General features: G+C 42.7%; 1 protein-coding gene across 1 annotated transcript; it reads left to right on the top strand.

The window, feature by feature from the left end:
- The first annotated feature begins 11,052 nt into the window (after positions 1 to 11,052).
- Positions 11,053 to 12,785, top strand: LOC142071385 (uncharacterized). The gene is made up of 2 exons (XM_075126184.1): positions 11,053 to 11,692; positions 12,281 to 12,785. Exons 1-2 carry the CDS (start codon positions 11,113 to 11,115, stop codon positions 12,745 to 12,747), a joined length of 1,047 nt encoding a protein of 348 aa, XP_074982285.1. The 5' UTR covers positions 11,053 to 11,112; the 3' UTR covers positions 12,748 to 12,785.
- The last annotated feature ends 59,304 nt before the right edge of the window (positions 12,786 to 72,089 follow it).

The raw sequence follows: 72,089 nt of genomic DNA on the forward strand, positions 1-72,089 counted from the left end.
CTTCAAATAATATCTTTAATCTGAGATTTTAAAGGATTTAAAAAACATAAATTAAGGATTGCAACACCTGTGAGAGATGGGGAAATTGAGGCACAAATATATTAGGTTGTTTTTTCTGAGGTCTTATAGGAAGTTTGTGACAGAACAGGTCTACTGACTCTCTTAGTCCTGAGTTCCAACCACTGGACTATGCTTCCCTTTCTATAGCATCCTTCCCCATATTGTTACGGACAGGAGAACTGGTTAATCCAAACCTGAGCCAAACTTGTTTCAGGTGCAAAGAAGTTCCATTAATTGTATCCCTTCCTTTCCCCCACCCCCCCATTCATATCTGTCTGCCTCAGGTATTGATGTGCTTCCATTACTTAGGGTCTGAGCTCCTGACAACCACACATCTGTGTGAGGCAGGGAAGTGCTGGTATCACCATTTTACAGACCAGGAATTGAGGTACCAGGAGATTAAGCAATTTATCCAAGGTCATGCAGGATGCCTGCGGTAGAGAGGATGTTGAGCTTGGGGCTTCCAAGTAATCAACTAGAACCATAACAACAGGTCCATATTTCCTCTTCTACCTGTCCAGGATTGGAAGTTAAAATACTGAAGCACCACAAGGGAGGATTTTGAGGTATAGACATACCAGATATGTCATAAACCAAGGAATATCAGAAACTTGCAATTGACAGTGTTTTTGCTAAATATCTAACATAATTCTAATCGATGTTGGTTCAGATAGCAATGTTGAACTTCTGCACTTTACGAGGTTCACTTCTCAGCAGTTATATTCAGCCACTGAGGAATGGGCAATTTCTCATTAAACCTTTCATCATGATAATTGTAACTATAGAGAGAGGAGACATGCCATTGTGTTGCCACTTCAGCAACATCACTGTATCAGCCTCTCAGTGCTGCCAGCTCTGCTGCCATTCTCAGAAGTCCTTCTTTTAGGGCACAAAATTCTGAGAATGAAATCATCCAATGCAGTGATGAAACCAACTGGATGATGGTATGCCAGGTGGGCAAAAGAGCAGGCTCTTCTCCAAACGTTGCCTTGTGCTCCATGGCTGCTGCTGTAGGCACTTTTAATTGCTATGAGTTTACACACGTGTGGTAAAGAGACTGGATGGATGCCGCAGCACCACATTATATTGGGTGATGTATAGAAAACATACCTAGAGAGGGAGCTTAGCCTTACAGATAGCAATCTAAGACGTTGTGAAATAAGTGTTCCTTTGTGAACAGAGGCCCTATGCCCAGCATTTGCACCACACGGCTTAATCTGGCCTACAGCCTATATAAAGATACATAGATTATAAAGAAAATACTTATTTCGGAATGTGATGTGAAAACTTGTAAAACATAGCCTTTGTCCACATAACATGTATTCATTCTGGAATGTTAAACAAACACAGTAACATTTCAAATGGTCTCTTTCTCTTCTGGCATTTTGGGGTCCAAATTTAAAACTGATATGTTACGTAGGGCCAATAAAGTAAAGTGGTTAAACAAGGTGAAGTTTTTTTTTTTTTATAAAGCAGAGTCAGGGGATTTAAGCGTAGCTTTTCTTAGCAGGGGTTATGGATTGAGACAACGTGAGACCCTGATCCTGCAATGAGTTCCATATAATGGGACTCCTTAGTCAGTCTTCATGGAATTCACTGTACCATCAGAGCTGTAAAAAATAGTCATGTTAGACCTTTCCTTTGCTACAAACTGTGATAGGTTTAGACAAAATGTACCTGGCAGAGCTAGCCAGAAAACTGGATTTTCCCAATAATAGTTTTCACAGGAAAAAATGTTTTGAAATTTTCCCATTGGGAAATGCTGGTGTTCCTGAGAGAAATTCCAAAATTTGTGAATATTTTTATCCTAATTTACTACACTTTTTGCTTCCCAAACTTTTCCAGCTTGGGAACATCAACAATAATGAGAGCAAGTAGGCAGATGACAAAACTTGTCCATTTGACAAAAGCCAGAAAATAGAAAGAAAATTAGGAAAAGAAACCCACAATTTATTTTTTAAAGTGAAAATTTCCCCAAATTTTCTTTTAAATTTTTTTTTCATTTAGGAAAATGTCAGAAAATGAGCAATTGTAACAAAAAATTATCAGAAATTTTTCAACCAGCTGTAGTAATCATTTTTTATTGTTTCATCTTTTAAAGGGCTCCTCCTTCCCGACTCTTTGTTCCAAGGAGCTTGGCTTGTTTAGCCTAACCAAAAGCAGGTTGAGGGGAGATATGATTGCTCTCTATAAATATATCAGAGGGATAAATACTGGAGAGGGAGAGGAATTATTTAAGCTCAGTACCAATGTGGACACAAGAACAAATGGATATAAACTGATCATTGGGAAGTTTAGACTTGAAATTAGATGAAGGTTTCTAACCATCAGAGGAGTGAAGTTTTGGAATAGCCTTCCAAGGGAAGCAGTGGGAGCAAAAGACCTATCTGGCTTTAAGATTAAACTCGATAAGTTTATGGAGGAGATGGTATGATGGGATAACATGGTTTTGGTAATTAATTGATCTTTAAATATTCATGGTAAATAGGCCTAATGGCCTGTGATGGGATATTAGATGGGGTGGGATCTGAGTTACCCAGGAAAGAATTTTCTGTAGTATCTGGCTGGTGAATCTTGCCCATATGCTCAGGGTTTAGCTGATCGCCATATTTGGGGTCGGGAAGGAATTTTCCTCCAGAGCAGATTGGAAGAGGCCCTGGAGGTTTTTCACCTTCCTTTGTAGCATGGGGTACGGGTCACTTGCTGGAGGATTCTCTGCTCCTTGAAGTCTTTAAACCACGATTTGAGGACTTCAATAGCTCAGACGTAGGTGAGAGGTTTTTCGCAGGAGTGGGTGGGTGAGATTCCGTGGCCTGTGTTGTGCAGGAGGTTGGACTAGATGATCATAATGGTCCCTTCTGACTTCTGACCAGTATCTATGAATTTTCAGCCACTTGCACAACTTTCCAACCTATCCCCCTTCGCCTCCCTCCATCCCCCTTTTTTCTGCATTATATCTACAAGCTACAGTTCCCCCACAATGTCTAATGTTAATCATAAACACTGTGATGTGACTCACATTGGGTTTTTTTCTATTTAATTTTCACTCTTAAATGTAAGGCTTCCCCCCTCCATTTTCCACACTCAAGTCACTTAAACACATGAAATCATACCATATGCTATCTATTATATTATCAGCTGCTATATGTACAGTATTTGATTAAATGTCTGAACCTCAGCAGGACTGGAAATACATTTTATGAAATTTGTTGGAATTCAGGGAGCTTTGGTTTAAACGTTAGCCAACTCAGGGACCTCACTGAGGAGCTGTGTGAGGAAGACAATGTGAAGGGGTCACTCCCAAATGTAGCATTTCTGTTTCTTGCTTTTTGTGTCCCCCTTGCTTCCTGTATACTCCATCTATCTCAGGAAAGTGCAGTGTAAGGCTGGGATATGTCACCAATGAGAAAAAGTTGGCTAGAATCAGTCAAATACCCTCCATGATTACAATATCATATGGTTCTTTTTTATAAGATATTCACTGAGGAACTATGTGCAAAACCCAATAAAAAAATCTAGCTTCTGTTGATCCATATAATCTTTGATGTAATTTTAATGCACAGCACAGAACTGGCACCCCAAGGCTGTGAAAATGATGCACTGGTATGTCATGTGGGGAAGGGAGCAGTGAAAGATAGATAGTGCCTGAATTTGGCCAGGATGTCAAGAAAGGGAATGGAAGCTGTTAGGAAACATAGATTGGTAGAGGTGTCGAAGGAATACTGAATGGTCAGGACTCAGGGGAATTTGGAAGAGTCTTATGGACAATATATGAGGTGAAAGGTTGTGTTTGAAAGCATCCCTATCAACCATTTCTAGGTTCTTCCTCTCCTGTTTCAGCCTTTCATTTACTAATAATTTATTACTCTGTTGGTTTCCCTCTCTCCAGTGACTCTTTCCCTAGTAAATGACATTCCAAGACTTAAGTCAGCCAGGTGTCCAGGTGCTTCCCCTCTCCCACCTTTGAACAACATTCACATGAAATCCAGAAAGCAGATAGGATACCTCATCATTTTCCTACAGGCCAGGTTGGTGTTTTCTTTTGCATTCGCTCTTGTGGCACCCATCCATGCTTGGGGAGGTGAACACTGATTGTTTTTACTTACTGCTGGTGCAGCTTTGAAAAGTTGTGACTAGGCCGGCTGTTTTTCTGGTGTACAGTTTATTTCCTTTACCCCTGGCTTTTAGCAAACCTTCCATTTTTCTTCTACCACAGCCATCTCCCTGCTGACTCCTCTGGCTATTTGTGGGATCTAATCTCCCTCCCTAATTTCCTTCTCCCACTCCCCACCTGCCCTACTCACAACTTGACAACAGCATTACTTTCCCCTCTCCAGTAGTATTTATGACTTAAGCTCCAATTCTTATTTTCCCACCTGACTTGGCATCTGATTCTGATTCCATAAATAGGTATGATTATGAAACTTCTTGGACTGGTACTCGGCTGGCACAGGTGTCAAAACATTCTGTTCCTTCACAAGTAACATATCAGTTATTTAGATCTTTCAGAATGGAACAGGAGGCCCAAGCCATCCATATGCTTTTACTTTCTTTGTTTTGGTCTTTGTGTGTGTGTGTGTGTGTGTGTGTGTGGCTTTTTAGACTGCGAGGGGGACCGACGCTTTGCAATTTAGGATTGGCGGAAGAATTTCTCAGATGAACATTTACCACTGTTTGTCAGAATCCATCCTTCGGCTACACAGAAACAAGTGGGGCAGCAAAGTGGTTAAAGATGTAGCATAGCAAAAGTGACGGCAAAAAATGCCTTCATAAGTGCATGTTTGTATTTCTCTTTAAAAATAAAAAAGCTTTCAGAATGGAATATGTAGTAAAAAGATAGACTCCTCCTTAGTATTCTGATTATTACTGAATTATTGTAATCCAAAACGGCTGAGGCATTTCAAAAACACAACACTGGAGAATTTACACCAGGGGGCAGAGGGGCAGACAGGATGAACAAATAGGCTTTTCCATCTCAAACGTCTGTTTTAATATTCTTTGGAGTTGGATCAACTGTAAATCATTGCAATTCATGAACTTTGGCTACAGCTGATTGCAGGGCTGTTCTGAGACTCTTCGTTAGTTTGGATAGCCAAACTAGCCGATGCCTTTGGATTGATCATGAACCTTCGACCAATTGTGGAAATACTGGCCTTAAAAGTATTGAGAACATATGATCTGCCATGCTGGATTAGACCAGTGATCCAACTAGTTTGGTATTCTGTTTCCTATACAGGCCAGTGTCAGATGGTTTAGATGAAGGTTCAAGAAACCATGTAATGGACAATTATGGAATAACCTGCTCATAAAGCCAGCTTTGTCCTGATGTCTGTCAGTTAGTGGGCGCTTTGTGCCCTGATGGATGAGGATTTATTTTACTTAAATTAAATGTAAGTGTAGGTGTTCTCATTCTCTATATTAATTTATATAACCGTTAGACTTCTACCAAGGTCTTGGTTTCAGTGATATTTCAGGGCAATAAGTCCCACGGGTTATTTATGCATGGTGTTAAATTTTTTAAAAAGTTCATATTTCTAATGTATTCCCTTTATATTTCATGAAAAATTCCTTTGGTCTTGCATTACAAGAGGGTGAGCAGGTGTGCTGGCTTGCCTTTTCTATAACATTTGTTATTTCAGAGGTTCTCAACCTGTAATCAGAGACAGGTGTGATGCTGATAAACTAAGTGCCAGCTCTGGCCAAGGCCGTAGGCATTAGTTAAGAACTGACAGACTCATAGCTGGAAACCAAACCAGCTCATCTGTATGTTAGTTTTGTTCAAAATAGGTATTAGTCTCATAAGAATGTATTTAGTGTTTAGACTCTATGAAATGCTTGTAAGTTGTTGCCTGCATTAATTGCACTTGTATTCCAGGCTATAAGGAAATATGTAAGTTTTGCTTTATAACTTTGAAAAAGTTTGCTCTGAACTTGTGAACCCAGGCATAGGAATCACCCCAAGCCCCACCCATCCAGGAGGTCTCTCAAAAATTAAGTGGGCCATTATAAAACATAAGTCTTATTAATTGTCCCATTCACCCATGGTGAAGAACATGCAGAAGGCCTCGGCCCACCAGTCTGAATGCTGGAAGAGGGAAACAAAATAGCTGACATGAAGATTTTTCATCTCTTTGCTGTTTGAACTCTCATGGGGCCAGAGACATTAAATTAAGGCAGAGCTCTCCAGGGATCACTTCTGGGTCCACTCCGAAAAATACTTTTAATTGCCAGACCACTACAACTCTGTTGCTCTGTGGATTTAGATTGCATTTGTGTGTATATTTGCTTGTTTTAACCTGTAAATGACTCTATTTCTTTTTCCTAGTTAATAAAATGTAGGTAATTTATTACAGGGTTGGCTATAGGCATTATCTGTGGTGTAATATCTAGGCTATCAATTGATTTGGGGTAAGTGACTGGTCTCTTGGGACTGGAAGCAATGTGAATAGTTAGATTTTTTTGGTGTAAGTCAGTGGTTCTCAACGAGGGGTCCAGGGCCCCCTTAGGGGCTACAAACAGGTTTCAGGGGGTCCATCAAGCAGGGCCAGCATTACACTCGCTGGGGCCCAGGGCAGAAAGCTGAAGTCCCACTGCACAGGCTCTTCTTATGCCCAGGTCTGCTGTAGGCCCTCTGCTATAGTCTGCTCTAGGAGATGTCTCAGTGTGAGGATTGGACAAGCACAATTCCAGTGTCACTAGGTTGTCTCAGTTTCTAATTTTTCCCCAAGTGGGAAGTGGGGCCTTGGCTAGCTCTGCTGTGGTCATTAGGTAGGTTTCACCCACTGACAGGATGTGGCTGGGCAGGAGGGGAGAAACATAAGAATGGCCCTACTGGGTCAGACCAAAGGTCCATATAGCCCAGTATCCTGTCTTCCAACAGTTGACAATGCCAGGTGTCCCAGAGGGAAAGAACAGAACAGGTAATCATCAAGTGACCCATTCCCTGTCGCCCATTCCCAGCTCTTGGCAAACAGAGGCTAGGGACACCATCCCTGCCCATCCTGGCTAATAGCCATTGATGGACCTATCCTACATGAAGTTATCTAGTTCTTTTTTGAACCCTGTTATAGTCTTGGCCTTCACAACATCCTCTGGCAAAGAGTTTCAGAGGTTGACTGTGGGTTCTGTGAAGAAATACTTCCTTTTGTTTGTTTTAAACCTGCTGCCTATTAATTTCATTTGGTGACCCCCCTAGTTCTTGTATTATGAGAAGAAGTAAAAAATACTTCATTTGTGCACTGTGAAACTCATGCTCCTGAGGAAGAATTCTTCCTGGGACTCCCACTAGGATGATAGAGCTCTTCCTTGCCCTCAAAGTGGGGCTGGGCTTGAAAGACCCAATTGAACTCACTGTGTGCCATAACTACAAGATTTCTTTTCCTTGTGTGCACTGCTGGAAGTGACATAATGAGCTGTTTTCCTCATGGCTGGTGAAGTTAGAAGTAAGGATGATACAGTATGTGATGGGGCAACAGTCAGAGGAGAGAGTCATCTAAATCCTGGCCTGTGCCTTGAGAATTTTTCTCCTTTAGCCAGGGATCCCAACGCTACCACTAGTGTATTCTAGATAAAGAGGTTATGATGGAAGAGGATACATTTCTTCTTAATATGAGTGTTCATGTTTTCCACTGCAGATTCCAAAATAGGTTTAATAAATGATTTATTAAATTTAAATTAGAGATGGGCCCCAAACAGTGTTGTATGGAGCCTCCCAATTCTGTGGGTGCACTCCTTCCCCTTCACTACCTTGTTCTCCTTCCTCTGCTGAGGGGGCACAACAACAGCATCCCTAACACTGCACCCCTAATCCCAGCCTGTGCGTAGAGATGGAGAGTAAACCTGTCCCTATTCACCCAGCAGCAACAGCTCCTGGCGCATGAGGGGTAGCCAGTTCCTCACTGTGGGGTGAGTACAGGGTGGGCTTGCTCTCCAGGTAGGCTCACTCTCCAGTCCTGCCCCCGTCCCCAGAGAGTCTCCCCTCCTCACCCAGGCTGTATTAGCGTTATGGGATGTATTAGCGTTATTAGCTGAGGGTGCTGCTATAATGTTTGTTCCCTCCCGGTTACAATGCCCAGAGCAGGGAACCAGGCCCAGCCCCGTGGGCCAGGAGCTGCTGTTGTGCATTTTCGGTGGGTGCAAAAATTCTGATCCAGTTCCAGATTTCAAGTGCTCCAAAGTTTGTGTTGATGGGATCCAGAGTATGGGTTTGGGGCCACCTCTAATTGCAGCTTGCTAAATACCATCTGCTATGCTTGCTTTTCTCTTTAACTGACATAGGAACTAACCATGAAGCTCTGAAATTGCTACATATGATTCTGCTTCTTCTTATACTCCACCTTTCTTATATATAGACTTCTGTACAGCTTGAGAGAGGCCACCACATAACACAATTCCCAAGAGAGGAATCACACCAGTGCCAAGTTATGAGACACATAAACACACTGTGTGCAAAAAGAAAAGGAGTACTTGTGGCACCTTAGAGACTAACAAATTTATTTGAGCATAAGCTTTCGTGAGCTACAGCTCACTCCATCGGATGCATAGCTCACGAAAGCTTATGTTCAAATAAATTGGTTAGTCTCTAAGGTGCCACAAGTACTCCTTTTCTTTTTGCGAATACAGACTAACACGGCTGCTACTCTGAACGCTGTATGCAGTCCTTCCTCTGTGCAATGTACATCTTCCCACCAACTGCAAATTTCTTTAAGGACGTGAGTTGGTAGAATATATTCCTCACCTGGCACAACGAGGGGTGGAAACTTGATTTAGGATTCCTACTACAGGCCAGACAGTAAACCACAAGCTTTTGGCAGAAGTGTACTAAATGGGTGAATTTCCCCTCCCCAGCTCAAATATCAGCACTTTCTGGAGCAGAATATGGTCATCATTCTGCTTATTGTGGTCTCTGGTAGCCTAAGGAATGAAAGGATCCTGGGGTACCTCCAGCTTGGCAACACAATTCCTAGCAGCTGTGTTTTGGGAACACTGTTCACTCTAGGTGGTATCCAGTGAAGAGGGGATCTGCTGGAAAAATTGTGGCACGGGGAGGCACAATTCCTATGGGGATTTTCAGGGAGCAAGATGCAGAGAGGCTCTTGTTAGAACCTTATGCAAGTGGTGCACGTGCTCTTCTCACTGGCCATGCAGAGGCTAATGCAGAAGGACTGGCATTGCCCTTTGCACTTATGGTGTGCAAGGACCAAAACGATGTCTGACCCATGCAAAAAGTGGGGTGAAGGCTAATTGTATCCTTTTCCTCCCTCTCATTCCTTGTGCTCTTGTTCCAATCTCACCCACAGCTGCAATGGGGCTAAAACATTGTTGTTCAGTTTGTTCACCTACTTGTTTAAGCCCCATCTGTATTCCCTTACACTGAGCGGGCTATTTTCGTTTTTCTGAATGCTACCTGTGTGAGGCAGCTGTAAACGTTTGCTGTTAATATTGCTTTAATCAGTTAAAGAAATGAAGTGTGGTAACAATTGGCCGCGGTCCTCTGAAAAGTTATGCTGCTTCCATAGAGCATGTGTCTACTTGTTTACATAACTTCTTCCAGTTCTCAGTACATCCTCATCCTTATATGGGCATATTGTTTGAGTGAAGTGCTTATAATGGGAATGACTCTTAACAGGTGTTATTCAGTATCCATAATAACAATGGTTTTGAATTTATGTGATCTCTTCCCTCCCCAGCTTCTTGCTGGGAGTTGCTCAAATCCCCCAATCACCTGATCATGGTAGTGGGCATCTCCCATCCACTGTCATATCAGAGGAGCTTATCTGACCCTTCCTTCTCTCCTCTTTAAATTCTCCAGTGATTTGGGGAAGAAATCTTCCACCCAGTAGAGCCATCATAACAGAACTATTAGCAAAGGTGATGCTATCTTTCTGTTATAAGCCACTTTAAGTATCTGCTCTTCTGATCTGACTATCAGTCAGCCAAGGCAGCATACACTGAACATGTACCCCTGATATTTTCTATACCCTGAATGTCACAACCAATAAATTAAGCTGTCATATAAGGTGAAATCCCAAGAGGCTTAAATAGACCAGCCTTGATTGTTGTGAAACTTGGAAGGTTTCTGGAGCATCCACAGACTATGCCGCTTTGCTGATAGTTAAAATATGGAGAGGGTCTATGCATAAATAGAGTAATTAGGAGACTTATCCAATGCCCTTTTAAGTCCTTGGGTAGAATCTCATTAACTTCAATGGATCCAGCTCCTAGGTAAGCTACCTGTCTGAAAAAACATATGTATCCAAAACAAGTCTCATTTGAGAAATGAATCATTCCTCTAACTGAGCTTTTCCATGTAAATGTACAAAATTCAGGCAAGTATTCTATAAAGTCATATTCTCTTTGCCTGTCTGTATAGAGGTCACTAATATTTTGTATCATCTAAGTTCCTCTCTGTCACTTTATTGTGCATCCATAACCATCCTTTTGGAGTGCAATATTGTATAGCCACATTCTTCAGCTCCTAATAGTCTAGGAGGAGTTTGTGCATTTAGGATGACTACATTCTATTAAAATATAAGGTAACATCTCACAAATACCAACATTTCAAATAAGTACAACATGCTTCTTGTTCTGCATTGAACTCAGATAGAATGATATGGTCACTGGATAGGTCTTTGAAAAGTCTACATATATGTTGGGATAATAGGAAGGCAGGAAAAATTGCTTTGGCATTCTCATAGCCCTGGTCTACACTAGGACTTTAGGTCGAATTTAGCAGCGTTAAATCGATGTAAACCTGCACCCGTCCACACAATGAAGCCCTTTATTTCGACTTAAAGGGCTCTTAAAATCAATTTCCTTACTCCACCCCTGACAAGTGGATTAGCGCTTAAATCGACGTTGCCGGCTCGAATTTGGGGTACTGTGGACACAATTCGATGGTATTGGCCTCCGGGAGCTATCCCAGAGTGCTCCATTATGACCGCTCTGGACAGCACTCTCAACTCAGATGCACTGGCCAGGTAGACAGGAAAAGAACCGCGAACTTTTGAATCTCATTTCCTGTTTGGCCAGCGTGGCAAGCTGCAGGTGACCATGCAGAGCTCATCAGCACAGGTGACCATGATGGAGTCCCAGAATTGCAAAAGAGCTCCAGCATGGACCGAACGGGAGGTACGGGATCTGATCGCTGTTTGGGGAGAGGAATCTGTGCTATCAGAACTCCGTTCCAGTTTTCGAAATGCCAAAACCTTTGTGAAAATCTCCCAGGGCATGAAGGACAGAGGCCATAACAGGGACCCGAAGCAGTGCCGCGTGAAACTGAAGGAGCTGAGGCAAGCCTACCAGAAAACCAGAGAGGCGAACAGCCGCTCTGGGTCAGAGCCCCAAACATGCCGCTTCCATGATGAGCTGCATGCCATTTTAGGGGGTTCAGCCACCACTACCCCAGCCGTGTTGTTTGACTCCTTCAATGGAGATGGAGGCAATACGGAAGCAGGTTTTGGGGACGAAGAAGATGATGATGATGAGGAGGTTGTAGATAGCTCACAGCAAGCAAGCGGAGAAACCGGTTTTCCCGACAGCCAGGAACTGTTTCTCACCCTAGACCTGGAGCCAGTACCCCCCGAACCCACCCAAGGCTGCCTCCTGGACCCAGCAGGCGGAGAAGGGACCTCTGCTGAGTGTACCTTTTAAAATACTATACATGGTTTAAAAGCAAGCATGTGAAAGGATTACTTTGCCCTGGCATTTGCGGTTCTCCTAGATGTAGTCCTAAAGCCTTTGCAAAAGGTTTCTGGGGAGGGCAGCCTTATTGCGTCCTTCATGGTAGGACACTTTACCACTCCAGGCCAGTAACACGTACTCGGGAATCATTGTAGAACAAAGCACTGCAGTGTATATTTGCTGGCATTCAAACAACATCCGTTCTTTATCTCTCTGTGTTATCCTCAGGAGAGTGAGATCTAATTCATGGTCACCTGGTTGAAATAGAGTGGTTTTCTTCAGGGGACACTCAGAGGAGCCCATTCCTGCTGGGCTGTTTGCCTGTGGCTAATCAGAAATGTTCCCCGCTGTTAGCCACAGGGAGGGGGGAAGGTTGAGGGGGTAGTCACGCGGTGGGAGGAGGCAAAATGCGACCTTGTAATGAAAGCACATGTGCTATGTATGTAATGTTAACAGCAAGGTTTACCCTGAAAGAGTGTAGCCACTGTTTTATAAAATGTGTCTTTTTAAATACCGCTGTCCCTTTTTTTTTCTCCACCAGCTGCATGTGTTTCAATGATCACAGGATCTTCTCCTTCCCAGAGGCTAGTGAAGCTTAGAAAGAAAAAAAAACGCACTCGCGATGAAATGTTCTCCGAGCTCATGCTGTCCTCCCACACTGACAGAGCACAGACGAATGCGTGGAGGCAAATAATGTCAGAGTGCAGGAAAGCACAAAATGACCGGGAGGAGAGGTGGCGGGCTGAAGAGAGTAAGTGGTGGGCTGAAGAGAGTAAGTGGCGGGCTGAAGACAGGGCTGAACCTCAAATGTGGCGGCAGCGTGATGAGAGGAGGCAGGATTCAATGCTGAGGCTGCTGCAGGACCAAACCAGTATGCTCCAGTGTATGGTTGAGCTGCAGCAAAGGCAGCTGGAGCACAGACTGCCACTGCAGCCCCTCTGTAACCAACCGCCCTCCTCCCCAAGTTCCATAGCCTCCACACCCAGACGCCCAAGAACGCGGTAGGGGGGCCTCCGGCCAACCAGCCACTCCACCACAGAGGATTGCCCCCAAAAAAGAAGGCAGTCATTCAATAAATTTTAAAGTTGTAAACTTTTAAAGTGCTGTGCTTAAAGTGCTGTGTGGCATTTTCCTTCCCTCCTCCACCACCCCTCCTGGGCTAGCTTGGTAGTCATCCCCCTATTTGTGTGATGAATGAATAAAGAATGCATGAATGTGAAGCAACAATGACTTTATTGCCTCTGCAAGCGGTGATTGAAGGGAGGAGGGGCGGGTGGTTAGCTTACAGGGAAGTAGAGTGAACCAAGGGGCGGGGGGTTTCATCAAGGAGAAACAAACAGAACTTTCACACCGTAGCCTGGCCAGTCATGAAACTGGTTTTCAAAGCTTCTCTGATGCGTACCGCGCCCTCCTGTGCTCTTCTAACCGCCCTGGTGTCTGGCTGCATGTGACCAGCAGCCAGGCGATTTGCCTCAACCTCCCAGCCCGCCATAAACATCTCCCCCTTACTCTCACAGATATTGTGGAGCACACAGCAAGCAGTAATAACAGTGGGAATATTGGTTTCGCTGAGGTCTAAGCGAGTCAGTAAACTGCGCCAGCGCGCCTTTAAATGTCCAAATGCACATTCTACCACCATTCTGCACTTGCTCAGCCTGTAGTTGAACAGCTCCTGACTACTGTCCAGGCTGCCTGTGTACAGCTTCATGAGCCATGGCATTAAGGGGTAGGCTGGGTCCCCAAGGATACATATAGGCATTTCAACATCCCCAACAGTTATTTTCTGGTCTGGGAATAAAGTCCCTTCCTGCAGCTTTTGAAACAGACCAGAGTTCCTGAAGATGCGAGCATCATGCACCTTTCCCGGCCATCCCACGTTGATGTTGGTGAAACGTCCCTTGTGATCCACCAGAACTTGCAGCACTATCGAAAAGTACCCCTTGCGGTTTATGTACTCGGCGGCTTGGTGCTCCGATGCCAAGATAGGGGTATGGGTTCCGTCTATAGCCCCACCACAGTTAGGGAATCCCATTGCAGCAAAGCCATCCACTATGACCTGCACATTTCCCAGGGTCACTACCCTTGATATCAGCAGATCTTTGATTGCGTGGGCTACTTGCATCACAGCAGCCCCCACAGTAGATTTGCCCACTCCAAATTGATTCCCAACTGACCGGTAGCTGTCTGGCGTTGCAAGCTTCCACAGGGCTATCGCCACTCGCTTCTAAACTGTGAGGGCTGCTCTCATCTTGGTATTCATGCGCCTCAGGGCAGGGGAAAGCAAGTCACAAAGTTCCATGAAAGTGCCCTTACGCATGCGAAAGTTTCGCAGCCACTGGGAATCGTCCCAGACCTGCAACACTATGCGGTCCCACCAGTCTGTGCTTGTTTCCCGAGCCCAGAATCGGCGTTCCACAGCATGAACTTGCCCCATTAGCACCATGATGCATGCATTGGCAGGGCCCATGCTTTCAGAGAAATCTGTGTCCATGTCCTGATCACTCACGGGACCGCGCTGACGTCGCCTCCTCGCCCGGTATCGCTTTGCCAGGTTCTGGTGCTGCATATACTGCTGGATAATGTGCGTGGTGTTTAATGTGCTCCTAATTGCCAAAGTGAGCTGAGCGGCCTCCATGCTTGCCTTGGTATGGCGTCCGCACAGAAAAAAGGCGCGGAACGATTGTCTGCCGTTGCTCTGACGGAGGGAGGGGCGACTGACGACACGGCTTACAGGGTTGGCTTCAGGGAGCTAAAATCAACAAAGGGGGTGCCTGTACATCAAGGAGTATTTCAGGCAGGACTTCACGGAGGGTTCCAATAAGAAATGGTGCACCTAAGTTATCGTTCTTATTGGAACAAGGAGGTTAGCCTGGCCTCTGATTGATACATGGCTAGATTTACCTCGCTGCACCTTCTCTGTGAGTGACTGCAGTGTGACCTAGAGGAATGAGTCCCCTAGACAGGGGAGGAGGCAAATGAGTACAAAACAAATCTGGTCTATTTCTTGTTTTGACCCACTCCATCTATCTTTTACATCTTTGGCTGGCAGCAGACGGTGCAGAAGGACTGCATGCCATCCACATCTCATGGCTGCTCGGCAGAAGACGGTACAGTACGACTGCTAGCCATCCTCATCTCTTGCCTGCCTGGCAGAAGATGGTACAATACGACTGCTAGCAATCCTCATCTCTTGCCTGCCTGGCAGAAGATGGTACAGTACCACTGCTAGCAGTCCGTATCGCCTGCCCGCTCACCATAAGACGGTTCAATAGGACTGACTGCAGGACTAAAGAGAATGACCTGGTCAAGTCACTCCAAATTTAGTCCCTGCGCCCATGTCTGCCCAGGCACTCCCAGCCGACGTGGCCAGGAGCACCTCGGACATGACGAGGACGACTACCAGTCGTATTGCACCGTCTGCTGCCAGAAGGCAATGGGTTGCTGCTACTGTGCAGCAAAGCCGTACCGCGTCTGCCAGCACCCAGGAGACATAGGGTGACGGTTACCTGAGCGGGCTCCATGCTTGCAGTGGTATGGCGTCTGCACAGGTAACTCAGGAAAAAAGGCGCGAAATGATTGTCTGCCCTTGCTTTCACGGAGGGAGGGAGGGAACGGGGGCCTGACGATATGTACCCAGAACCACCCGCGACAATGTTTTAGCCCCATCAGGCATTGGGATCTCAACCCAGAATTCCAATGGGCAGCGGAGACTGCGGGAAAGCTACCCACAGTGCAACGCTCCGGAAGTCGACTCTAGCCTCGGTACTGTGGAAGCGCTCTGCCGAGTTAATGCACTTAATGCACTTAGAGCATTTTCTGTGGGGACACACACACTCGAATATATAAAACCGATTTCTAAAAAATCGACTTCTATAAATTTGACCTTATTCCGTAGTGTAGACATACCCATAGATTTGAGCCATGTCAGGCATGAAATAAAAATTCAAGGTCGGGAGGTAAAGTCTCTAGCTTCCCCTCCTCCATTCTGACACTTCAGCAACAACTGCACAACTCCATTCCCAGAGAGTAATAAAAGCAGCAAGTTGTTCGCAAATAATAAAGAGACGCTGCTTTCTATAAAAGACTGAATATTAGCTCACAATCTTGAATATCTGTCACCACATCATCTGTCTTGCTTGAGCACCAAGACACAGTTAGTGGGTAATAAATGTCCTCTTACTGAAAGAGAATGAATACCCCGTATACCAAACTGTCATAGAATTTTCTGCTTCATGCAACATTTTATTATGTTAAGTTAGTCTAGATAGTTTTCACCAGAGGTTGTTTATTTAACCTCTGCTTCATGATATATTTGTCAACCTGATTACATATTCCATGAATTCTGCTTCAGCCAGAAAACATGAAAAATGGCATTGATAAATCAAAATTTTATTCCCCCACCTTTTCTAATAATTAATCTTCATCCTTTCCCCAGGCTTCTCACACCTCTATTAGGTGGCGAAAAAGGATGGCTGCAAATCCATTTCAGGATTTCTTTGAGCCAAGCCAGGACACAACCATTTAAACATTGTTGTCTTCTGGCTAAGCCATACCAAAGTAATTTTCATGGATGTAATTTGTTTGCATGTGTGATGTGAGTTTTTCATTGCCACCCTATCAAATACATGAAGACTAGATCAGTAGTAGCAATACCATACCACGATTACTTCAGCAAAAATATAAATAAATAAAAATATTCAGAGCCCAGCAAGACTTTTGAGAGAAATGCAACAAAAACATGTAGTAGTGGTATATTTCGGGTTCAAAATTAGGTGGAACTCTTCACCCCTAAACACTTCATGAACTTAGCTGAGGTCCTCCCACAAACAGAGAGACTTTTAGACCTGCTTTTTGTTGATCCCAATGCCTGTCCTGGGGTGGGGTGCGGGAATGTGATGGCAGCTCTGAACAACCAGTGACCTTTAGAGAAAAATCAGTTACACGCTGTTTAGACTATCTCTATGCTGCAGTCGGGTGATGGCTGCACGTGTAAATATACCCGAGCTAGCTTTCATCTAGCTTGATCATTGCTAGCTTGAGTAATGATAGTAGTAAAGCTGTGGCAGCAAAGTAGGGGCTGCTTGAGCATGTATTTAGGTTCCTGGGCAGGTGGGGCTAGCTCCCCATGCTGCCACAGTTTCACTGCTATTGTTACTCAGGATAGATCAAAGCTAGACTGGGCATGTCTATGTGTGCTGCAATCACACAGCCTGATTGCAGAACACACATACCTATAGAGATTAGTCTACGGTTGATGCGTTTGTTCCCATGGAAAGTGTATCCACCCAAGGAAATGGCTTGAGACTTTTTTTTTTTTTAAACAATGAAAGCTGAAAATGTAAATGAGAATTTCAAGGGCCCCAGATGTAAACTGTGGCCCATGGCACCAATCTGCATGATCCCAAAAGGTAGTCCTGGAGTAAAACCAGATAAATTGGGGCTTGTCTTCACTGAAGTGTTAGCTTGAGGTATAACTCGAATGTTGCTCCAACCCAACACCTGTGCATACACACAGCTCTCCAGCTCAAGCTTAATACACCGCCTATATGTCCTGTCAGGGTTCATGGGTTACTATTATTTATTATGTGTATTACCACAATGCCTATGAGCCCCAGTCATGGACCAGGACCCCATTGTGTGAGGTGCTGTACAAACACAGAGTAAAAAGACAGCTCCTGCCCCAACGAGCTTACAATCCAAGTATAAGACAAGTGATCTCAGATGGATACAGCCGGCCAGAAGGGATGTACAGGGAAAATGCTGATATAATATGGGTCAGCATGGGGGTAGCTTGTGATCTCTGGACACCAGCAGCTGAACAGTTGTTTTTTTGCAGGCATCACGGCAAAGGAGAGTTTTGAGGGGAGCTTTGCAGTAGGATAATGAACAAGTTGCGGTTGTTTACAGGGAGAGCATCCCAAGCGCATGGGGCAGCCTGGGAGAAGGGACAAAGGTGCTTGTTTGAAAATTTAACAAGTGGACAATGGAGGCTGGCATCATGGGCTGACTGGAGGCGAGGGCTGACAGCTCAGCAATGATTAAGAAATTATAGGTAGGGCGGGAATTGGCCATGAAGGGCCTTGAAAGTGAATGCAAATAGCTTATGTTTGATGTGAGAGAGAAGGGGGAATGCTGCTGATGCTCAAGCTAGTAATGCAGTGTGAATTAGCGCCACAGAGTAGCTACATCCCATCTCTCTGTGCTGCTCAAGTATTATTGTACAGTGTGGCTACACTCACTCAAGCTAGGCTAATTCAAGAGGAGTTAACTCAACTGTAGATTAGTTGAGCAAAATCTGCACTGAAGACGTATCTCAGTAAAATCAGGTCATTCTGATTACTGTCCTGCTTTTCCCCTTTGCCACTTCAGCTCTACCATTATTTTAGCAGCCAGTATTAGTAATGCTTTATATAATTGAAAAATTAAAAAGAAAAGGATACCGATGTTCGAGGGAACAAAGCTACTGCAGGGATTTCTAATTAAGGTGCCAAAAACCTTTTGGTGTTCATTCAGGGGAATTTACATTCAAGTTGAATTGAAGGAATACTAGATAAACAAAACTTTCCAGAGGAAAATGATGATCATAGTGCAGAAAATGCAAAGGGTAGACCTGGACACAAATGACATTTTAACATCTGGCCTCCATTCTCTCCTGATTCAAATCCCTCCTCAATGTCCATAGAAGTAATGAATGAATAATTAGCAGATGAAGAGGGGGAAAATATATCTAAGGTGACTCCTTCCTCTGGATCTCCCAGTGCATCTTGTTGTTCTGTGTCTGTCTTCTAAATGGTAGCCTGTGTGGGGCAGTGATGGTCTTGCACAGCATTGATCACAATATCAGCTCTTGACAAATAATAAAAATAGTGTCCACTCAGAGGAACATAACAATCCATTATTCCAGTAATCAAGTCTGCAGATAAAGTTCAATGTTAAGAGAAGTGCTTGCCGTGTCAGAGGTGGATAGACTACTTGGACACATTATAAATAGATAAGCCCCGTGCCTAGATTTGAGAAAGTTAAGACATTAGGAAGTACAGGGTCCTAAATCCATTCCAGAATTAGAAGAGAATTGTAGGTTTCATTCAGCACCTAAGCAAATATATACCAATCCTTCCAGAAATACTGCAGTCTGAAAAGTGACAGCTCCTGGTGTGGAAGCAAGACACAAAAATAGGCAGACAACAGAAAGAACAAACTCTTCTCCAAAGCCCCAATACTTCTATGCCAGTAAAGAGAGTATTATGATGATGGTCAGCTGAAATCCATTGCATATCATTCCAGGATATATAGTAATGCTATGCCTCCTTATATTGCTGTCTGAGCATATGAAAAAAACAACCAAACTTTAAACTTTTCACTAACCACTAAATGTTTGTACACCTGATAAATAGCAGAGACTCATATGCCAGTAAGATGTCAAAACTACTGCTGTGCATGGTGTGGTACAATCTGAGGTCAGACTGTGTGCTTGGTAAGGTCTGGCTGATACCATGAAATTTGCCAGTGACTGAGGAAATAGAGCCTTGAAAGAGCTGTGCAAACCATGAAGGCAATGCCGACGTATTGTTATGCTGTCAGACAGATGCCTGATTAGCTGTCCAGAGAGTGTCATAATACATGGAAAAGTCCTGGCCTAAATATGTTAAAATGTACATAAGAACTTCTTAGAAATAAGTGTTATAGGAAAAGAAGGGTTTTGGTGAAGGCACTAAACAGACTTGGGAAAGCCTGGGTTCAGTTCCTGGCTCTGGCACAGACTTCCTGGGTAACCTCATGCTAGTCACTTAAACGTCCAATGCCTCAGATCCCTATGATAGAAATGCTCCCTTTCTCCAAACCTTTGTCTGTCTTGTCTGTTTACATTGCAGGCTTGAAGCAGAGGCCATCTGCTGCCACATGTTTGTATAGTACCTAGTGCAATGGGGCCTCTGTCTGGGGTGGGCATTGTAGGCAATAGTAACAATAATAAACATTTCACTAGACTTACTTTTTATACTTTACTCAGCTTGAACAATGAATACAGTTGCACATTTTGTAAGTAGTTTCAGTTTCCTTATACACTAGCAAAACTCTGCAACATTTTAGTTGCAAATCTAGCTGTGGCAATGGGACCACATATATAAACCTTTCCTTCTTTCTGCACTTTGATCTAACTCTTATCTAGAACTCCTATGGCAAAAGCCTATTGAATTTAATATAAAGTAAGCAATTTCAGTAGAAGTATTAAACCAACCCCCAGAATTCTATTAATTGCTTTAGGATAGAGTAAAATTCTATAGAAATCCAGTAACTGCTAACAAGGGAACACGAACTTTCAGTTCTTTCCAACGGGTCTTCAAGTATGTACTGTAAACATTCCCCATTATGACTCTCATAAGCACTTCTCATTCTCTCTCCATTGTTCAAACATTTAACCTTCTCTAACTGGGATAATGTTACCAAATATTGACTTAATGCACTATTAAACAAAGTATCCAAAGCACTTTAAACAAAGAGAGAAAACACAATAACTTATCTCAGTGGCTCTCAACCTTTCCAGACTACTGTACCCCTTCCAGGAGTCTGATTTGTCCTGTGTATCACCAAGTTACACCTCACTTTAAAACTACTTGCTTACAAAATCAGACATAACAATCCAAAAGTGTCATAGAACACTATTACTGAATTGCTGACTTTCTCATTTTTACCATATAATTACAAAAATAAATCAATTGGAATATAAATATTGTACTTACGTTTTCAGTGTATAGAGCAGTATAAACAAGTCATTGTCTGTATGAAATTTTAGTTTGTACTGACTTTGCTAATGCTTTTTATGTAGGCAGTTGTAAAACTAAGCAAATATCTAGATGAGTTGCTGTACCCCCGGAAGACCTCTGTGTACCCCCAGGGGAACGTGTATCCCTGTTGAGAACAACTGACCTATCTGAATTGAGGATTCAGGTAGACTGTGATTCTCTATGTTAAATGAGATTATTCTGGTCTCCCCACACTTGTATGTCTCTATGATGGTCTGGTTTTCCTGACCACTTTTCTGGTTTTGGTCACAGGACTTGAAGAATAATCAGTTACTGTCAGTCCTCTAATGATTATGAGACATTTGCAAAACTGTCTGTATGGCTGGTTCTGTCTTTTAGTTCTAGTGTAGTGGGGGCCAATTATCTCATTAGTTATAAATTAAACTAACCTGATTAAACTATCTGATTAAAGCCAATGGCAGTTGCATATACATGTGTCCCACAACAGGGGTAAGTGTCCACTAACTCATTTGGCTACTCTCACACAGCATAGACAGTTCTCTGGCCACATTCCTTTTATCAAAGAGAAATTTTTAATGCATCTTTGTCAGCCTATTTGATTTTTTTTTTTTTTTTTTTTTTTTTAGGTCTGGCTATCTAGGAAATAATTTACATTCCCAAGCAGCATTTGAGCACATCTCCAGTTGTTTCAACATCCACTGCAACTGATCGGGGGTTGCACATTAGGGTATATTTTTGGAGTGGTGCTATAAATAAGCAAAGCTAGCTTGTTTCAGAACATTTTTCAGACTGTACATTCCTCTGAGCCTCCCCATTAGTCTGAGGATAGCATAGCCCAATTCCAATGTGTCAAAAACGTATACTTGTCCATAAATTAAATGTTTTCTTCCCTGTCAAATAGTGGGCCTCCAACTGTGATATTTTCATCTGGACTGTTTCACTTGATCAACGTATTCTTTGGCTGTGTTATGACACTTGAGCTGTAAGTGTGTGATCTCTTAATAGTTGGCCAAGTAGCCAACTGCAACCAAGTACCTTCTTCCTTTATCTCACAGACATCAGTCTCTACTTTCTTAAGGATCTGGGTGGTTATTAATGGTCACTTATGTTGGGTTACTTGACAAAACTCACAACTGGCTATAATCATCTAATAAATGTTTTCCAGTCCCTGGCCGCGAAATAGACACCTTTGCTTCATAACACTTAGTAGTACCCAAATACCCATCTTGAGGTCTCAGAAAAAGATAATTGTGATGCATTTCTGTTGGGGGAAATGTTCTAATCTCAAAATAACTTTAAAATTATTTCAGTATTAATCTAGTGTAGCACTAGTAAGGCAATCCGTGTTGATTAGTAATAATAGTCATCATACTTATTATGGTAGTGCCTATAGACCAAACAAGAATAGGGCTCCATTGTGCTAGGCACTGCACAAACAGAGTAGTAGATGACACAATCCCAAAGAACTGACACTCTAAGTAGACAAGAGAGGCACTGGGTGCGGGGGAAGGGCTATAACACAAAAGCAGAATGAACAATGTGAAGGTAGCAACTATTATGCTATTTCCACAATTATTGTTTTGGTTGGGGCAGGGTTGTTAGGAGGAGATAAGCTAAATGGAAAGAAAGGGGAGGGGACAGGGAAAGAAGAGGGGCAGGTGTGGAGTGAAGCTGAGGTGAAGAGACTGAGGGAGGGGGAGGTTTGGAGCAAGCAGCCAATCAGCAAGGGGCAGAGAAAGTCCACTCAAAAACTGTAGACAGTTCTCCAAATGTCCAGCTCTCCCTGTTCTGCTGCTTCTGGACTCCATTGACATCTCTGGCTGGCTCTTCTCTGCAGTTCTCCCCCAAAGCCACATTGGGTACTTGGGAGGGAGGGAGGGAAAGGAGGCACCACCTGGCTCCCAGTGCCCCCGGATTAGCAAGGTGTGTGCAGGGTTCTCCCCTACTCAGCGCTAGGTCCAGGGGGTGCTGTGTGTGTTGTTTTAATAGATATAAAATCTGACATTGTCTGTTTAAGCCATACACACAATTGTTCCAACACTAGAGGGGATTGTCAGAAGTCAATAAATTGTCTTAAGTGTACAGCATTCTTCCCACAGGCTGCAGTGGTCCCTTAACTCTGTTGTTTTCATTTGGCATGAGGTGATCAAAAATTAATTTTCAGAAGGGTAAGGTAAATTGTATTACTCTTTATGTATATAAAGAAACGATTAGTTTATTTCAAGGCAAAATGTTATTAAATCAGAGTATATTTCCACTCTAGGCTGCTGGAAAGTGCCAGTGTTTATCTTTGCTGAAATGTTATATTGTTGTATTCTGAGACACATGGAACTTTGAACCCACCTTTCCTGTGTCTTGCACCTGGCAGATGATTTGCAATGGTAATTTGCCACCAGGCCAAGATGACTTTTCATTGGAACAAGCTGTACAACTGCTTCAGGCTTACCTAGTGGAAACAGATGGATTTATCATGCATTGGTCATGTAAAGTCAAGGTAAAATTTTAGTGTATATGGTTAGAGTAACCAGAGTCTTCTACCTTTCTTAAGTATGAAGGCTGCCATCTGCTTAGACATTATGGAAATTGGATAGGCCTACTTATTCTTCCTGCATTTTGTTTGTTTTGCTAGCTAGTCCAGCTTTGATACAGATAATCATTTATTCATAGCTTAATAGATCTTAAGGCCAGAAGGGACCATTCTGATCCTCTAGTCTGACCTCCTGCACAATTGGACTTGGAAGAATGTAACTTTTTAAATATAATTTTGACAGATACCAGTTTAAGTATTTTTTAAATCATCAATTTAAATGTTCACTGTTGTGCAAAATTATGGGTTTTAAGCATTTTCTCATTTTTATATGTTTATATTTTCACAGTTGAAGGAAATTATAGGAGTGTTAAACCATTCTTTTTTAATGACAGTAGATGTTGAGATTCAAACAGTTAAAGCGTTGTAACCATTCAAATACTAATTGTCAACATTCCATGTCAAAACATGCATAATACAGACCATAAAATGTCACCTAGTGTACTCTGCAACAAGCCTATGATTTCTGGTTGAGTTATATCATCTTGTCTTGAAAGACATCCAATCTTTCATATTAAAAAACCTCACCACATCCCGAGGTAAGTTGTTCCAATAGTTAATTACCTTCACTGTTAAAAATTGGCACTTTATTTCTAGTTTGAATTTTGTCTAGCTTCATCTTCCACTTATTGGCTTTCATTATTCCTTATTCTGTTGGATTAACAAGACATCTACTATCAGACTATATAGTCGGGACTCCCTCTCAGTCAGGAATCAGTGCATTGGATAATAGGAGACTTTAAAACTCGAAGGTTTTCGATCCCACAGACCAGATTTCGAGGGCATTAAACAAAATAGTACATGATTGGGTCTTCTTTGCTTGCAAAGGGACAGCACCTTGCAGGGTTGAAGTCCATGTGAGTGCCAAGTGCCCAGCATCTTTGAACATCAGGTTCTTGTATATGTGTGAAAGTTTGATATAGGAACCTTACTTTAGGCCCTCACTTTTAAAAAGCTTGACCTGATCCTGCAACTGTATGTGTAACAGGACCCTTAGGCCCATTGACTTCAGTGGACTTTATTCATGTGCGTGTGTCCACCTGCACAGCTCTGATTGCAGTATTGGGGCAATGGGAGGAAGTAGATCTATGGGCATGGAAGAATCTAAGAGACATTCTAATTAAAGTGAAACAGATCACAGTTCCTGTGGAAAAGAAGAAAGCAAAGGCCCAGGAAATTGCCAAGGTGGCCTAATAAGGGACTATTCAAAGAAAGATGGGGTCTCATCCTTTGCCCCCAAAATATATTTTTCTGGAAAAGAGTAGTAGGGAGGGAACCGAATAAGAATATTAAGATTTGGCTAAGCCTTGCTGGGAAAGGGATAAAGAACAGCAAAGAAGCATATTAAGTTAACACTAGCCAAAGGGGTTAAATGTAACAGAAATGTTCACCAGGAATATTTCACCAATACTATCTGAGAAAATCAGGAACTGTGAAGAAAGCAAACAAAATAGGGGATGTGATTAATGTCCACTAGAAGATCAAACACTGAAAAATTCATGCCAGCTAAAGAATTAAACACCCACAAAGTTTGGCTCCAGGGGGATTGGTTTGACCCATTACAGACTGGTTGTGAAATTTAGATCCAGAGTTGGATTTAGATTCCAAGCTGTCCTGAATTGAGGAGTATATAGCCCTACTTCTATTTTTCCTTTTAAATCTGTTTTAACAGGAAAAATAAAGAGAAGCAGCTTGGACAATTAAGACTAATGAAAAGCTTGTTAAAATAGCTACCGATAAAAAGGAAGCAAGGGAATACTTGGGAAATGTTAACGTACACAGAACAGCAAGAAAAGGCAAACATAGGCTGAATATCATGGAAAAATATCCTGGCAGTGAGATATACAGGACTGTAGGGAAGTGGAAGACATCTACTTGTGCTTGTGACATTTAAAACTAGACTGGACAGAGCACTACAAAATGTACTGCAGGGAACAATTTTTTTATTGGCTGGGGCATTGATTGGATGACTTAATAGATCTTTTCCATATCTGATTTCTATTACTCTAGGATTCCCAGCTGTCTTTTGCCTCCAAAACTCATCCAGTCTCTGGTTTCTTTCCTTAATATTGACTAATAGCACTTTACCAGTGCCCGTTCACACTTCACTTAAGTTTTTATTAATATTAAAATAAATAAATTGGCAGCTCATTAAAGCTTTCCATTTAGTGTTCCTTGTAAAAAAGAGAAAGTAAAAATGTCTGAAAGTGCAGCTGAAGCATTACTGAAAGCTCCACCTAGGCAAATGCTACTGAGTTTTAAACCCCCCACCCCCCGTCTGTTAAATAAATTAAACTGTAGTCTCTGGTTGGTTTAGAGGACTTATAATTAGATATGAACTCTCACTTCTAGGTCATCTATTGGTCTGTCTTCATGATCAAAGTTTACTACCATATGGCAGTTGTTTAGCCTATATTCTATGTAAAATGAACTGGTTTCAGTTCTAGTTATATACTTTTTATAATTTGTACTTCTGGAGTGTACTTCATCTCTTGATTAAAGCCTATTTCAAACCTGTCTTATTCAAGCCTATTTTATTGCCTTCAAGAGAGAAAAATACTCATTTTTAAAAACATATTCTTAAAGTGTGGATGGTTGAACCTCAAAAGGTAGAGCTTGGGGTCTGTGGGGCAACCATCCAAACTATCTGAGCCTCTAGAGTATACAAGTTTTGGATAGCAATCTTGTGAGAACAAGATTTCTAATGAATTTTCCAGCACTTCTGTTTCTGGTCCCAACTGGAAATGCCATGAGAGCATCTGCTGTTGTGGGAACTCAGGTTCCTCAGTTCTCTTCCTGACGGGAACTTGGAAGTGGAAAAACAGGTATCCAAAAATTTCAAAAAAGGTTTTGATTTGCACTTGGCTGTAAGAGCAGGTGAAGATTGGGACTTGGGATGGATTAAATAAAATACCCCTATATTGACACTACAATAAAACATTCTTAAATATGTAGCAGGTGCCTATGTGCACTGTTGGATGACTCCGTTGTGGATGTTGAGCTGTGTTTGCAGCTCTTGCATTCACATTTTAGTGCCTGGCTTTTATAGTGTACCTTTGACTGACATGTTAGCAACCAAATACACCCAGAGTACATTAGGATGAATGGGTCCTCTAGTATGCTTCCGAGTCTAACTATCTTCTCTGATAGGTGAATTTCATCTTGGATGAAATATGTCCAAGGGTGGGGATTCCAATCCTTTTCGTTATGATGTGAAAGGTTTGCAAGTTCAAAACTCAAGTTTGTAAAAACTAGTATTCTCTTTATAAAATATGCCATGTGTAAATGCAAATACCAAACCCACACAAACTGGAAAAAACAAGCAGAGTTTGCATGTCTGAGGCTTCAAGATTTTCCAATCCATTACAATGGCACTTGTTCTAAATACAATGAGGGGCTGTTAACCCCTCAGTAGAACTTGAAGCTAAGTAAATGTGTAAGTAAACCCACATACATCTGGATTCTGATTAAGACTGATCATAAGGAACAGGAGACATCATGAAAAAGTGGAGTACATTTTGCAGTGGGGAGGAGTTGAGGATGCCTGACCACAGGCTAAAGAGTAGAACACAGTGGAGATTGAACTGGGAGAGCTAGATTAAAGATAAGATATTATGTTTGGATCAAAAGGATATTTGGGTTAGAGAACTGGAGAAGAATCAAGCTGGAGGCAGTTGTCTGGGGAAAGGAGAATATAGTTTGACATACGCTTGTAGGGGAATGGAAAAAATAACTTAATTTATTGTATTTGTTCCTATTTTTTATCTTAACCATTCTAAATTTTAAAATTTCATGAGTTATTTGGATACCTTTTTAAAAAATAAATTCACAGTTTGATGTGCCAAATAGCCTTGGACTGAGTTACTAAGAAAACGTCCGTGTTCAATAGTCTTCAAAATATCTCACCTTCTAAGTATAGTCTATTGATTGGACATTAAACTGTTGCATAATCCTCCAGCTATTTGGGGTAAAAAGGAAAGTTTTCCCATAAGTGCCTATTACAGGGATTCTTACCCTTTTTTCTAAAGTGGTACTGTCCACTGTTGGAAGCAAGATACTGGCCTGTATGTATTCTTATCAGTGTAAGTAATCCATGCATTGCATGAAATATTTGTCCAAGAAGACACCATGTTCGTTTTATGGCATTTATATTTGGCAGATTTTACCGGTGGAAAATAAGTTTTCAAGTTGCATCTGATTAAATTATAGAAGCAGAAGCGTGTATCCTGTCAGCAGCTTCAGCATAACTTACTGTTGACTTTAATGGCAGTTCTGAATGTGGACTGAAGATAGCACATGGCCCTCTACAAGGTAGTTTTTACATGGAGGTATCTTACACGACAGCCATGTGCATTGGCAACAGCACCAGGCTAAGTAGAAAAAATAACATTGCTGTTGTAAGAGGTACAGTTATGGGTCTTAGTTCATAGTGCAGTCATCCCACACGGTTATATTTATGTTTTAATTGTAACTTTAGAAATCGTAAGTAGGAAAGAATGTTCCTATTTAAAGACCACAAGCAGGGAACGGTTGATGGAAAGGAAGAGGAGCTGAAGTGACATGATAAACATGGAGTTGACCTTCATGAATTAAAAGATATGTTATGAAGGATAAGCAAGAAAAGAGATGTACAGTTTGCTCCTATAGAAACCAGGCTTTGCATTCATTGGTATGCAGCAAACCTTCTTCCATTTACACCTGTCTTACACCAGTAATGCCTGAACCTGCACTGGCTGTGAGTGAGGTGACTCAAGGCCACGCACAGTGAATAAAAGGACTAAGACCTGTGCTTTAAGGTTAGCAAGATGAGTTTGCTCACTCCATCCATATCATTGTTGTCTGTGAGTAGTAGATTTAGAAAATCCCAAGTGTGAACTTAAACTGCTATATATGGATGAGTGTATTGGATAGTCATATTTCCACATTGGTACACTCCATTTTTATCTATCACTCTGTTACATAGATTTAGAAGTGGAAAAACAAACGTCTGCCATCTGCTCTGTTATTTACGATGATTTCTCTAATTAGGTCCAATTAACTTGCTGTCGATGATTAAATGTAATGGGTAATAATAACTTGGCTTCATCATTACCATCATTATTATTAGCTCATTGATTGCAATAATTTCAAAAATTGCCCATCAGAATAAAATATGTTTAGCACCTGGTTTGTCTTCAGGAACATCTGCTCTAAATGTGTGATATATGTGGAATTTAATGTCTCTTGATCTGAAAAGGAAGCAAATAATCCTTACTTTGGAGTCTGTGCTGGCACGAATTTATCATTGGATATGAAGATCAAATAAAAAATCAATCTAAAATTTGCTGCTAGATTTGCAGAACTGTCAAAAAGGAATGGAGCTGTAGTATATTCACCATCTTGAGGTTTTTTTGTGTAGTGGGTTAAGAGTCCTGTTCAGATTATTTGAATATATGTGCCTGTGTCTTGCAATCAAATGTGCACATAGATGAACTAACACTATATACTTAGAGAAACACAGATCCTAACGATCTCTTACAGATAGATAGTTGCTTGTCCATAGACAGCAGCTTCCCTTCTGAATCCTCTGGCGTGGCTCGCTTGTCTTTCCTTGGAGACTTGCATACAAGTCTAATATTGATTGGTTGCATACAGGTCATGCAGGTTCCATCTCACTTCCCTGTACATAGAATGCAGTAAACCCAAGTGTGATATTAATTTCCCTTATGATCTTAAGCATGCAGGTCTAATCCCCATGTCTTTCCCCTGCGGATGGCTGTTAGCACATATTCTGTTATCTGGTTCCTTACTCACATACAAACTAGGTGCCATTTGTCTACACTGAACTGTATTTGTTCTCTACTATATTTGCCATGTGCTGTTAGATCAAGTGTTGTGTTACTTGCAGTCACTGTAATGCAATTCTGGTTTTTCCCACAACCATATGGAAATGCCATGCAATAAATACTGTCTGGAACAGCTCACAACAGACACTGTTAAGACAGCTAATGATTCTTCAAACTTTAAGAATGTCAACTAGCTCCCCTTCCCACACAATCTTTCCTTGAGCATTATGAATAAAAGGAATCTAATTCTGTCCTGATTTACACTCCCCAGAGGAATCAAAGGGTATGTAAATCAGGACAAACTTTGGATATATTATATATTGAAAGGATATAATTGTTTTGAGTGCTTTTAAATTTCCCCTTAGAAATAATCAGGAGCAGGATCTTATTTTCACTAACACCTAAAAACAAAACAACAAATCTCAATTCCTGAAAACTAGAAAATTTGGAGACAACTAATAAAAAGTCTGGCTGTTATTTACACACTAACCCTCTGCTTCTTTGGCTTGCCAAATTTGAGAAGGATTAATTCTGTTTGAGTATTTCTGTGTCTACAAATGTTTGAACCACACTTTTTAAAAAAAACTCTAGCTCAGTCTTGGAAGAACAAGTAAGGCTTTGGCTGGTCTCACCCCTGTTCTACCATTTCATTGCCCATTTTCTCAGATTTTGACATCTGGAATGTAAATTAGACTTTTTTTAAAATTGTGTTTTATCAAATTTTCATTATTTGGCTATATAATAACATGCAGATTGGTAAAGTAATGCTTATTCTGGGTGATTATTTCACTGGGTAAGTGGCGTAATGTCTTCAGGAAATTTAGCAGTCTAGCCCTTCAAACCCCTCCTTTTTTTCCCCTGTGGTTGTTCCTAAGAAATACTGAACCACTGGAAGCTTCTGTGTGTTATTTCACTGCTTTCTTTAACATGAAATGTAAAATATTTCTCAGCAGACATGCTGATTAGTTTGTCTCTAGATACTGACTTAAAATCCTTACAAGACTATGGTGAGATTAATAGGTGTTATCCTCCACATTTCACAGGTTGGGAAACTGAGGCACGGAGAGTCCATGATTTGCCCAACTCAGGAGTTCCTGACTTCTAATCTTGTGCTAATACTGTCACAAGTTTTACTTTCTGTATAATGGACCAGATTCTTAGCTACTGTAAATCAGCCAATGGAGATATGCTACCACAGGGGAGGATCTTGTCCAATAAGTTTAAGAATTCCCTGACGTTTACTTTGCCGTGTCTTCTTTTTGTTAATAGATATAGGGTGTTTTAAAAACAGCACAATCCTCATGCAAATCCTGCTGAAAGAAGGAGAGTCACCTCACAGTTACCCACTTACTCCTCCTGCTCCTGCTCCTTGTCGCTGCCTCCTCCAGAGACCCAGAGATCAAATAACCAGACGTAGAAATAAAATGTGGGTCTCTTTTACAGTAGTGTAGAGTAGCAACTACAAGGTCAACAGCCAGTCCATACTGTCTGCACTCTTTGGGCCTGATTCTCTTCTTACACTATTGCAAATCAGGTGTAATGCCATTGAAAACATTTGACTTACACCAGTGCATAACAGTAAGTGAGTGCAGAATTCAGCCCTTTCTGAGCACTTAACCTTTGTCCATCAGCTTTATCAGTCACTCACATCATTTTAAAATTTTCTGTTGGGTTTTTCCTAGAGCTGGTCAAAATGTTTATGTCTAAAGTGTTTTTTGAGCAAAAAATTGGGTTTACACCTGTATAATTTTTTTCCATTTTGCATCAAAATTTTGATTTAAAAAAGTGAAAAAGCCATAGTATTTTTATTTGGCTATGCTGCTGCAACGTCTCATGGGAGCTGTAATTCTTTTGTCCCCATTTTCCTTTATGGGCTGAGCTCCCCAGCTGGACTACATCTCCCTTGATGCACTGCTTCCCCTTTTCCAACGGGGGGACCCACATACATTATGGCTGTCACATACATTATGGGTGTCAACGGCCATGGTGAGTCATGGAGTCCAACCAGAAAACACAGTCTATATAAGAGAATGGGAGCATGAGGCATCAGAACTACAACTTCCATGAGGCACTGCAGAAATATTTCTAAATCAAAATATTTTGGTTTTCAGACAATTTCTTAATTTGTCAAATTCTCAAATGTTCTACATTTTTGGCTGAAAAAAAATTAAAATTTTCAGTGGAAATTCTTTTGTTTGTAGGGAAAAAACCAAAACATACACTCTATTTCCCAACCATCACTGATCTTTTCAGAGTAATTCTCCTTTTCTCCAATGAGACTAATCTATTAACATTTCCTCCTAGCAAACCTGGTGAGAAGGATTATCTTGTGAATGACTTGGGACCCAAAGGAGCTGGGTTCTGTTCCCAGTGGTGTGTGATTATGAGCAAGGTTCTTAATCCCTTTGCTTCCATTCCTTGCTCTATAACATGGGTATAATTAAACAGTGGGGTTTTTTGTGAGGCTAATTAAGATTTGTGAAGTGCTTTGAAAGCTGAGGCTGTAAGGTACTAGAGAAGAGTAAAGTATTGTCCAGAAGGAAATATTTCTAGCCTACTGGGCTACAGAGGGAAATATCAATGGCTGTGACCATCAGTGCATTCATAGGTATATTTAGAGCTGGTTTTAATTAAAAACAATTTTTGTTCAGAATTTCTGACCATCTATACATGGATAATGAGGCTGCTCACGCTTCAGAGCATATGCCAATGTATAATAAGAGTCAGGAAGGAATCTGTTTTTGGATCATGTTTGAACCCTTCATGTTTTTATGATTGTTAATAGGAACATTATTGAAATCAGCAAATGAGAACCAATTAGGACGAAGTTTTGAAATTTGTTTTTGTTTAATTGCGGAACAAAAAGGGATCTTCCAGAAGGGATTACAAAGCAAAAGAGACTCCCGATAGCCTGGCAGTTCGGGCACTGGCTAGGGATGTAAGAGACCCAGGTTTAAGTGCCTGTTCCAAATCAGGCAGAGCAGCCCCGCTTTTTGGGTCAGAATAGTAGAATTTTCAAATTTTTGTTGAAAAAGAAACCATTTTTTTCATGGAAAATGTAGACAAGGGATTTTTTTTTCATTTTCATCAACATTTTCTTTAAGAAAAGACACTTTTCCAACCAGCACTGGTTGCACGCCCTGCTCTGTCTGATTTGGAGTAGTGGCTTTAACCAGAGTCTGACACCTCCTTGAGCAGAGTCCTAACCAGCAGCTTGTAGATACACTCTTCTTGCTTGTGTAACATTGACAGACCCCGGTCATTGTTGGTTGGGATCGAACCAGGGACACCTCTGGAGCTTAGTGCATGAGCCTCTACCGCATGAGCTAAAAGCCAGCTGGTTGTTAGCTCAGGCTGTAGAGCAGACTCATTTTATCTCTCTCTAAGTGGTCTCGGTGCCACTAGATGGGACACAACACCACACGCAGAAGGTGTGTGGATTACACTTGCACCTGAGAAAACTTCAACAAAATTGCCATCAACACTGATACATTTAGATGGAAAAGGGTTTTGTCCGTTTTTTCCCAACCAGGTCTAGTTGGCATATTGTGGTCCCATTGGCCACAATGTCAAGCCAGTTAAGGAAAGCCCAGTGGCTCATTAGGTTCCCTCACCATTATGCTCAAGCACTGCAACTGGCATACCTGGAAATTGGACCTGACAGTCCAAGGGCCCAAGTGTCTCACTAGTGTAAAACCCTAGTCCTTCTAACAGTGAAAGGTAAGTCTTTCCATGGACTTCAATAAGAGTTAGATCAACATTTAAATCAGGCATTACACCAGTTTGAAAGGTGAATCAGGCCCAGCAAGTCTGTTCTAAAGAAAGAATGTTATGGAATTTCCAGAGAAGCATATTTTGGTTGCCAAAGAAGGAAGATTATCTTTATATTATTGTGAAATGCCTCCAGTATGACCTATTCAGTTTTCAGTCTTTCAGTTCAACCCCTATGTATTTTTTGTATCTGTTCACTGCAAGCTTTGTTAAAAATCCACAGCTGTTTACTGTGTTGATTTTTTTCAGTACATTTTCCACATAATCCTCTGATTTTTTCCTTCTGATTAGCAGTGTTGAGGGACTATTACAGTAAGCACAAACTCCCTAGACTGGTTACTCACTCCCAGAACAATACATTTATATTTGTCATCATGGAGCTGTGTTTATCTAATGGCCTCTTACCTAAATAATTCACAGTCTTCTGAATATGGCTGATTTTTTTTCTCCTCATTGTGTTTTCTGCCTCTGTTTCCAATATGTTCTGAAAACTAAGGCCTCAATTTGGTTAGTGCTCTGTATGAAGAACTCCCATTAATTCATTGGAGATCTGTTCCTGGAGCACTTACAGGATCAGATCTTCCAAAGAAATCGGAGGCAAAATTCAGATCTGGGGTCAGATCATCAGCTGGTGTCAATTAACATGGTTCCGTTGGCTTCAGTGGAGCTAAGAATGTGGACCACAATATGTTATGTGGTATAAGATACGTTCCCTTAGATTTGACCATTTACTGCCTCATCTAAAGCTTGTTAAAACCAATGGAAGTCTGTTGTGAGATACACCATCTTAGACTCCCTTGGTCAGTTAGCTATGGGCCACATTCAGGTTGTGAGGTATAAGGGTGTGTGTGAGGGTGTGAGTTAAACATTGAAAGTGAAAGTGAGTCTAATTGTGGAAGTCCAAGGAACTCTAGAGGGTGTCTGAGTTTTATTATTTGTACTATAATAGTTAATAGAGGCCGCACTCCTGAATAGGCCCAATGTGCTCTGTGCAAACACATAGCTCGATATGGTCCCTGGTCCAAAAAGCTTACAGCCTATACTGAGATAAAACTCAGAAGCAGGGAAGCGGGAAGGGTGCCTGAGGGTTGTGGAAGTAAGAACATTTGCTCACGTATGTTTGTTCTTGCTCTGCTTGATGGTTCCAGGTCAACTTATATTTGAAAAATAAATGAAATGAGATAGGTTGGTGTAATGTATGGGAAGGTACTAGTAATACCAGCTTACACTCCACTTAGATTCAGTTAACATTGGGACCTTCATTTTAAATAACCTCATTCTAATAATATATCATAGCTATACTGTGCATGGAAGACCTAAAACAGACCCCTGAGCTTCTCTACTTGTAGACCCTTTGCAGCCTACACCCCTTTTTCATATTCATAAGCCAATTTTTTGTACAGTATCCTATTTTGCCTTCTGTTTCATTCATTTTGCTGTGAACGTTAACTACGTTTCCCTTTTCCTACCATGCTTGTGATACTTTCAAGGATCTCCAACATATCAGGTCTATCATTTATTTAATATAGGACTTTATAGTTAAACATAACCTGTCTGATTTCATGCTGCTGACACTTAACCAAACTGCTTTCCCAGGTGTTCTTCCCACCACATACTTTAAAGTTTCCAAGGCATTCCCTACAACAGATGTTAAACTCACTGGTCTCTAGTTTCTTGGCCTTTAATCTCTTGACCCTTTTTAAGATAATGGAGTTGTATTTGCCACTTTCTAATCATCAGGCATCTCCCCCTCCTTTCTAAGAATGTCATGTTAGTGTCATGACTTTTATTAAAGCTCATGAAAACATTTTTAATAAATTCTGGTTTTAACTATATACTATCTGGCTTCCCTTTGTCTCTGGAAAATTGATCCATAGCTTAGTCAGAGCTTCACCCCATCTTCTTCCTCTAAGACAAAGGAAAAATGACTGTTTAACAGCTCTTATTCCCTGGTGCTCCAAATAAAAGCTCCATTTACACACTGGAAAAATGTTGCTGGGGAAAAAAAAGGCAGTTCCCATAGACTTTGCTATTCTCTGTGGGATCTAAGCATTCCCAGCATTGCCATAGAACTAGGAAGACAGACCAAAAAACCATGAGTTTGATATAAAAATTATGAGCTAACCATAACTGGTAAGGACAGGGGTTCAGAGATGCTAGAACAATGACAATTGTGTTCTCCTTTCTCCTTGATCTCCTTAGTGAGAGAACCAGGGGCTACCCATGGACCTGATTCAGCAAAACACTTAAGCTTTAAGCCTGTGTTCAACTGTAAGCATCTGAGCCCTGGTCTACACTAGGAGTTGAGGTCAAATTTAGCAGCGTTAAATCGATTTAACCCTGCTGTCGTCCACACGATGAAGCCCTTTTTTTCGACTTAAAGGGCTCTTAAAATGGATTTCCTTACTCCACCTCCGACAAGGGGATTAGCGCTGAAATTGGCCTTGCTGGGTCAAATTTGCGGCACTGTGGACGCAATTAGGTGGTATTGGGGTCCGGGAGCTATCCCAGAGTGCTCCATTGTGACCGCTCTGGACAGCACTCTCAACTCAGATGCACTGGCCAGGTAGACAGAAAACGGCCCACGAACTTTTGAATTTCAATTTCCTGTTTGGCCAGCGTGGCAAGCTGCAGGTGAGTACAGAGCTCATCAGCAGAGGTGACCATGCAGAGCTCATCAGCAGAGGTGACCATGATGGAGTCCCAGAATCGCAAAAGAGCTCCAGCATGGACCGAACGGGAGGTACAGTATCTGATCACTGTGTGGGGAGAGGAATCCGTGCTATCAGAACTAGCAGTTTTCCAGTTTTCGAAATGCCAAAACATGTTTTGGGCTCTGATCCAGAGCAGCCGTTTGCCTTTCTGGTTTTCTGGTAGGCTTGCCTCAGCTCCTTAAGTTTCAAGTGGCACTGCTTTGAGTCCCTGTTATGGCCTCTGTCCTTCATGCCACTTGAAACTTAAGGAGCTGAGGCAAGCCTACCAGAAAACCAGAAAGGCAAACGGCTGCTCTGGATCAGAGCCCCAAACATGCCACTTCTATGATGAGCTGCATGCCATTTTAGGGTGTTCAGCTACCACTACCCCAGCCGTGTTGTTTGACTCCTTCAGTGGAGATGGAGGCAACACGGAAGTAGGTTTTGGGGACGAGGAAGATGATGATGATGAGGTTGTAGATAGCTCACAGCAAGCAAGCGGAAAAACTGGTTTTCCTGACAGCCAGGAACTGTTTCTCACCCTGGACGTGGAGCCAGTAACCCCAGAACCCACCCAAGGCTGCCTCCCTCACCCGCCAGGTGGAGAAGGGACCTCTGGTGAGTGTACCTTTTAAAATAGTATACATGGTTTAAAAGCAAGCATGTTTAATGATTAATTTGCCCTGGCATTCACGGCTCTCCTGGATGTACTCCCAAAGCCTTTGCAAAAGGTTTCTGGGGAGGGCAGCCTTATTCCATCCAACATGGTAGGACACTTTACCACTCCAGGCCAGTAGCACGTACTCGGGAATCATTGTAGAACAAAGTATTGCAGTGTATGTTTGCTGGCATTCAAACAACATCCATTCTTTATCTCTCTGTGTTATCCTCAGGAGAGTGATATCATTCATGGTCACCTGGTTGAAATAGGGTGCTTTTCTTAAGGGGTCATTCAGAGGTGCCCATTCCTGCTGGGTTGTTTGCCTGTGGCTGAACAGAAATGTTCCCTGCTGTTAGCCACAGGGAAGGGTGAGGGGCTAGCCATGCAGTGTGGGGAGGCAAAATGCGACCTTGGAACGAAAGCACATGTGCTATGTATGTAATGTTAACAGCAAGGTTTACCATGAAAAGTGTACCCATTGTTCTATAAAATGTGTCTTTTTAAATACCACTGTCCCTTTTTTTTCCTCCACCAGCTGCATATATTTCAAAGATCACAGGATCTTCTCCTTCCCAGAGGCTAGTGAAGATTAGAAGGCAAAAAAACCGCACTCGTGATGAAATGTTCTCTGAGCTCATGCTGTCCTCCTACACTGACAGAGAATAGATGAATGCGTGGAGGCAGATAATGTCAGAGTGCAGGAAAGCACAAAATGACTGGGAGGAGAGGTGGCGGGCTGAAGAGAGTAAGTGGCTGGCTGAAAAGAGGGCTGAAGCTGAAAGGTGGCGGCAGCATGATGAGAGGAGGCAGGATTCAATGCTGAGGCTGCTGGAGGATAAAACTAATATGCTCCAGCATATGGTTGAGCTGCAGGAAAGGCAGCAGGAGCACAGACTGCCGCTACAGCCCCTGTGTAACCAACCACCCTCCTCCCCAAGTTCCATAGTCTCCTCACCCAGATGCCCAAGAACGCGGTGGGGGGGCCTTTGGCCACCCAGCCACTCCACCCCAGAGGATTGCCCAAGCAACAGAAGGCTGGCATTCAATAAGTTTTAAAGTTTTAAACTTTTAAAGTGCTGTGTGGCCTTCTCCTTCCCTCCTCCACCACCCCTTCTGGTGCTTCTCTCCTGCACCACCCCTCCCGGGCTACCTTGGCAGTTATCCCCCTATTTGTGTGATGAATTAATAAAGAATGCATGAATGTGAAGCAACAATGACTTTATTGCTTCTGCAAGCGGTGATCGAAGGGAGGGGGGAGGGTGGTTAGCTTACAGGGAAGTAGAGTGAACCAAGGGGCGAGGGGTTTCATCAAGGAGAAACAAACAGAACGTTCACACCGTAGCCTGGCCAGTCATGAAACTGGTTTTCAAAGCTTCTCTGATGCACACCGCGCCCTCCTGTGCTCTTCTAACCGCCCTGGTGTCTGGCTGCGCATAACCAGCGGCCAGGTGATTTGCCTCAACCTCCCACCCCACCATAAGCATCTCTCCCTACTCTCACAGATATTGTGGAGCACACAGCAAGCAGTAATAACAGTGGAAATATTGGTTTCGCTGAGGTCTAAGCGAGTCAGTAAACTGCGCCAGCGCGCTTTTAAAAGGCCAAATGCACATTCTCCCACCATTCTGCACTTGCTCAGCCTGTAGTTGAACAGCTCCTGACTACTGTCCAGCGTGCCTGTGTATGGCTTCATGAGCCATGGCATTAAGGGGTAGGCTGGGTCCCCAAGGATAATTATAGGCATTTCAACACCTCCAACGGTTATTTTCTGGTCTGGGAATAAAGTCCCTTCCTGCAGCTTTTGAAACAGACCAGAGTTCCTGAAGATGCGAGCATCATGTACCTTTCCCGGCCATCCCACGTTGATGTTGGTGAAACGTCCCTTGTGAGCCACCAGTGCTTGCAGCACTATTGAAAAGTACCCCTTGAGGTTTATGTACTCGCCAGCTTGGTGCTTCAGTGCCAAGATAAGGATATGGCTTCCGTCTATGGCCCCACCACAGTTAGGGAATCCCATTGCAGCAAAATCATCCACTATGACCTGCACATTTCCCAGGGTCACTACCCTTGATATCAGCAGATCTTTGATTGCATTGGCTACTTGCATCACAGCAGCCCCCACAGTAGATTTGCTCACTCCAAATTAGGTTTCAGAGGAACAGCCGTGTTAGTCTGTATTCGCAAAAAGAAAAGGAGTACTTGTGGCACCTTAGAGACTAACCAATTTATAGTCTCTAAGGTGCCACAAGTACTCCTTTTCTTTTCACTCCAAATTGATTCCCAACTGACCGGTAGGTGTCTGGCATTGCCAGCTTCCACAGAGCTATTGCCACTCGCTTCTCAACTGTGAGGGCTGCTCTCATCTTGGCATTCTTGTGCTTCAGGGCAGGGGAAAGCAAGTCACAAAGTTCCATGAAAGTGCCCTTACGCATGCGAAAGTTTCACAGCCACTGGGAATCATCCCAGACCTGCAACACTATGCGGTCCCATCAGTCTGTGCTTGTTTCCCAGGCCCAGAATCGGCGTTCCACAGCATGAACCTGCCCCATTAGCACCATGATGCTCACATTGCCAGGGCCCGTGCTTTGAGAGAAGTCTGTGTCCATGTCCTCATCACTCTCGTCACTGCGCTGACGTCGTCTACTCGCCTGGCTTAGCTTTGCCAGGTTCTGGTGCTGAATATACTGCTGGATAATGTGCGTGGTGTTTAATGTGCTCCTAATTGCCAAATGATCTGAGCAGGCTCCATGCTTGCCATGGTATGGTGTCTGCACAGAAAAAAGGCATAGAATGATTGCTCTGACATTGCTCTGAAGGAGGGAGGGGCGAATGATGACATGGCTTACAGGGTTGGCTTACAGGGAATTAAAATCAACAAAGGGGGTGGCTTTACATCAAGGAGAAACAAAAACAACTGTCACACAGAATGGCCCCCTCAAGGATGGAACTCAAAACCCTGGGTTTAGCAGGCCAGTGCTCAACCCACTGAGCTATCCCTCCCCCCGGTATTTCAGGCAGGACTGAATCTCCATTAAAGTTTTCAAGGTGCCCCTGACAGACCTCACCAAAACGATTGTCAGCCATTGATTTCACGGAGGGAGGGAGGGAGGAGCAAATGAATACAAAACAAATCTGGTCTATTTCTTGTTTTGATCCACTCCATCTATCCTTTACATCTTTGGCTGGCAGCAGATGGTGCAGTAGGACTGCTAGCCATCCTCATCTCCTGCCTGCTCACCATAAGATGGTACAATAGGACTGCCTGCAGGACTTAAGAGAATGACCTGGTCGAGTCACTCCTAATTTATTAGTCCCTGCGCCCATGTCTGCCCAGGTGCTCCTGACCGACCTTACCGAGGCGGCCAGGAGCTCCTCAGACATGATGACAATGGTTTTCAGGCCTATTGTACTGTCTGCTGCCACAAGGCAATGGGTTGCTGCTGTTGTGTAGCAATGCAGTACCACGTCTGCCAGCACCCAGGAGACATATGGTGACAGTGAGCTGAGCAGGCTCCATGCTTGCCATGGCATGGCATCTGCACAGGTAACTCAGGAAAAAAGGCATGAAACAATTGTCTGCCGTTGCTTTCACAGAGGGAGGGCCTGACGACATGTACCCAGAACCACCCACAACAATTTTTTTGCCCCATCAGGCATTGGGATCTCAACCCAGAACTCCAATGGGCGGCGGAGACTGCGGGAACTGTGGGATAGCTACCCACAGTGCAACACTCCAGAAGTCGATGCTAGCCTCGGTACTGTGGAAGCACTCCGCCGAGTTAATACACTTAATGCACTTAGAGCATTTTTGTGTGGGGACACACACAATCGACTATATAAAAACGATTTCTAAAAAAACAACTTCTATAAATTCGACCCAATTTTGGAGTGTAGACATACCGTGAGTAGTCTTACAGGCTTAAGTGCCTTGCTCAGTTGAGGTCCATGTTCTTAGGATAATTGAAAGCACAGTGGTTGGTATACATTTTTGGCTTCTCCACCATCTCTCTAGCTCCTTTAAGCCTCTAATTCATTGTAAAGAGTATCCTCTAGAGCTGTTTGGAAAACGTTTCTTCCCACCCACCCCACAGAATATTTTGTTAAAACCAAAAATTATATTTGTTTAATTTTTAACAGAATTTTGACTTTTCATCAAAATAATTTTTTTTTGTTAGCAGCCAAAATTTCAACTGAAACCTGGGAATTTTCAAGGAAAGTGGACACTTTCTATGAACATTTGTTTCACCAAAACCCCCATTTTCCATTAAAAGTAGGTCCTATTGACTACAACTGGATGTGTAGATGCTCAGCACCTCTGAACGCAAGCTCTAAGTGTGCCAGTTCAAAAGATATCTTTTCTATGACATATATCAGCAGCATGATACCTACAGCTATCTGGGACCAAGACATGTTCTGGAGAATATGGAAAGGAGTTAAACTTTTGCCCTGACTTTCATTCCATGTCACCCCCATTGACTGCAGTGGTGGGTTCACAGGGTCTAAGCTGGGATAGGTTTGGGTTTTTTTTTTACTGATGCTAAAGTTCTATGATTTTAGAATCATTTGGGGGAAAGGAAAGAGTTAGGCAACACTTGCAAGCCACTTATATGCTAGCATTTTTAAGCAAGGACAATCTAAGGGTATGTCTACACTACGAAATTAGGTCGATATTATAGAAGTCAATTTTTAGAAATCGATTTTATACAGTCAATTGCGTATGTCCCCACTAAGTGCATTAAGTCGGCGGAGTGTGTCCTTGCTATCATGGCTAGCATTGATTTATGGAGTGGTGCACTGTGGGTAGCTATCCCACAGTCCCCACAGTCTCCGCCACCCATTGGAATTTTGGGTTAAGCTCCCAGTGCCTGATGGGGCAAAAACATTGTTGCAGGTGGTTTGGGGTACATGTTGTCAGTTGCCCCTCCCTCCGTGAAAGCAACGTCAGACAATCGTTTCATGCCTTTTTTCCGTGTGGACGCCACACTACTTTCAGCAGAAAGTGCAGTAGGACTGCTAACCATCATCATCCACTGATTCCGCTGCAACTCTGCTCTGCTGCTATTGTCTCAATAGCAAATTTCTCCATGTTGTCTGTCATGGGCTCCCGGGTAAGTATGTTCTTCCTCGGGAAATGTGCGCAGTGCTAACCGTCGTCCTCCACCGCTTCCGCTGCAACTCTGCTCTCCTGCTCTCATGAATCCACTTCGCAGGTCCTCTCGTTGTTCTCTGTAAATATCTATTCTCATGGTATCTGTCATCAGCCACCATTTCCGCTGCAACTCTGCTCTCCTGCAGACACGATACCACGGCAAGTATGGAGCCCACTCAGATTACTGCGGCAGTTATGAGCAATGTAAACACCTCGTGCATTATCCTGCACTATGTGCAGAACCAGAATCTGCAAAAGCAGGCAAGGAGGCGACGGCAGCGTGGTGACGAGAGTGATGAGGAAATGGACACAGACTTCTCTCAAAGTATGGGCCCCGACAATTTGGACATCCTGGTGGTAATGGGGCAGGCTCATGCAGTGGAACGCTGATTCTGGGCCCGGAAAACAAGCACAGACTGGTGGGACCGCATAGTGTTGCAGGTCTGGGATGATTCCCAGTGGCTGCGAAACTTTCGCATGCGTAAGGGCACTTTCATGGAACTTTGTGACTTGCTTTCCCCTGCCCTGAGGCAAAGAATACCAAGATGAGAGCAGCCCTCACAGTTGAGAAGCAAGTGGCAATAGCCCTGTAGAAGCTTGCAACGCCAGACAGCTACCGGTCAGTTGGGAATCAATTTGGAGTGGGCAAATCTACTGTGGGGGCTGCTGTGATGCAAGTAGCCCACGCAATCAAAGATCTGCTGCCATCAAGGGTAGTGACCCTGGGAAATGTGCAGGTCATAGTGGATGGCTTTGCTGCAATGGGATTCCCTAACTGTGGTGGGGCCATAGACGGAACCCATATCCCTATCTTGGGACTGGAGCACCAAGCCGGCGAGTACGTAAACCGCAAGGGGTACTTTTCAATAGTGCTGCAAGCACTGGTGGCTCACAAGGGACGTTTCACCAACATCAACGTGGGATGGCTGGGAAAGGTACATGACGCTCGCATCTTCAGGAACTCTGGTCTGTTTGAACAGCTACAGGAAGGGACTTACTTCCAGACCAGAAAATAACTGTTGGGGATGTTGAAATGCCTATAGTTATCCTTGGGCACCCAGCCTACCCATTAATGCTCATGAAGCCGTACACAGGCAGCCTGGACAGTAGTCAGGAGCTGTTCAACTACAGGCTGAGCAAGTCCAGAATGGTGGTAGAATGTGCATTTGGACGTTTAAAAGCGCGCTGGCGCAGTTTACTGACTCGGTTAGACCTCAGCAAAACCAATATTCCCATTGTTATTGCAGCTTGCTGCGGGCTCCACAATATCTGTGAGAGTAAGGGGAGACGTTTATGGCGGGGTGGGAGGTTGAGGCAAATCGCCTGGCCTCTGATTACACACAGCCAGACACCAGGGCGATTAGAAGAGCACAGCAGGGTGCACCGTGCATCAGAGAAGCTTTGAAAACCAGTTTCATGACTGGCCAGGCTAGGGTGTGACAGTTCTGTTTTTATTTTCCTTGATGAAAACCCGCCCCCTTGGTTCCCTGTAAGCCAACCACCTTCACCCCTTTGATCACTGCTTGCAGAGGCAATAAAGTCATTGTTTCAAAATCATGCATTCTTTATTAATTCATCACACAAATAGGGGAAAAACTGCCAAGGTAGCCTGGGAGGGGTGGTGAAGGAGGGAAGCACCAGGTGGGGTGGTGGATGAGGAGAAGAGGGAAGGACAAGGCCACACTGCACTTCAAAACTTATTGAATGCCAGCATCTGTTCCTTGGGCAGCCCCCAACCCGCGTTCTTGGGCGTCTGGGTGAGGAGGCTATGGAACTTCAGCAGGAACGGCCACCTCTGAATGTCCCCTTAATAATGTCCCTGGAGGATTCCGCTCCATCTCCAGACACGTTAACAGACTTTTCCAGTAGCTGTACTGGCCATGAATGCATCCCAAGTCTTCAGGGCAAATTAATCATTAAACATGCTTGCTTTTAAAACATGTATTATATTTACAAAAGTACACTCACCAGAGGTGCCTTCTCTGGCTTCATGGTCTGAGAGCCCGCGTTGGGAGGGTATTGGCTCCAGGGTGATAAACAGCTTGTCAAGGTTCCTCCCCCACTCTGAACTCTAGGGTACAGATGTGGGGACCTGCATGAAAAACCTCCTAAGCTTATCTTTACCAGCTTAGGTCAAAACTTCCTCAAGGTACAAAATATTACACCCGTTGTCCTTGGAATGGCCGCTACCACCACCAAACTAATACTGGTTACTGGGGAAGAGCTGTTTGGACGCGTCCTTCCCCCCAAAATACTTCCCAAAACCTTGCACCCCACTTCCTGGACAAGGTTTGGTAAAAAGCCTCACCAATTTGCCTAGGTGACTACAGACCCAGACCCTTGGATCTTAAAAACAATGAACAATCCTCCCAACACTTGCACCCCCCCTTTCCTGGGAAATGTTGGATAAAAAGCCTCACCAATTTGCATAGGTGACCACAGACCCAAACCCTTGGATCTGAGAACAATGAAAAAGCATTCAGTTTTTTTACAAGAAGACTTTTAATAAAAAATAGAAGTAAATAGAAATAAAGAAATCCCCCCTGTAAAATCAGGATGGTAGATATCTTACAGGGTAATTAGATTCAAAACCATAGAGAACCCCTCTAGGCAAAACCTTAAGTTACAAAAAAGATACATAGACAGAAATAGTTATTCTATTCAGCACAATTCTTTTCTCAGCCATTTAAAGAAATCATAATCTAACACATACCTAGCTAGATTACTTACTAAAAGTTCTAAGACTCCATTCCTGTTCTGTCCCTGGCAAGAACAGCATACAGACAGACACAGACCCTTTGTTTCTCTCCCTCCTCCCAGCTTTTGAAAGTATCTTGTCTCCTCATTGGTCATTTTGGTCAGGTGCCAGCGAGGTTACCTTTAGCTTCTTAACCCTTTACAGGTGAGAGGAGCTTTCCCCTGGCCAGGAGGGATTTCAAAGGTGTTTACCCTTCCCTTTATATTTATGACACAGCTCCTGGCTGTCGGGGAGAACGGTTTTTCCGCTTGCCTGTTGTGCGCTCTCCTCCTCCTCCTCATCTTCCTTGTCCCCAAAATCCTCATCCCTGTTGCATGAGACTCCACCATTGCAGGTGTCCATGGACAGGGGTGGGGTAGTGGTAGGGGCACCCCCTAAAATTGCATGCAGCCTTCATAGAAGCGGCACATCTGGGGCTCTGACCTGGAGTGGCCATTTGCCTCTTTGGTTTTTTGGTAGGGTTGCCTGAGCTCCTTAATTTTCATGCGGCACTGCTGCGGGTCCCCGTTATAGCCTCTATCCATCATGTCCTCGGAGATTTTTTCAAATATATTGGTATTTCGTCTTTTGGAACAGAGTTCTGATAGCACGGATTCATCTCCCCATACAGCGATCAGATCCAGTACCTCCCGTTTGGTCCATGCTAGAGCTCTTTTGCGATTCTGGGATTGCATAGTCACCTGTGCTGATGAGTTCTGCATGATCACCTCTGCTGATGAGCTCACCACACTGACCAAACAGGAAATGAAATTCAAAAGTTCCTGGTGCTTTTCCTGGCTAGTGCATCTGAATTGAAAGTGCTGTCCAGAGCAGTCACAATGGAGCGCTCTGGGATAGCTCCCAGAGGCCAATACCATTGAATTGAGTCCACACTACCCCAAATTCTACCCAGCGATGTCGATTTCAGCGCTAATCCCCTTGTTGGGGAGGAGTACAGAAATCGATTTTAAGAGCCCTTTAAGTCGACAAAAATGGCTGCGTCATGTGGACGGGTGCAGGGTTAAATTGATCTAACACTGCTAAATTTGACCTAAACTCGTAGTGTAGACCAGGGCTTAGAAACAAATACTGTTTTAAGAGTTTGAAGGGTTTGGTCAGTTTGGAACCCACAAAAAATCAAAGGTTCTAGATTGAGAATAGATCTTGAAAGTCTTGTTTTAAGTCCTGTTTCACAAAAGCAAAATGAGTAGTCTTTTGATAGGCCTAGTAACAGAGAAGTAACTATTTTCAAACAAGAATAGTTGTTTGCACTGTGCAGACATCTAATAAGAAATGTGAAAGTGGGGGAGAGAATCAAAGTGAGTGCCTAAGATACACTATGTTTAGACTACCTGTTGGATTTGTGTTATGAAGTAAAACCCTTAGATACCATGGGGATGAATTTGATCTATATGGCTAGACAGACAAATAGTGTCACAGTTGTACATGGATTTTATAACAGGTAGATTATGCCCAGCAAAATCTCAAAGAAAGCTCCATGGCCTGAAGAATTTACAGTCCAGAGGTGTGAATGGGTACTGCATCATGTGACTGTTTTCTGGAGCAGGTGTATTTTTAGAAGTCTTTTGAAAAAGAGAAACTGAAAAGGGGAAAACTTAGCATATATTGCCCACAGTGTTGCTCTGAGATTATCATGTAGAGTGAAAAGGAATTGGGAAGTCAGGAATGGGAACTGAACTGAAGGAATAAAATTTGCATGGAACAGGGAAGAGGAGAAAGGAAACAAGGGGAGAAATATAAGCAAAAGTTAAGTACTGAAAGGAAGAGGACTGTACTCAAGTGAAGGTTGGAGACTAATGTAAAAGTTAAAGAATTGTAGGAGGGAAACATGAGCAGAATGGTGGGAATGGTTGATGGTGTAAGGATTATTCATGTGATTTCCATAAAAAACAAATTTAATCATACCTATCTAATCTGGTTTAGTCTAACCTAACATATTAAATGTAATGTAATCTATTGTATCTACTCTTTGCTAGCTAATCAAATATTTTTTCAAATCTTTCTAATCTGTTCTCATCCATCATTTTATGTATCTCTGCTCAAAGATGGAAAAGTGAGGTTATTTTACATACAAACAATACCTGTGAGTTCTGACTTTGGTGGTTTATAGTATTTTCATAACTTTTACATTTTTCATTATGGCTACTCCAGGATGTTTTCTAAAAGTTGGCATGAGGAATCAATAGTCCCCCTGATAATTTCTAACTTGATCCCCATATACCACACCTGTCTTATTTCAAGCACTCACAGAATTCTTTGGTTGTTCAGTATGTGGTCTAAGTCAGGGGTTCTCAACTTTTTTCTTTCTGAGGCCCCTCCAAAATGCTATAAAAACTCGATGGCCCACCTGTGTCAGAATAACTGTTTTTCTGCATATAAAAGCCAGGGTCAGCATTAGGGGGTAGCAAGCGGGACAATTTCCCAATTTCCCATGCCACAGGGGCCCCTGAAAAACTACATTGCTCCAGCTTCAGCTTCAGCCCCAGGTGGCGGGGCTCAGGGCCCTGGGCTTCAGCCCCATGCAGTGGGGCTTTGGCTTTCTGTCCCGGCCATAGCGAGTGTAACACTGGCCCTGTTTGGTGGACCCCTCTGAACTTGCTTGCAGCCCCGGACCACTGGTTGAGAACCACTGGTCTAAGTAAACCACTCCATACTATTTCCATGAAGACAAACCCTTTTCCCTTTAGCTTTTGTAACTGGTATCTGGGTAACAATTGTACTGGGCTTTTCACAGGCATGCTTTAATTTTTTTTTTTTTTAAATTATATAGTCAAATTTTCTAAAGGACTTAGGAGCCTAAGTCTCATTGAAACTCAGTAGGGTCAGGCTCTTCATTGTTTAAGTCACTTTTGAAAATAGGATGTAGGTTTCTAAATCACTTAGGCTCTTTTGAAAATATTACCCCTAGTCTAGTATATGTAGAGTCCAAGAACTCCAGAGCAACAAGCATCCTCTCTCCCCACCCCTGTTCCCCCTTTTTACCCTGAATTTGAACCCAAAATAGTCCTTGCTGTATTAGCCAAAAACACTAATATATCTTTCTGCTCATAAAACATTCATTCTTAGTGCTGTTTCCTGTCACCCTTCTCCTGCCTTGATTTCCCTGTTCTGTAAACAGATTTAAAGTCTCAGTGATTCAAATAGAACTCACTTCTCTGTCAGCACATATGCTTCTCATTCAACAATCTTATTATGCATTCAGGTTTTTCTTTTACTGCCACTACCTTGCTGGCATTGTAAAAAAGAACACCAGAATAACCCTTTAACAGGCCTTGAACCATTGTCATTACATGTTCCAGACTGCAACCCAGTGTGCAACCGGCACTTACCACAAATAGGAAATGAGAAATTTTGAGGTATAATGAACACTATTCAATTTTTACAGGGGCTTAACACAAAGTTATTTAGTTCAGGTGTTTCAGTAATGGTGATATACTTGAGAAATTCAATGGTCAATGCCCTCAAGCTTTTTTCAGTGTGTGAGTATATTTAGTTCTCATAAAATTGAGGGACCAATAGTACTGGCAGTTATATTTTAAGCCTATACTACCTATCTGGTCAGATAGGGCCCAGAATATATATACCTGATTCCACAGCCACAATCACATTACTAGTTGGGAATTCTATGCCATTTGGGGATAGGGGAAGGGTAGCTGGGATAGGGCTGTATATGGTAGAATCAGCCATAGAAAAACTCCCACTGACTTCATCATTGACAGGATTGCTCAGTGACTGCAAATCATGCTCAAAGTCAACAATATGAGATCAGGATGAGACGGCCAAGCTTACTTTTAATTGTTACCTGAGTGTATTTGGGAATTCATGTGTTCAGAAGTAACAGATACTTAAGCCCAACTTTCAGGAGCTAATGAATGAATTTCATGTGTCACAGTAGCTTCCCGGTTTACTCAGACTTTCATTTCCATTTCCATATTGATGTAGTAAAGATACAACAGACTATACTATTGCAATGACAGGTTTCAGAGTAACAGCCGTGTTAGTCTGTATTCGCAAAAAGAAAAGGAGTACTTGTGGCACCTTAGAGACTAACCAATTTATTTGAGCATAAGCTTTCGTGAGCTACAGCTCACTTCATCGGATGCATCCGATGAAGTGAGCTGTAGCTCACGAAAGCTTATGCTCAAATAAATTGGTTAGTCTCTAAGGTGCCACAAGTACTCCTTTTCTTTTTACTATTGCAATGGGATTCACTCATCATTGGGGCATCTCCTTGTGGCAGAGGAGCAGGTCCTCAAGGAATCAATTCTGAAGCACTTAGAGGAGAGGAAAGTGATCAGGAACAGTCAGCATAGATTCACCAAGGGCAAGTCATACCGGACTAATCTAATTGCCTTCTATGATGAGATAACTGTCTCTGTGGATGAGGGGAAAGCAGTGAACATGTTATTCCTTGACTTTAGCAAAGCTTTTGATACGGTCTCCCATAGTATTCTTGCCAGCAAGTTAAAGAAGTATGGGCTGGATGAATAGAATATAAGGTGGATAGAAAGCTGGCTAGATCGTCGGGCTCAACAGGTAGTGATCAATGGCTCCATGTCTAGTTGGCAGCCAGTATCAAGTGGAGTGCCCCAAGGGTCTGTCCTGGGGCCAGTTTTGTTCAATATCTTCATTAATGATCTGGATCTGGAGGATGGCGTGGACTGCACCCTCAAGAAGTTTGCAGATGACACTGAACTGGGAGGAGTGGTAGATATTCTGGAGTGTAGGGATACGATACAGAGGGACCTAGACAAATTAGAGGACTGGGCCAAAAGAAATCTGATGAAGTTCAACAAGGAAAAGTGCAGAGTCCTGCACTTAGAATGGAAGAATCCCATGCACTGCTACAGACTAGGGACCGAATGGCAAGGCAGCAGTTCTGCAGAAAAGGACCTAGGGGTTACAGTGGACAAGAAGCTGGATATGAGTCAACCGTGTGCCCTTGTTGCCAAGAAGGCTAACAGCATTTTGCGCTGTATAAGTACAGGCATTGCCAGCAGATCGAGGGACGTGATCGTTCCCCTCTATTCGACATTGGTGAGGCCTCATCTGGAGTACTGTGTCCAGTTTTGGGCCCCACACTACAAGAAGGATGTGGAAAAATTGGAAGGCATCCAGCGGAGGGCAACAAAAATGATTAGGGGACTGGAAGACATGACTTATGAGGAGAGACTGAGGGAACTGGGATTGTTTAGTCTGCAGAAGAGAAGAACGAGGGGGGGTTTTTGCTAGCTGCTTTCAACTACCTGAAAGGGGTTCCAAAGACTGTTCTCAGTGGTAGCTGATGACAGAACAAGGAGTAATGGTCTCAAGTTGCAGTGGGAGAGGTTTAGGTTGGATAGTTGGAAAAACTTTTTCACTAGGAGGGTGGTGAAGCACTGAAATGCATTACCTAGGGAGGTGGTGGAATCTCCTTCGTTTGAGGTTTTTAAGATCAGGCTTGACAAAGCCCTAGCTGGGATGATTTAGTTGGGGATTGGTCCTGCTTTGAGCAGGGGGTTGGACTAGATGACCTCCTGAGGTCCTGTACAACCCTGATATTCTGTGATTGGCTTCTTTCAGGTCAGTCGCCCCCCTTCTGAAAGTTGCTCACATGTCTCTCCTCACTCTTCAGGACTAGCAGTACTCCTTATTCGTGACTCAGCCTTCTGGACAGACCGCTGTATAGTCCTCCTCTTGTGGGGTATCAAAGTCCCACTGGATCAGTTGTCCAGACAGTCTTCCAGTCCAAGGCCAGGTCCTGTGCCACTTTCCCAGAAGTTAGTGGGGGAACCCAGGCCCACCCACTACTTCAGGTTCCAGCCAAGGGACCCTATGTCCAGCAACTATGGTCTGCTTGCTTCCCAGATCCTGTTGCTATTTCCCTGGGCCCCTTCTTATTCCCTTCTCTCTTTTCTGGGTCCCTCCTCTGGGTTTTGCAGCCCAAATTTCCTCCTCCTAGGGAGTGACTGCAGACTACTTCTTCTATAGCCCCTTTTTGTTCCCAACTTCATCCCTTTATACAGGCCCAACCTGCTTCTTCCCACCTGAACTTCATCTTCCATTAAGCTTTATAGATCCCCGGCTCCCTGCCAGATGCATATGAGGTTCATTGACCTACCTTAACCTGCTTAGCCTTGTGTGGGGTGGATACCTCATCACAACTGTAAAACATATAAAAATACTTTTCAGTCTAATTTCTACTGGAAGGAGAATGTCCCTTGCCCCCAAAGAGATTAGGGTCAGTCTCTTAATATATCTTTGTACAGCACCTCACACAATGGGGCTCCAGTTTCAGTAGAAGCATCAGGAACAAGGATAATAATCATAATAGGAATCATGATATAAAGAATACTAACATCAAGGAAAGGGAGGCTGGTTTCTTGAGATTTCCAACCCAGTTTTGTGGATCCCAAGGAGCATTCCAATTCTGATGTGCTTCTTCAACCCCTTTGATATACTCCTATCACTATGAATTTGAGCCAGTTCCTGGCTTCAGTGGGGCTACTCACATGAGTAAAGCTACTCCTGTGCATATGTGTTTGTAGGGTTAGGTTTTTTAGTCTTAAAATTTCTATACAAATATTAAATATGTAAATGCCAAATCATTTTGCACCTGTAGCTTATGTGACCTTCAACCATCTCCAAGTTCTCCTTGGTGAGAGTGATAGAGTAGGCATGAGACAATGTGTCTTAGCAAGTGTGATCTATGCTTTGGTGTTACTTAATGCACTGCTGGACAGTGCTCAGACACTCTAGACATGAGGCTCTAAAAGAACATATATAGAACAGAATAAAATAGACTCTCAGCTCTTAATGATGCATTGTTTAGGGATTTTCTTATGCAACTGTAAAGAACTGCATTAGTGAAAAGAGTTGTTTCTCCCTTTCTCTTTCTTTGAAAACCAACAAGGTCTCTGGTTTATATTTAACTGCAGTTTTTTGCATATAACTCTATATTCAGTTCTTTTCAGAGTCAACTTTGACATATTTACAGAATGCAGTAGGATTGCAAGCACTGGACACAGATACTATGGAAATGAATGCCATAGAAATGCCTATAAATAAAAAAAGCAAATAATTACACATCTATGAATACATGTAATGTCCTAGTGTGATTTTTTTTGCCTCTTAGTTAATAATGATGATGATGATGCCAAGAAAAATGTATGGTTTTTTTTAATATAACAGAGGATACTTAACCAATTACAGCATCTCATAATAGATGTGGGGCCTGTAATTTCTGGAAATATTTATTATTATTTAATGTCAACAAAATATCTTTAAATAAAAAAGCATATTTTTTTGGCCTGAGAAGGCAGATTTGTTTTAAGACCATCTTAATGCACACATTGTGAAGAGGAGAAAAAGCGATAGCACCATTGGACTTCTTATTTTCAACATCTGGTTGTGGCCCACTGGGGGAAACGTAAGTAACAGCTTACCACATGGATTACAAATGTGCTGAATTGCAAGAATAAATATTAAATGAAAATATCCATAGCACCTGCAGCTTGTCCTGGAGAATTCCCGGTGAGTGTTGTGGGTGGGTTTTCAAGAAACCCCTAGTGAGATGCAAACTGCAACTGCAGCTGCTTGTAGTAGCAGCTTATATAGTGTTACTGAAGAGTTTGCAGATTCTATTCCATTCAGTGAATCAACAGTGATCAGTGTTGCCAACACATTTAAAAAAGGGGAGGAGAGTTATTGCAGGGGAAGAGTTGTTGTTATTGTTGTTGTTCTTTTATTATTACAATTTTTCCTTTGGGTTTTAGATTACCAGGAAAAAATTAAATGGTGAATGTCAAGTGATTTGTTTTTAAGTAAGTGAAATGCATGATGGAATATAAAGCCAGTTTGATGTATTTGGGCTAGAAGCAATGTTTACTCTATCAAAAGATCAGAGTAAACAGTAGAAGACCAGCAACTGTATAAGTTTTGCTGACTTCATTCATATTCTGTATATACAGAACACTATACACACATGTGACAGTTGGCTTTATTTCAAGTGGTGTGTTAAAAAGGATTGAATTTAGGATTAAAATCTCTCCCCCCTATTTTTTTTTGTTTTAAAGAGACCATGCTAACTCAGCAGATATACCAGCGGTGGCCAAACTTACTGACCCTCCAAGCCGCATATGACAATCTTTAGAAATTCAAGAGCTGAGGCTCAGCAGAGGTGCCTGCTGGAGCTCCGGGGTTCAGTCCTGCCAGGAGGTGGGGCTTGGGACTTCTGCCCAGCAGGAGGCACCTGTTGGGGCTTGGGGCTTCAGCTGTGCTGAGGTGCCTGCCTGAGCTCAGGGCTTCAGCCCCGCTCCTGCTGAAGCCTCGAGCACGAGCAGGCATGCTCCTTGGGGCATCACAACATGGGGAGTAGATGGCCAGCCCTCTGTGGAGAAAGAGGTGGTTAGGGACTGTTTAGAAAAGCTGGACGTGCACAAGTCCATGGGGCCGGACGAGTTGCATCCGAGAGTGCTAAAGGAATTGGCGGCTGTGATTGCAGAGCCATTGGCCATTATCTTTGAAAACTCGTGGCGAACGGGGGAAGTCCCAGATGATTGGAAAAAGGCTAATGTAGTGCCAATCTTTAAAAAAGGGAAGAAGGAGGATCCTGGGAACTACAGGCCAGTCAGCCTCACCTCAGTCCCCGGAAAAATCATGGAGCAGGTCCTCAAAGAATCAATCCTGAAGCACTTACATGAGAGGAAAGTGATCAGGAACAGTCAGCATGGATTCACCAAGGGAAGGTCATGCCTGACTAATCTAATCACCTTCTATGATGAGATTACTGGTTCTGTGGATGAAGGGAAAGCAGTGGATGTATTGTTTCTTGACTTTAGCAAAGCTTTTGACACGGTCTCTCACAGTATTCTTGTCAGCAAGTTAAAGAAGTATGGGCTGGATGAATGCACTATAAGGTGGGTAGAAAGTTGGCTAGATTGTCGGGCTCAACGGGTAGTGATCAATGGCTCCATGTCTAGTTGGCAGCCGGTGTCAAGTGGAGTGCCCCAGGGGTCGGTCCTGGGGCCGGTTTTGTTCAATATCTTTATAAATGATCTGGAGGATGGTGTGGATTGCACTCTCAGCAAATTTGAGGATGATACTAAACTGGGAGGAGTGGTAGATACGCTGGAGGGCAGGGATAGTATACAGAGGGATCTAGACAAATTGGAGGATTGGGCCAAAAGAAATCTGATGAGGTTCAATAAGGATAAGTGCAGGGTCCTGCACTTAGGACGGAAGAACCCAATGCACAGCTACAGACTAGGGACCGAATAGCTAGGCAGCAGTTCTGCGGAAAAGGACCTAGGGGTGACAGTGGATGAGAAGCTGGATATGAGTCAGCAGTGTGCCCTTGTTGCCAAGAAGGCCAATGGCATTTTGGGATGTATAAGTAGGGGCATAGCGAGCAGATCGAGGGACGTGATCGTTCCCCTCTATTCGACATTGGTGAGGCCTCATCTGCAGTACTGTGTCCAGTTTTGGGCGCCACACTACAAGAAGGATGTGGATAAATTGGAGAGAGTCCAGTGAAGGGCAACAAAAATGATTAGGGGTCTGGAACACATGACTTATGAGGAGAGGCTGAGGGAACTGGGATTGTTTAGTCTGCAGAAGAGAAGAATGAGGGGGGATTTGATAGCTGCTTTCAACTACCTGAGAGGTGGTTCCAGAGAGGATGGTTCTAGACTATTCTCAGTGGTAGAAGAGGACAGGACAAGGAGTAATGGTCTCAAGTTGCAGTGGGGGAGGTTTAGGTTGGATATTAGGAAAAACTTTTTCACTAAGAGGGTGGTGAAACACTGGAATGCGTTACCTAGGGAGGTGGTAGAATCTCCTTCCTTAGAAGTTTTTAAGGTCAGGCTTGACAAAGCCCTTGCAGGGATGATTTAATTGGGGATTGGTCCTGCTTTGAGCAGGGGGTTGGGCTAGATGACCTCCTGAGGTCCCTTCCAACCCTGATATTCTATGATTCTATGATTCTATGAAAATGGGGAGTTAAATTAAAAAGCATTAAAACTGCTCATTTTGCTTCTATGCAGTGTTGTAGCTGTGTTGGTCCCAGGATATTAGAGAGACAAGGTGGGTGAGGTAATAAAATATCTTTTATTGGACCAACTTCTCCCCAACAGAGATATTTTAATAAAAGATATTACCTCACCCGTTTTGCTTCTAACATGCAAGTAGAAGGAACAGAACAGATGCTCCAAAACCCTGCTATCTAGTCACTCTGAAGAATGCTCACACATTCAGATGCAGTGATGGGATTGGGAAATCAAAGACAGATCAATGTTGGCAGCACTAAAAGGGAAATATTACTGTTTTTCCTTTGAGTTTTCTAATGTTAAGATAATAGAAAGTACGACTGTCAAGTGGTGTTTAATCTATATCTATATATCTGCAGTAAAATAATATGAATATTTTTAGCCATGAGAGGCTGCCAACATATTCTATTCTGGAATTTCGGAATTTGTGTGGGATCTTACTTGGGGGCAGGAGGAGGAGGACAGCCTCACACACATCTCTATGTCTAGCTGTTATAGTTCCCAGGGAGTACCCAAGTGGCACAATGTTGAGAAAAGAGTCAGCCAGGATATATCTATCACCCAAGGCACATTGCTAAATTACTAATCCCATGCATAGGTACTTTAAATATTGTTCTCCCTCTGCAGGTGATTCTTTTCCCCTTATTTCTAGAATGCCATCAGTGCACATGGTGCTTTGCAAATGTACCAAAGGAAGGCCCTGCACTGAATTCCTTATGTGTAATTCTGGATTCTGCAGCCAGGGAATTTATACCCTTCTCAATTACAGTCTAGCACCGACAGCTAGGATACAGATAATTACAGTTTGAGAGTGGAGACACCATATTCTGGGCTCCAGGCAATCTGGGCTCAGTCCTGCCTGGGAGACACAGAGTGTAAAGGTAGGTTTGTGCCATCTTTGTTCATCCTGAATACTGGGGCAAAAATCTTAATCGGGAAGGTGATTGAACCTGGAGGCAAATATAGTGCCCATCTTTAAAAAAAAGGAAGAAGGAGAACCCGGGGAACTACAGACTGGTCAGCCTCACCTCAGTCCCTGGAAAAATCATGGAGCAGATCCTCAAGGAAACCATTTTGAAGCACTTGGAGGAGAGGAAGATGATCAGGAGCATTCAACATGTATTCACAAAGGGCAAGTCATCCCTGACCACCCTGATTGCCTTTTATGATGAGATAACTTGCTCTGTGGATATGGGGAAAGCAGTGGACATGATATGTCTTGACTTTAGCAAAGCTTTTGATATGGTGTCCCTCAGTATTCTTGCCGTCAAGTTAAAAAAGTGTGGATTGGTTGAATGGACTATAAGGTGGATAGAAAGCTGGCTAGAGTGTCGGGCTTAATGGGTAGTGATCAACCGCTCAATGTCTAGTTGACAGATGGTATCAAGTGGAGTGCTCCAGGGGTTGGTCCTGGGGCTGGTTTTGTTCAACATCTTTATTAATGATCCAGATGATGGGATGAATTGCACCCTCAGCAAGTTCACAGATGACACTAAGCTGTGGGGAGAGGTACACATGCTGGAGGGTAGGGATAGGGTCCAGAGTGACCTAGACAAATTGGAGGATTGGGCCAAAATAAATCTGATGAGGTTCAACAAGGACAAGTGCAGAGTCCTGCACTTAGGATGGAAGAATCCCATGCTCCGCTATAGGCTGGGGACTGACTGGCTAAGCAGCAGTTCTGCAGAAAAGGACTTGGGGATTACAGTGGACGAGAAGCTGGATATGAGTCAGCAGTGTGCCCTTGTTGCCGAGAAGGGTAATGGCATATCGACCTGCGTTAGTAGGAGCATTGCCAGCAGATTGAGGGAAGTGATTATTCTCCTTTATTCGGCACTGGTGAGGCCACACCTGGAGTATTGCGTCAAGTTTTGGTCCCCCCACTACAGAAAGGATGTGGACAAATTGGAGAGAGTCCAGTGGAGGGCAACAAAAATGTTCAGGGGGCTGGGGCACATGACTTATGAGGAGAGCCTGAGGGAACAGGGCTTGTTTAGTCTGCAGAAGAGAAGAGTGAGGGGGGATTTGATAGCAGCCTTCAACTACCTGAAGGGGGTAACAAAGAGGATGGAGCTCAGCTGTTCTCAGTCGTGGCAGATGACAGAACAAGGAGAAATGGTCTTAAGTCGCAGTGGGGGAGGTCTAGGTTGGATATTAGGAAAAACTATTTCACTAGGAGGGTGGTGAAGCAATGGAATGGGTTACCTAGGGAGGTGGTGGAATCTCCATCCTTAGAGGTTTTTAAGGCCCAGCTTGACAAAGCCCTGCCCTGGGATGATTTAGTTGGTGTTGGTCCTGCTCGGAGCAGGGGATTGGACTAGATGACCTCCTGAGGTCTCTTCCAACCCTGATATTCTATGAGTCCATGATTCTTCTATGAGTCTATGTTGCCATACTAGTCAAAGAGGAGGGAGAGAGAAAGGGGAGCTCCCCTCTGCTTCTAGTAGAGGAGGAGAAGCTGTGGTCGCTCCTGCTGCCCCCTTACTTTTGCTCATGCTTCCACTCTGGTTTTCATAGTCCCCCACAGACCAACCAGCAGCCTAGGTTAAGCAAGAGTAGAGAGTGGTTTGGCCATACCTCCTCTCTCCCCCAACACTATCCTTCCCTACCCTGGGCATGGCCTCATCACACCTCTCCTCTGGGAACTGCAAGGGGGTGGCATAGGTCATCGTGCCAGCCTTATGCTCTCAGAGAATGTCCTTTACACCAGGAGTCCTTGATGGGGAGAACTAGCTGGTTTCCAGTTCTTTTACAAGTCAGCATTTCCATTGGTTCAGTTTATAACCCAACTATCCAAACTCACCTTAGCCTGAAACTTGGTATATGATGTCTAAAGGGGCCAGGACACAGTCCAGAACTGGGGACATTTTTTGCAAGATCAGTATTGGAAAGGTTCCCAAAATAAGGGCCAAATTCTGCCTGGTCCTTACATACAGGTGCACAGTATAAGAGTGAGAGCAAGTGGCCTATATATGGGCCAGACAGAATTGCAGCCATTGGCTTGGCAGAGCACAGGTGTTGTTCCATCCCTGCTCTCCTGGGGACAAATGATGCCTCAGCAGAGAAGATACAAGTAGGAGGTGGTGCCATGGCTCTGAGCCCCTGTGTACTGGCTTGTAGAGTGGGACCAATGTGCAGGGCAGAGAGGATTTCAGGGGTTGGGGGACAAATTCCATTGCATATCTGAAAGCTTTGGGAGGCATTTGCAGTGCTCCCTTTGGAGAAGCACACTTCTGTACCATCCCCAATATAGGTTTCTAGAGACAAGGCACAATCGAGCTGTAAGTGTGGGATTGGAAGCTGGAGTAGGCTTCTCAGAAATGGTGTCAGAGTGTCAATACACTTGTACATTCAATGCTTCATACATCATTTGTGTAACACTTGAGAGGAGAAACTACTTCCTGGCATGTCAAAACAAAGTACAGCATTCATGGCTGGATGGGAATATCAAAAGAGGCAAAAGTACCTAATGTGCCCGCAACTGAACATTCCCTTGTCCAGAGGCACCTGTAGTTTGTCAAAGCAAACTCCAATAAAGTGAAAAAATCTTGTCCCATTAGAACATGTCCTGTCCCTGGGAGGTTTGTGTTCTTCACCTGAATCTGGTTGCATACATTTCAAGGAAATAACCATACTGTCTTTTTGCAACTGAATAAAGTAGCTGTTAGAAATGGGCTAAGTCTAACAGTACTTATGCCATCACAGCTCCTACAAGAGTTAATGTCGCAGGACTTACAAGATCTGGTCCAACTTTTCACTGCAGGATAAAGGGGTCTGATTTTACACATTCTTGCACCTAATATAGAAATGTACAACTGTGCAAAATGCGTATAAAATGCTTCCATGGTGTGAGTGAAGAATTCAGATTTGTGAGCATTTTACACCCATTCTGCATTCACTTTGCATGGCTGTAATTGACTACACAAGGACACAGCGTCCAATGTAGTCTCAGCATTTCTTAGGTTACAGAGATCTCTGTGTGTCTATAGGATATCTTCCAAAGGGAGCTTTGGAACCTGCTCTCTTTGCTTCATTTCAAACTAGACTTTAAATAGCACTTTGATACCCTCAACCCTCCCACAGTGGCAGAGGGATCAACTAGATACCAAGAAGCATTTTCCAACTCTGATTAAATTGCATTAATTTTCATTGTCATGAATCCCCATGAACAAGCCATAGGTTCTTGCCCTAACGGGAACAGTATGGAAAAGGAAGTTCCATTATTGAAAAGTTGGAAAAAACTCTGACATAAGAATATTTTACACACTAAGGGCCAAATTTTCAAGGAAGACCAAACTCAGCCTCTAATTTTGTGTTTAAAGCTGAATGATGATGTAAAATTAAAGGCCATTTTTAAAATTTGGCTCAGATATTGAATAGGGCCCATATGACATCATATTTATCTCAGAGATTACACAGTTTGATATCTGAGTTTGCTAAAAATATTGTGTGTGTGTGCGCGCGTGTGTGTGTGCGCAAAGAGGCACATATGCAGGGCTGGACCTAGACCAAATGGTGCCCCAGGCAAGGAGCATCTTTGGCGACTCCCTCCCTTTGTTAAACTTTTGAATACCATATTTTTTATTGCATGTGTAGCACATTTCATGACTTCGATGCACGATTTGCATGCATGATTTATCCCTGTCATATAAGATGATACATTTGCATGCTAGGGGCTGTAAATCTGTGTTTATTCATGCCATATATAAGCAAATAAAAATTGTTTCCTATAAGCCTATAAAAACTTTTTAATTTTAAGAATAACTGAAATGTACTAACTTCAAGAAATTGAACTGTGCACCCACATTGCGTGAACCACTATTAAATAGTGTTATAACTGGCGACAGCCTTAGGATGTTAACCCTGGTCCTTTGGAACTAAAGGTCGCTTTTCTCACCTTTGCCCTCATGAACTGAAGCACAGCATCAGAGAGATACAAAGACTGGCCAATGGCATTTTCAAATGATAAAATAGCAAGTGGTGTCAGTCTCTTGTCAGCCATTGTCGATAGAAGATATGTTTTAATGAACCTGAGCTTTGAAAAGCTGCACTCACCAGTAGTGATTGTGAGCAGCAACGTGAGCAGAATCCTCAAAGCTATCCACACATTAGGAAAAGTATCCTTCAACTCTGCATCGTGAATGAATTGGAAAACTTGGAATGGAAAGTGCTTCCTGTGTTGCAAAATATGATGGATGTTGTCCAATTTGACATAGATCTTTATCATTGATGTCCAAACAGTCCCCATGTGTCAGCATCCAGTGAAGGTCTGTACAATTGTTCAAGAGTGTTTTCCCATCCACTGGCAGCTTACTAAGGTCATACAAAATCCCCAAGATATTTCTGTGGTGCTTCATTATCCAAACCTTTCTTCGATAGTCACTTGAGCAGTGTCAACGAGTGAGCAAAAAACCCCTCCCTCTTGAATTTTTCTTCCGAGTTTCCTATTACTTCATCTCTGCCCTTGTAACCAAACTGTCTCTTCTAATGAATATAAGTTTCCTTGAAGACAGGCTCAACTCCTAAGTTTTCCACCATTTCTTTGGCAGCAGTGATGGCATCTTCAAATGTGTTGTCTCTGTAGGCCACAATGAAATCAAAGTAGCTTCTCATCAAAGTAGTAGCGGTTGCGATGTCCATCGACTGAGTTTGTAATGCCTTGCTTACAATGTTTACTTGGAAAAGGATATTGTGCCAAACCACAACTGAGACCAGAAATTTGAAGTCAGTGATCCAGTTTCCCAGGCTTTGTGCCTTGCGTCAGATTCCAGCCTCGGCTTCACTCAACTGTGCCACTTCCATCAGGGCATTGTAAACCTCAGTCATTTGGTACCTCACTTGGCCTTATGCAATCAATGCTTTCCCAGCATGTGTCACTTAGCGACTTCATGGTCAGATTTGTAATATTGTCCATGAGCATCTTCCATCTGATAGCTGATGCTGAAAACAGGAGGTACATCCTTTGCAGTACTCCAAAGAGAGATACTGAATCTAAAGAAGATGACACTGCATCTGACACAACCAGGTTGAGGGAATGGCAGACACAGGGCATGAAGAAAGCTCTTGGAGTCAGTGCAAGAATCCTTGCCTGGACGCCACTGTTTCTTCCCTTCATATTCACGCCGTTGTCATATCCTTGGTCATGGCAGTCCTGAAATTTTACTTTTTTCTCATTCAAAACATTCAGAAGCACTTCTGTTAGGCCTTTTCCAGTAGAGTTGTCCACAGACCAGAAACAGATAAAGTGTTCTTTTACATGGATACAGCCATCCTCCTCATCAATAAACCTTACTGTAAATGACCTCTTTTCACTGTGACTAATGTTCGGAGTGAAGTTCATTATAAGTACGGCATAGTACTTTGCTTTGCCAAGCCACATCAATACGTTCTCAAACACCCTCCTTGCCATAAGGTTAATCAATTTGTTTTGAATTGTTTTGCTGCAATAATGGTCCATAGCTTCTTTATGAACTACTTGACATAGGTGCTTATGCATGACACCGTCGTATTTCTCAAGGAGCTCTACCAAACCAAGGAAATTACTATTATGTTTAGTGAACAACTTATCTGATGAGCCCCAGAAAAACTAAATTTTTCTTTGCAAGGAAGAGTGTAATTGAGATCAGACACTAGAGCATATTCCTCCAAAGCTGAATTTCTACATTAATAATGTGCAGGTTTTCTACACCTATGCATTTATTCAGCTTAAGCCTGGACTCAACCTCCATCCATTTGGAGTAGGCCATAAAATGGCCAGTGACTTTTCAGATTGTTTCAAAGCATCGGCTAAATTATGCCAGTAATTGTATCTGGAGAGCACAAGCAATGATTTGGCATTTTGTCAAATATTTTGCAACAATACCAGAACACTTAATCAGTTGATTTTGAGTAAACTAGCCAACACTGGTTCAGTTTCTCACCATTCTCGAGCACTCTTTTACAGTGTGACTTTAAATTCCATGAAATTCTACAAAGGTCCAGAACATTCTAGGAGGTTAGTGAAAAATGAATCCACATACAGAATACCTGAAACATTTTACTTCAGACATGCTATTTTCCCTTTTGTTGCGAACAACAAAAAGAGCACCTCAAGCCCAGCACCCCACAAGCCCAGCACCCCAGGCAGTCATCTGCGTCGCCCGTCCCTCAATCCGGGTCTGAATAAAATAATCAGAAAATTGGCAATTCCTTTTTTGGATTAACTTTTTTTTCCCCTTTATCCTGAGGTCTAACAGAAGTGTGTAGGTGAGATGCATGGTGCGGGATTTAAGCATGTTATAAGGCTCACATGTGTAAATTTAATCAAGAGGAATTGGAATAACCTGTCTTCCGATTTAGTGAAATAAAAAAATTCAAATTAATTATTATACCCTGCTCCCTCCTTATAACACAGTCCTTAAAACCTGTTTGAGTGCTGTACAGAGGTGTTTCTTTTACAAGGGTGATTATAGACACACCTGTTAGGACTGATATAATTAAAGCTGCGTCAACATTTCCATTGATTTGGTTTATGACCCAGCTGTAAAAACGTACTTTAGCCTTAGACATGGCAAATGATGTCTAAACTCAAGAGCACAAAAAAAGCAACTTCAGCTCCATTTTGTAAGTTACTAGAGGGCAAAAGAAAATTAGATAATTAGAAATAAAGAGTTTTCAGGAGCTTGCTTTACATGCCTATAATGGAAGGAATATTTCTTTCCACAATGAAATTGTACAAGTTATTTAAGGCCATTAAGTGGTTTAGTGCCCTTAGGTGCTGAAATAATCTGACTGATTTTTTTTAAGTGGAAAAATGGCTACTGTGCTTTTTTGTTTACAACTTTTATTAAGAATTTCACCAGCATTTTTAGTAGTGAGATGAGAAGAGTTTAATTTACTGCAGAGATTTGGGGGGCACAAACACCCTCCCTTTCCTTTTGGCCAGATGAAAGGGATGGTCCAAGACATATGGGAGGGGTGTCATGCATATTTTTTCTATTATAATACAGGATCACAATGTGGAAGAGATTAAGACTCGCTGATCTAGTGTATATTAAATGATGGTACAGGGCTCCCGTGAATCCAGTCTGGAGAAATTCTACTGAAAGATGTGACTCAAGTGAAACAAACATTTTGTAGGTGACTGACCTGAAGTGAATAATTGGTCTCCACACCGTTCCCTGAGCCCCATGGGTTGAAACCACTAAACACAACTACATGTTTGGGTAATGCTCCAGCAAAGGGAAGAAGGGGACTTAAGGAGACCTGGATGTAAAGTTAGGAGTGTACTCTTAGCAGCAGTAAGAGAGGCACTTGTGTGATCGCCCCAGATGTGGGCCAAAACCTCTTTCACAATGGAGGGGGATGCAAATGTTTATAGACTGGGAGAAGTTTTAGCCTGAGAATGAGGAAAAGGTGGCATATGACAACAAAAGACTATACTTTTTCAAAGAATTGGAAGGAGAGTAAGTTCAATATAAGTCATCTAAGAAAAGGCTGTTGTGTAGCTTGGATGTGTCCTTTAGAAAGAGGCAGATGATACATGTATAACTATTGATGCTGAACTTTAGATCATTCATGGCACCTGACTTGGGGAGTGCAACGTTAATTCCATTATGGTGTACTGTATATTTACACCAAGGGTTGGCAACCTTCGGCACGCGGCCCATCAGGATAATCCGCCGGTGGGCCGCAAGACATTTTGCTGATGTTGACTGTTCGCAGGCATGTGTATATGTGTGAAAGAGAGAGAACCAATCAGTATTATGAGTGCTCACACCTTACAACTATAGCTGGGAGAATACTGCAGAAAATACTGCAACCTCATCAAAAAACTCACACAGATACAGACAGACATCATCTTCCTTTCCAAGTGCAAACAGATGGACATCATACCAAATTGATGGAAGGTAAAAAATCCATTGCAATTGACATGCTACACTGACTATCGTGAGAGACTGCGCCACACACTCTCAAAGAAACTGAGGAACCACCTGATCAGCATCCTGTACAGCAGACAGGAGAAGATCAAGAATGAGCTCTCAAAACTGGAGACTTTCATACAAAACCAACCTTCCGCACAAACTTCCACGTGGCTGGACTTTACAAAAACTAGACAAGCCATTTACAATGCACACTTCACTTCTCTACAGAGGAAAAAGGACAGTAAACTATCTTAACTCCTACATGCCACAGGGGGCTACAACAGTGGTACGCTTAACTCACCCAGCAATATTGTTAATCTATCCAACCACACACTTAGCCCGGTGGAAGAATCTGTCCTATCTCGGGGACTCTCTTTCTTCCCCACCACCCCCCACAAACATGATGCAGTTCTGCAGTGATCTGGAAGCCTACTTTCGTTGTCTTCAACTCAAGGAATATTTTCAACACACCACTGAACAGTGCACTGGCCCACAGGAACCCTCCTACCAACACCACAAGAAGAAAAATTCTGCGTGGACTCCTCCTGATGGTCAAAATGACAGACTGGACTTCTACACAGAGTGCTTCCGCAGATGTGCACAGGCTGAAATTGTGAACCAACAGCATCACTTTCCCCATAACTTCAGCTGTACAGAATGCAACCCCATCCACAGCCTTAGAAACAACATTGACATTATAATCAAAGGGGCTGACAAAGGAGGTGCTGTAGACATACTGAACAGGTCGGATTATGAACAGGAGGCTGCCAGGCAACTCTCCAACACCACATTCTACAGACCACTATCCTCTGATCCCACTGAGAAGTCCCAAAAGAAACTACACCATCTGCTCAAGAAACTCCCTGCTATAGCACGGGAACAAATCTACACGGACACACCCCTAGAGGCCCGACCAGGGGTATTCCATCTGCTACCCAAGATCCATAAACCTGGAAACCCTGGACGCCCCATCATCTCAGGCATCGTCATTCTTACAGCAGGATTATCTGGCTATTTGGACTCTCTCCTCACACCCTACGCTACCAGCATTCCTAGCTATCTTTGAGACACCACCAACTTCCTGAGGAAACTACAATGCATTGGTGATCTTCCTGAAAACACCATCCTGGCCACCATGGATGTAGAAGCTCTTTACACCAATATTCCACACGAGGATGGAGTACAAGCTGTCAGGAACAGTATCCCCAATAATGTCATGGCACACCTGGTGGCTGAGCTTTGTGATTTTGTCCTCACTCACAACCATTTCAGATTTGGGGACAACTTATACCTTCAACTCAGTGGCACTGCTATGGGTACCCGCATGACCCCACAGTATGTCAACCTTTTTATGGCTGACTTAGAACAACGCTTCCTCAGCTCTCGTTCCCTAGTTCTACTTGCACTACATTGATGACATCTTCATCATATGGAACCATGGAAGGAGGCCCTTGAAGAATTCCACCTGGATTTCAACAATTTCCACCCCACCATCAACCTCAGCCTGGACCGGTCCACACAAGAGATCCACTTCCTGGACACTACAGTGCAAATAAGTGATGGTCACATAAACACCACCCTATACTAGAAACCTACTGACCGCTATACTTACCTACATGACTCCAGCTTCCATCCAGGACACATCACACGATCCATTGTCTACAGCCAAGCCCTAAGATACAACCGAATTTGCTCCAATCCCTCAGACAGACAAACACTTACAAGATCTTTATCAAGCATTCTTAAAACTACAATACCCACCTGGGGAAGTGAGGAAACAGATGCATAGAGTGAGATAGGTACCCAGAAGTCACCTACTACAGGACAGGCCCAACAAAGAAAATAACAGAACACCTCTGGCCATCACATACAGCCACCAGCTATAACCTCTCCAGCACATCATCAACGATCTACAACCTATCCTGGAAAATGATCCCTCACTCTCACAGACCTTGGGAGGCAGGCCAGTCCCCGCTTACAGACAGCCCTCCAACCTGAAGCAAATACTCACCAGCAACTACACACCACACCACAGAAACACTAACCCAGGAACCAATCTCTGTAACAAACCTCGTTGCCTACTCTGTCCCCATATCTACTCTAGCGACACCATCAGAGAACCCAACCACAACAGCCACACCATCAGGGACTCATTCACTGGCACATCTACTAATGTGATATGTGCCATCGTGTGCAAGCAATGCCCCCCTGCCATGTACATTGGCCAAACCAGACAGTCTCTAGTCTCTACGTAAAAGAATAAATGGACACAAATAGGACATAAGGAATGGTAACATACAAAAGCCAGTAGGAGAACACTTCAATCTTCCTGGATAGTCTATAACAGATTTAAAAGTAGCAATACTTGAACAAAAAAACTTCAGAAACAGACTTCAAAGAGAAACTGCAGAACTAAAATTCATTTGCAAATTTAACACCATCAATTTGTTCTTGAATAGGGACTGGGAGTAGCTGGCTCATTACAAAAGCAGTTTTGCCTCTCCTGGAATTGACACCTCCTCATCAATTATTGGGTGTGTACTACATCCACCCTGATCAAATTGGCCCTGTCAGCACTGGTTCTCCACTTGTGAGGTAACTCCCTTCTCTTCATGTGTCAGTATAATAATGCCTGCATCTGTAATCTTCACTCCATGCATCTGAAGAAGCGGGTTTTTTACCCACGAAAGCTTATACCCAAATACATCTGTTAGTCTTTAAGGTGCCACCAGACTGGTTGTTTTTGTGGATACAGACTAACATGGCTACCCCCTGATACTTGACTGCACAAAAGTGTTCGTGAATACTTGTTTTTATTTATTTTATCTTTGTAAGCTAGTCTCATGATGTTTGGGACATGACTCATGATCTTCAGGTGCTTGGGATTGCCAACGCTATATATTTTTTTCACATGAATGTTTGCAGCAAGAGCAACTCTTATGACTACTCATGCAAATTTGTGTTTGTTTGAAGGTTTGTGCTGGAATAGTTCCAGTGGCCATCTGGAATTCTTTTTGATTTCCCTCCTTGTGTCTATAAAATTTGTTGTCCTTTCTGAGAGCCGAAATAATGACATGGATGATAGTCACACCATGCTAGTAATGGACAGCAAATAATTAAAGATGTGGTTGAGATGAACAGTCCATAGACTGAAAGATGTTGACATAAAAAGTTTGTCAAACCCTTTGAATAGTGAGCACATTTGTAATAAAACAAAGCCTGTTTGTGAGTAACTCCCAAGTAGACAAAAACACTGTGTATAGAATAACTGTTTTCAATGAATAGTACACCCAGTTCTATTTACAAACCTTGAACAGGTGAACACAATAGAATAAGAAGAGAAGTATGGTATTTCTGTACTTCTAACGTATATTTTCTGTTCAGAGTACAGTTTTATGGGCTATTGAAGATCCTACTTCTGGCATCCTTACTCATGTCAGAGAGCATTACTGATGGGAGTAGCAATGAAACTACGTGTCTGAGTAAGTTTTCACTAACACGAGTAAACAGAATGGGGTATGAGTTGTCACAAAACACTAACGGGGAAAAAAGTATAATTAGCTACGTGCTGCTGAGTGTTTGAAAGGTACAAAATATGTTCCTGCTCTAGGCTTCCTTTAAAGCTCAAGGAGGCCTGTCTCAGCTTCTAGTTTGCTCTGTTTTTCAAGAGAATTTACTGGACCTTGATTGCCAGAATCTTGGTCTCTGGTGATCCTCTTCTTGAAGTTCTGGTTTCCAGCAGTATATCCTTTTTATGGAGTTTGGCTTGTGAATGATTCTGACCTTGAAGAAAGTGGGGAGTGGGAGATTAGTGATTTAGCATAAGCCTTTGGCTGCGACTTCTGGGTTGTAATCACCTTATTTATGATTCTTTTTATGCACACCAATAAATCTAAACAGAACAAATAAACATCAGTGCATAGTGCAGAATTCTTCATTTTATCTGGAGTGTTTGTTTTTCAGGATTTTTAGCAGTAGTTGTGATTTTTGTATGTGTGTTTGGTTTTTGCTGGTATTATTCCCAAGGTACATCAAATATAATTTGACATCTGGAATTTCTGGACAAATTGTGAAGAAGACTAAGTGGCCTAAAGATGAACCAAATAATCTTCATATACTTAAAATGAGTGAATACACATTTATTTGGTCAGCTTCATAGACATGCTATACTTGATTTAGCATTTAAACTGTCCCTGCTAAAATGTATATGGCAACATTATAGGTTTTATTCTGTTCCTACCAAAATCAATATGAATTTTATCTTTGGCATCAGCAGCAGAAGTAGTGGATCCAGTATACATTCTGTCTAAAAAAGGGCCTTTTTTTGTATGTTCCACTATAGTATGGTATGAGGCAGTCTACAGAGAATAAATAAGACACATTTGAATTATGGGGCTATAATTCCATATATGGTTTCTGGTTAAATTTATAAACCACAAGACTGAAGCGCCAGATGGTTTGTGTATCATAATGAGCAGAATCCCATCACGGATTTAAAACCCAATCATTCAAAACCCACTTGTTTATTTATTATTATTATAGTTGCTACATTAATGAGTGGGTCTATATAGGGCCAGACTGTGATACTCTAACTCTCAATGAATAGTATCTTACTTCACAAGTAGTCCCATTCAAGTCTTACCAAGGCCAATTACTTGTGGGGTAAATTGCTATTAAACCATAATAATGCATCACAATTTACCCATAGTGTTTGATGCACCATTGGTTGTATTAAGAAAGCAGAGTCTATGGAAATACAGCTGATATCAAGAGAAGATTGCTCGTTATGATGTGCAGAAGTAAGGACATTGGTGTTTTTAATCAAAATTTCTTATGAACCATTTCTCTATTTGGCTTTGGGTGATTTCATACCTTGGACATTTTTGTTTTACTGTGAAATTTTGTGGTGGTGCATATTTTGCATATCAAACCAGGCAGGAGTACAAAAAGACATATTTGAAGTTTTTCTTTCTACAAAGAGAAAGTAAGAGGGACCAAGTGAGAAACATAGAGCTTGATTCTTGCACTGGTATAAATCAGGAGTGATTCCATTGAAGCCTCATTGGCGTAGATGAAATCACAAACAGGCTTTTTTAAATTTACATCCAAGCTTATGCTACCCACGGATTCCTCTATGCCAAAGGAATCCTCGGGTAGCTGGTTAAGATGACTTTGTGGCTGCTTGCACTGGCAAAGTGGTAAAAAGAAGCCACAGTGGGAGCTAAGATCTGGCCTGACAATGCTTAAGGAACAGCCAAATACTACTCTGAGTCAAAGATGGGAGGGAAATGAGTTTCATATTCACAGACCAGAGGAATATGGAATGTATACTCTCCACATTTCCTGTGATCAGCTGTAATTCCCAAACTGAATACTCCTTTTTTTGCCCTTTAAATAGTTCTTGTCCTGCTTCTAGGACTATAGTACAAAGGCAATCACACACACATATATAGCATGCCATCCTATAATTACTCAAAGCTACATATGGAGCATCTTGGAGCATCTTGGCTGACACAGTGGGGATTAAACTGAAGACCTCCAGAACTGAGAACTTGAGCTAGTACAGCTTGAGCTAAAACTGACTCGGAACCTCTGCAGATCAGACACAGAGGAGGCCGTGTAATGCGCACACACCAGTGGGTTACGTGTACAGTAAAGGACTCCCCCACTTCATATAAAATTATTCACCTGGAATGTACAGCTACAGTTATGAAAAATGCATGAAGAGGACCAGATCCTGGCAACACTTCAGCACATGCTTAAATTTAGGCACCTGAGTAGTCCCACTGAGGTCAATGGAGCTTTACAAAGTCCACAGGACAACTCAGGTGCTTAAGCATCTGCAGGATCATGGTCAAAATTACTTATTTGGAAACCTGAAAAGGTTTAGAATTCAGTTAAAATGAGTATCACTAATCTGGCTGTTAATCAGGACTATCCAAGTTTACAGAGACCATCATTCCCCATCCCCACACGGCCTCCACCCCCTACCATCTGTGCATCAGTCCTTCCTTCCCACCCTCCCCCTGCTGGTGGTGGTTTCTTGTGGCAATGCCCATTACCCCTGATCGGTGTGTCTGACTGATGGCAAGCCCACTTCTTTGGATTGTGTGTTTTTGTCCTTATTTGCACCCTCTCAGTCCCAGGAAAACCATTCAAAATTATTTATCCTGGGGCTCTTGAGCATGTAGTTTAAGCACATGCATTCAGGGAACCTGAAGAAATATTATGTGGTTACAGTCCGATGTTAAATCCAACAAACACAGCTCAGTACTAAAAAACAAACAAACAAAACCCAATGCTTTGACATTTCTACTGATGTCCAGATTGGGGGCGGGGGGAACGTGCTCAACTTTAAATATGCCAAACATTTAGCAGGCAGTAGGAACTCTGTGAGTGGTATAGTTGTATCATTTTTAATTTTACAACACCTAATTCATACCACTTTAAATCTCACATGCTGCCCAATGGAAAAAAAAATAGTCAGACATTTAATACATTTTCAGACCATTCCATTACCTTCCCCCCCCCCCCACACACACACACACCAAACCTTGTCCATGATAAAAGGATTTACATGAGAACACAGTGCAGGAATCATCTAACAAAGGATCTTTCTGCACTGAGATGTCAACCATGCTAAGATCTTGTTCGAAAGCCATTTTAAACTGGCTTTAAATATCAGTGTGGACAAAGCCTTGCCACATACACTTTATTGGATTGTCCCTGCATTATAGTCTCAGCACCTGAAGGCTTTTTAAACAGTTCGTTTAACGTGGCAGTTGTGCAAATAATGGATTTTTCGAGCCGCTGATAATTTAAAAAAATCATTTTAGGTTGGACAACACATTTGGTTTCAGCAAAATCTAAATATTTTGTCTCAGTGTTGACCATTTAAAATGTTTTTGTTTGTTTTGTTTACACTATCACAAAGCTCTCCAAATCCCCTTTAAACACGGTGAGGCTCTGTCTACGTTAGCAAGGGAAAACATGTAAACAGCTTATTAGTATGAACTATGTTTAAACGTGATTCTTAAGGAAGATGCTAACGTGGTTCCAGAGCAATGGTTAATGTTGGACTTGGGAGGAGGGTGAGGGTAGGTGACAGTGCAATGCCCCCAGGTGAAAAAAAGAAAAGGTGTTTGAGGGGGAAGTACACCAATAATTTATTTACTTCCGTTCAAGCCCGGGAGTTGCTAATTTGAGAACCTTGTTATAGAAGACTTTGGCCTTGCTACCTGTAATTGTTCCCAACAGAAAAAGGGATCATCAGGGAGCTGATTATTGCTTCCTGATTTTCTTCCCCATTCCTGGCTCCTGTGCAGGTTAGAGCAGCCTACAGGATGCTGTAATATGTCACAGATGACAGCAGTCTCTAAGAGACCATCTGCCAGTAAAGCATAGCAGGTACACACTGTGATCCAGCCATTCCTCCTTCCTGCCCTTTCTTACCTTAACATCTGTACTTGGCGATTTGGGGAGGGTGGCATAGAACTAGCTATGGTATCTCTGTGCCCAGTCGGGACTCCTCCCTAGTGGGGGTAACTCCAGCAGAAGACTTTAGGGATGGAGTAGGCCAGAGAATCTCTAGGAATTTCACTGCTATGCAAAGCTAATGCAAACTGTTTGAATGCTGTGCTTGGCATTCTAGAGGATGTAATGGCTAAGGGATCAATCTTAGTGTTCCTAGTGAGGAAAAAAATGAGGCCTTTTTGGTGTAAAGGAACCAAACAAAAACACCTGCATACAAACTACACACACACACACACAAACACACTACCATGTACTCAGTGTATCATCACTGTCTGTAGGCTGCACTGAGGAAAGCTTTCCAAACACTGTACTTGCTGTGGAATGTAGTCATTCTTCATTATATTCTTCAGGGCATAAGTATTTCTAAACCCAAAGCGTTTCACAGCATATTTTAAATAACCAGTCATCATACAAAATGTTCTCAGTGTCTCCAGTGTTTCTGCATGAGCGCTACTTCTTATACAAGAAAAAAGATACACAACAATAATAAAGATAACCATTTCAACCCCAAAGGCTACCTCAACACAACCTTCAATACACTCTAATATTTTATTCTAGTGGATTTATAGAGATGTATAAATTGGCTAGGAATAGAAAATCCAGACTTTGAAAAAGCCTTTGCCCAGGATTATCCTCAGAGCTCCAAAATTGGCAAGGAGAGCATGTTGGGTACCAATCTAAGGTGCCCTGAATGGGAGAAAAGTATATGAGACAATAACACGGATTTCCAGCACTGAAATTAAAAGCAGAAAACAGCATCTGCTTCCTATTTTCTATTGTTTTATAGTGCCTGCAAGTGTGCTAGGCACTTCATAGAAGACACATGGAAAACAAATTCCTGCCTGAAGACTTAACAGTAAAATGATGGGCATGATAGATCGAGTGAGCATCATACATAACATGCACCAAGAATAGTGTGCTAGATGCTTCAGAGACAAATAAAAGATGCCTTTGAGGAGCTTATTGTTTAAGGTAGAGAACAACAATGGTTTGGTTTGTGGAAGGGAGGGTAAAAACATAGAATTGCTTTCTTTGACTGTGCACCTCTGGACTGAGAATTTAAAGCAGTAAAGATAGAAATAAGTATTCTTATAGCCCAGTCGTACTGAAGGGGAAATAGAACAATGCTGTTTCTAGCAGGATTTAGAATCAGTAGAACAGATTTTGCTTTCAATGACATCAGTATAACAGAAATCAGAATTTGGCCCAGTGGACCCAAACCTGGAGCTGTTTCTCAGACCTTAGCCAAAATTCTCACTGAGAAGTGGAAGTTTGGGCTCGGAATGGAAAACAGAAGTATGCCCAGTCATAGACTAGAGCAAACAGGATGGTGCAAAGATGAGATTTGTAGAATTCCAAATCATGCAAAACTTCCTTGTTTTTCAGTATCAGAGGGGTAGCTGTGTTAGTGAAAATTACAGATACAGGCATAAATATATATTGGCACTTGAAGAGATGGGAGTTACCTTACAAGTGGAAAACCAATGTTGAAGGCCAATTCAGTCATGGTGGATGTGGTCCGTTCCCAATAATTGAGGAGGAGGTGTCAATACCAAGAGAGGGAAAATTACTTTTGTAGTGAGCCAGCCACTCCCAGTCCCTATTCAAGCCCAAATTGATGGTGTTACATTTTCAAATGGATTGTAGCTCTGCAGTTTCTATTTGAAGTCTGTTTTTGAA

The sequence above is a fragment of the Caretta caretta genome, chromosome 3, assembly GCF_965140235.1.
Source record: "Caretta caretta isolate rCarCar2 chromosome 3, rCarCar1.hap1, whole genome shotgun sequence".
Classification (NCBI taxonomy): domain Eukaryota; kingdom Metazoa; phylum Chordata; order Testudines; family Cheloniidae; genus Caretta; species Caretta caretta.

Coding starts and splice junctions, on each gene's coding strand:
- LOC142071385 (XM_075126184.1), top strand. CDS start 11,113: ATGCAGAGCTCATCAGCACAGGTGACCATGATGGAGTCCCAGAATTGC. Junction 11,693..12,280: donor AGCAGGCGGAGAAGGGACCT/CTGCTGAGTGTA, acceptor TTTTTTCTCCAC/CAGCTGCATGTGTTTCAATG.